At 38.5% G+C, this 72,089-nt stretch overlaps 3 protein-coding genes across 3 annotated transcripts; all 3 read left to right on the top strand.

Annotated features, from left to right (window-relative positions):
* Nucleotides 1-22,026: 22,026 nt before the first annotated feature.
* Nucleotides 22,027-24,224, top strand: LOC110930759 (senescence-associated carboxylesterase 101). Its single transcript, XM_022174130.2, has 3 exons — nt 22,027-22,283; nt 22,378-22,696; nt 22,781-24,224. The coding sequence occupies exons 1-3, from the start codon at nt 22,270-22,272 to the stop codon at nt 24,059-24,061; spliced, it is 1,614 nt and encodes a 537-aa protein (XP_022029822.1). The 5' UTR covers nt 22,027-22,269; the 3' UTR covers nt 24,062-24,224.
* A 14,990-nt stretch (nt 24,225-39,214) lies between these two features.
* LOC110930760 (senescence-associated carboxylesterase 101) lies at nt 39,215-41,418 on the top strand. The gene is made up of 3 exons (XM_022174131.2): nt 39,215-39,355; nt 39,448-39,766; nt 39,856-41,418. The coding sequence occupies exons 1-3, from the start codon at nt 39,342-39,344 to the stop codon at nt 41,164-41,166; spliced, it is 1,644 nt and encodes a 547-aa protein (XP_022029823.1). The 5' UTR covers nt 39,215-39,341; the 3' UTR covers nt 41,167-41,418.
* Nucleotides 41,419-43,044: 1,626 nt separating this feature from the next.
* LOC110930761 (zinc finger AN1 domain-containing stress-associated protein 12) lies at nt 43,045-43,968 on the top strand. The gene is made up of 2 exons (XM_022174132.2): nt 43,045-43,263; nt 43,368-43,968. The coding sequence occupies exons 1-2, from the start codon at nt 43,078-43,080 to the stop codon at nt 43,845-43,847; spliced, it is 666 nt and encodes a 221-aa protein (XP_022029824.1). The 5' UTR covers nt 43,045-43,077; the 3' UTR covers nt 43,848-43,968.
* The last annotated feature ends 28,121 nt before the right edge of the window (nt 43,969-72,089 follow it).

Here is a 72,089-nt window from a genome sequence, read left to right as displayed (position 1 = left end):
TTGGGATAAGAACTTACCCCTAATCGAATTCTCCTACAACAATAGCTACCATACCAGCATAAAAGCTGCGCCTTTCGAGGCGTTATACGGTAGGAAGTGTAGATCGCCTGTTTGTTGGGCGGAAGTGGGAGAGGTCCAATTATCAGGACCGGAGATAGTTTTTGAGACAACGGACAAGATTGTCCAGATTCGGGAACGTCTCAAGGCTGCCCGTGATAGGCAGAAAAGTTACGCTGATCCGAAGCGTAAAGATTTTCACTTCGAAGTAGGTGAAAAAGTGTTACTAAAAGTATCGCCCTGGAAGGGGGTGATGCGTTTTGGTAAGAAGGGTAAACTGAGCCCGCGATACATAGGACCTTTTGAGGTTATCGAACGGGTCGGGTCAGTTGCCTATAAATTAAACTTACCGGAAGAGCTCAATGGAATTCATAATGTGTTCCACATCTGCAATCTAAAGAAGTGCTTCGCCGATAAATCATTGGTGATCCCACACACGGATGTGCATATAGATGAGAGCTTGAAGTTTGTGGAGAAGCCTTTGTCAATTGAGGACCGACAGGTGAAAAAGCTCCGAAGAAAACATGTGCCGATAGTTAAAGTTAAATGGGATGCCCGTAGAGGTCCCGAATTCACGTGGGAAGTTGAATCCACGATGAAAGAGAAATATCCCTATTTGTTTGAGTAAATCTCGGGTCGAGATTTATTTTAAGGGGGTGAGGATGTAACACCTCGAAATTTTGTGTCCAATAATGTATTGACACGTGTCTTAAGTTTACACGTGGCATTTCATATTAAATAAAGGACTAATGTTGACAAATCTTGAAAGTATGTAAATTCGAGGGTTATAAATGTCAAACAAGGGTAAGTATACTGTATAGTAACCCTAAATGGTGCTCGTACCTTCAAACGAATAAATCATGGATCGTACGGAAGCGAAACGCGGAAGAAAGTGAGAGATTACAAGCTACAGGGGTTAACTGTGTCAACATGTTTAATTATACCTCTAAGTGACCCTTTGACGTACCCGAGGCTTTGTAACAGTAAAATGCGCTCACTAGAATATAATATATAAATTCCGCGAAGTTCCGTTTTAAAACGAGAAAGTTATGATCAAATTCGTACGAGAAGGGTTAAAAGCGTCAACAATGAAAGTTAAGACTTTCCGAATAATTAACAAACATAACCAGGGACTTAACAATGCGGGTAAATAACACGAGGCCCTTAGTTGTAAATAATCAAGGGCCAAACCGCAAAGTTACCCCTTCAAACCAGAAAGGTCAGGTTAATAAATACCAAAGATTTCATTATTAATTACCAGGATTCCGTCATGATTACAAAAGATTTAAAAAAACTTGAAAATCAACCCTCTCGCGGGCCGCGTTATGTTTTTGGTTAAGTTGAGGCGGGCCGCGAGCCTCCTAAATTGTACGCGTCTGATATTGAACTCAGGCGGCCCGCGTACAAAGTGCATGATTCCTTCATGCGGGCCGCGTGGGACGCCCAGATGCAGAAAGTTTGAACTTGCATGCCTTTTGAGCTTGTGAACGATCATTTAGCCAATAAGTGAGGCATGGGCGCCCCCTACTCGACCTATACCACCTTGGGACACCTGCCCATCATCCATACTCAGTTGTAGGGTGTGTTGTGATGATCTAAGAGCATTTCTTGCACTATAAATAGACCTTCAATGTTCACAACTTAAACACACCTCAAACACACTCTTCTGATCATACTTGGAGCTCTCAAAGCTTTCTCTTATCATTCTAAGTTGTGCACAAGTCTCTGTAAGTATGCCAAACCTTCTATGGTTTTGTTTTTCTTAGATTAGCCTAAAAGTCAATCCGTCGTAACTAACGATTGACTTTGCGATAACTCACGAATGGTTCAGTGAATTGTCAAATCAAAAGTGGTTATGTGTTGGTATTTATGTGGGTAATAAACCTCTAAAAGGGTTCCCACTGATCACCACTCTAACTAGTTCAAATGTCGAGTCAAACGCATGCTTAAAAAAGTCAACAGAAAGCCGTTTTTGCGAATCTTGCATAATCTGTAATGTATATGCTATGAAACCGATTTTGTTGATCATAAAACATGATATTAAGTATATAAACTTGTCTAAACTCGTTTGATTCGGCCGTTTGATACATTGACCCGGTTCGGACCCGAATGTCGCAAAAGTTTGACTTTTGCTTTGACTTCAGTTCTGACCCGTTTTAGTACAATGTAAATATACTTTAGGGCTCCCTTAGGACCAGGTCACATGAGGGTATCACCCTCTGTGACCGGTCCGTCGTTTGTCCGAGTCTTTTATGCATTTCCGTTAATTACTTAAAAGTTGACCGTAACGCCCTTTTAAAAAATAAAACGAGTATTTCGGACACGTGAAGGGACCATAACCTTGCTTACTAAATTCTAAGCATGTCCCGAAAGTTTCACGCCAATCCGAGGTCTAGAATGGGAGTTATGCTAAATAGCGCATTTATAAGAAACTTTTGTAATAAACGGCGCAATTAGCATAACGCCTACCTAAACGAAGATTCCGTCACCAAAACTTTTACTCACTGTATTAAAATAATATTTTGGAATTTTTAAAGATTTTTGATTAATTTTAACCTGCTCATAATCTGCGGTTATGGCTACGGTTCGGTAAATACCGAATATGCCCTTTTCGGCCAAAACTTGAGTTCTACAAGGCCTTTTGACCCGATTCCAGTTGCTACTGATTTTAAATAATAAATAAGATATTTTGGACTTATCAAACTGATCGGGAAACTCAGGTTTCCTGTAGAACTCAGAAATCCCTTTAAAGTCTTTAAAATGACCGGAAAACCCCTACGGGGCGTATAATGAACTAAAACTCGTTACGGGCATTATGGAAGGTATCCTACTGATACCACAACCTCTTTAAAGTATATTGACTTAGGAAAACAGTGAAGGACTCCTACGGTTACCCGTTGCGCCTATCGCGCGCACGGTTCGGCTTATGTAACTAGTTTACATAAATTAGCCGATACGGGTCAAACCATATCGTTTCGACCCCAAAATCCAGAGTGTGAATATTAAACCCATATAAAACAAGTCTCCGAACTTGTTGGGTCAGAATCACATTCCATTCTCGGTTTTCGCCTTTCACGCGATTAAACCATATCTATCCCTCGAAACTAACCGGTCTAGGCTACGGCTAATATAAAGACCCGTTAGGATTCTAATATGTAATTTTAAAACCTTCGTTCCAGAATAAGGAGCCCCAGTAAAAGGATATCAGTGACTTAATTGATTAAGGAATATACATTGCAAAGGTAAATACTTTTAACTTATTTTCCCTTATACGGGCTTGGGTTACGGTATATAAAATACCGCTTGATTGAGCATCAAATAATTCCATCGTTTAGGTGGTTAATTGAATAGTTTGATCGGCTCATTTAAACAGTCTTGTTACTTAAAAGCCTTTGGGGGGTTAATGAGCATGTCCCGGATATCCTTGGCATCATTCGAAGAAATGGCCACGACCTTGACAGTCGGGTGTAGGCGTACACCCGGTATTATGTCTATATTATTAAAAGACGTAGCCGATGGTTTACCCACCTCGGTTTTACGCAAATGTGGTGTGTCTATTGATCTTTAACCCGGACAGGATCCGGGCTACTGAACGCATAGAAGGAACATGTAATTCGTTCACAAGATTATAATATTAAATAATTTTCCCAAGTTAAATAAACATGTTTATGCCATGTGCATCCAAACCAATTTTTAATCATTTTACAAAATGAGTCAGTTGATCGTATTTACCAGTGTAAACTGACGTATTTTCCCAAAAAGATTAAGTGCAGGTACTACACGTAATTGGCTGGCATTAGCTCCATAGCATCATTAAGAAGCCTCGCAAGCTTGATGTCTTATCTGTTGAACAATATTTTTATTTATTTTGATCCATCCTGTGGATACTATTCAACTACTTGTGATACATTTGGATATTACAGTAAATGGTTGAATTATATTTATCTTTATGCTTCCGCTGTGCATTTATATATTGTGGTTTGACTATATTGTTGCCAACTACGTCACGGTAATCCCCCACCAGGCCCACCGGTGATACACGTGGAAATCGGGGTGTGACAATATATTACCCTGAAGTGTAACACATGTTACAACATATAAGACAAAGTAGATCATGCCCTACATTCAACAATGTAACACTTCTTACCCCGAAGTGTAACACATGTTACAACAGTATATACACATCATAGTGTTAGGATCAGTATATGCACATCATAGTGTTTTGCAAACCACTTTCATATACCTTAATACAAGTCGGGTTACAACAAAGATTACGATGGATGCTTAACACATGTTATCATATGTATACAAGTCGGGTTACAACAAGATTACGATATTAACTAAGCTCACCATTAAACCCATCGCCTCCGTCGACTGTTTTCACCCTTATCACATGTTAAGCAACTACATGTTCCAAACAGACAAATTGTAACACATGTTTGATCAGTATATACACATCATGGTGTTTTGTAAGTGAGCTTATACAAGAATACATGTCAGGTTAAAAAAAGATTATAACAGAGGCTTAACACATGTTATATATTCCAAAATGTGCACAACAAATGACCCGTTTCATATTATATATTCCAAAATTACCAGTACATGTGTTACCATGAATGGCTCGTTTAATATTACACGTTACATACTAACTTGTACAAGTGTTATGCTCGGTTTCCACATTATCAGATATTTTAAACATCAACAAAAATAAAATAGATATTACTTGTTTTTTCTTTTTTTTTTAAAATAACAAAGGTTAACACATGTTATATATCATTCTAATAGGGTCTTAACACATGTTATACATGAACACATGTCAGGTTACATCATGGTGTTCTGTTACAGCATTACCACTAACACATGTTATAAATGAACGAAGAGTTCCTTCCCAAAAAATGTGACTTATTGAATATCTTTTTTTTTAACACATGTCCCCGCATTAACGTCGCCTACATCCATCCAGCTTGTCAATTGAATATCTTTATGGGTCTGTTTCTGTAAATCAACACACGTTATATATCATTCTAACAGGGGCTTAACACATGTTATGGGTCTGTTGCTGTAAATCAAGCAAACCAACAAAAAACAATTACTGTTCAGAGATCAAAAGCCCTAAACAAGCAACCAAACCAAACACAAACTTTTTAACACAAAAATAAAAACCTACAAATTACATAAACATTTACCACTTTTTAGAACCATTTTAACAAAAAATCATGTTCCTCTCTAAAACAGCCATTACACAAAAAACTATTAACAACTATTTTAACAAAAACATCAAGTGTGAAAATGATTTTTCAAAATAAAATACTCAAGAGATTGTTGTTTCTCTCTCTAAAGCAACAAATTTCTCTCTCTAAAACACTTACCTGATCTAGAACCGTGCGATGAACACGATGAAGACCTTCAAACTTGCTTCTATATGTGTATTCTTGGTGTTCTTGATGAACATGATGAAGATTGTTGTTTCTCACTCTAGAAATCAGCTTTCAACAAGCATGAGCACACCCGAGATGAAGATGACGACGTGAGATGGAGATGAACACACCCGGAATCAGCTTTCAACAAACAGAGATGAAGTTCATGGAGTTTTGAAAATGGAGGAAGCTAAAAGGTAAAGAAATGGAGTTTTGAAAGTACATCTAGATGTGAGGTGGGTAAAGATCGAAGTAAAGACCTTGTTTAGAAAGTTGAATGCTCCATAGTACATTAATGGTGGATCTAGTATTAAAGGACTTGTTTAGGAAGATGAAGATATTTTGAAAAAAAAAACTTTTTAATTTGAAATACACTAAACGAAACGGAGGATGAAGGATGAGAATGATGTGATGAGTACATTAATGATGGTGTCAAATCATGTTGGTCAATAGATCTTTGGGGTGGGGTAGGCATATGTAAATTTACCATAGTGCCCTGAAAAGCAAAAAAGGAGATGAAGTTGGGTGGGACATGTAGCCAAATGTAGGCCATGTGATTGGTTTCCAAGGTTTTCTCAAAATAAAGGGTTTTCTATGTAGCATTATCCTAATGTCATCAAAATATATATTTAAAATAAAAAGTTTATTTTTCAAATAATAAAGCTACAATAATGAAACATTACTAAACTATAGTTAAAGAAAAATAAATATAAAGCTTAAAAGTTTTTGGGTTAACGGGTATATAGTTTTGGGTAATCAGGTCGGGTATCATCTAATCTCATACCTGCGGAGTTTTGGGTAATCAGATCGGGTATTATCTAATCCCATACCCGCAAAAGATTTTTTCCATACCTATACCCGGCCAAATACCTGTCGGGTATCGGGTATACTTGTCCCAAATGCTTCGGGTTTCGGGTATACCTGTTGGACTCGGGTATTTTTACCATCACTAGGTGGATACAAGATAAAAATGATGATTTGGAAAATTACAAAGATCAACATATGAAAACTGACATCACCAAGTGAAATCAAAATCAAACCGAAAATTGAATCACTTAGAAATCAAGAAAGATATAACAAACTGGTTTACAAAGTCTTGATGTTTGCCTAAAGTATTTTATAAAACAACCAAATAATTTTTATAACACAAATAATTTCTTTAGGTTTGTAAAACTTGTTTTAATTTGAAATATGGAATTAAGTAGGTCGGTAAAACTTACAAACTGAGGTAAGAATTCAAATTACATCTTTCAAGACAAGGAAAAAAATCTAAAACCCTTTACAGAATCTTAAATGTAAACTTACAATTTTCATGTTAAACACAAATCTTAAGGTCAAATAGTATCTTTTTTAAACTCAAATCTCAGATGAAAATGTGTTAAAATAAGTTTGGTAAAGTGGATCAGAATTTCAAACGTTCACAATACAAAACAACAAACAAACAAGAACTAGCTATCTGGCGGTCGATGGCAACAACTGCCAAATGGATCGCTAGAAGGGCAGTTCTAGCTTGACTAGTTTTTTTTGTGTTGTGACAATAGATCCATCATCTTTCATTCTAAACTACCCCTTTTGTTCTAAACTCTTTCTAGTATCATTCTAAATCATATCTCTCTAATTCCTTTGTGATTTAAACTTTAAATCAAAGAGACAATCATGATCAATAGCAAAATAGAAGAGTTGTACTGCAACTAAGTTATTAAAAAATCTTGTGTTGAGAATTGTATTGAGCTCATTATTTCTTGTTGTTGTGAGAGATTTGTAAGGGCATCACTAAGTTTTTTTGTTGCTTAGAGATAGTGTTATCAGTATCACTTGAAATTAATGAGATAAAGAATGTGATCACTTACTTTTAAAGAGTAAGACATTTGTAAGGGCTGTGTACATTGTGTCACACCCCGATTTCCACGTGTCTCACCGGTGGGCCCAGTGGGGGATTATCGTGACGTAGTTGGCAACATTATAGTCAAACCACACAATATATGAATGCACAGCGGAAGCATAGAGATAATTATAATTCAACCATTGATTGTAATATCGAATGTATCACAAATAGTCGAATGGTATCCATAGGGGGATCAAAATAATAAAAAGTATTATTCAATAGACAAGGCATCAAAAGCTTGCGAGACTCTTTAAGATGCTAAGGAGCTATAGCCAGCCGATTACGTTTAGTACCTGCATTTAATCTTTTTGGGAAAATACGTTAGTTTACACTGGTAAATACATTCAACCGACACTTTTTGTAAAATGTTTATTAAAATTGATTTGAATGCACAAGGCACAAACTCTTTTATAACTTGGGAGAATTATTTAAATATATAATCTTGTAAAGAATTACATGTTCACTATGCGTTCGGTCGCCCGAGTCGTATCGGGTTAAAGTTTAATAGACACACCACATAGTATAAAACCGTGGCAGGTAACCAACGGCTACACTTTTATAATTATAGACATAATGCCGGGTGTACGCCTACACCGGGATGTCAAGGTCGTGGCCATTCATAAATGCTGCCAAGGATATCCGGGACATGGTCATTAAGCACCCAAAGGCGTTCAGTCAACAAAACAAGTTTTAAACGGGTCACATTGATAATACCCAACTACTAATGAGTTGGGGTCAATTGCCCGACCAAGCGGTATTTTAGATACCGTAACCCAAGCCCGTATAACGGAAAATAAGTTAAAAGTATTTACCTTTGCAAGTATAATCCTTAATTGAGTAAATCACAGATAGCTTTTACTGGTCTCCTATTCTGGAACGAAGGTTTTAAAATAACCTAATAGAATCCTAACGGGTCTTTATATTGGCCGTAGCCTAGACCGGTTAGTTTCGAAGTATAGTTACGGTTTAATCGCGTGAAAGGCGAAAACCGTGAGTGGAGTGTGATTTTGACCCAACAAGTTTGCATACTTGTTTTATATGGGTATAATAATCATACTCTGGATTTTGGGGTCAAAACAATATGGTTTGACCCGTATCGGCTAATTTATGTAAACTTGTTACATAAGCCGAACCGTGCGCGCAAAAGGCGCAACGGGTAACCGTAAAGGTCCTACACTGTTTTCCTAAGTCAACATGCTTTAAAGAGGTTGTGGTATCAGTAGGATACCTTCCGTAATGCCCGTAACGAGTTTAAGTTGTTATTATGCCCCGTAGGGGTATTTCGGTCTTTTTAAAGATTATAAAAGAGGTTTTAGAGTTCTACAGGAAATCTGAGTTTCCCGAACAGTTTATAAAGTCTAAAATACTTTATTTATTATTTAAAATCAGTAGCAACTGGAATCGGGTCAAAAGACCTTGTAGAACTCAAGTTATGGCCGAAAAGGGTGTATTCGGTATTTACCGAACCGTTGCCATAACCGCAGGTTATGAGCAGGTTAAAAATAATTAAAAATCTTTAAAAATCCCAAAATATTATTTTACAACAGTGAGTAAAAGGTTTGGTGTCGAAATCCGGGTTTAGATAGGCGTTATGCTAATTGCGCTATTTAATTACTAAAGTTTCGCAATTTGCGCTATTTAGCATAACTCCTATTCTGGACCTCGGATTGACATGAAATGGTTATGATCCTTTCACATGTCCGAAATTCTCGTTTTGTTTTAAAAAGGGCGTTACGGTCAACTTTTAAGCATTTAACGGAATTGTGTAAAAGACTTGGACAAACGACGAACCGGTCACGGAGGGTGATACCATCATGTGACCTGGTCCTAAGAGAGTCCTAAGGCATATCTACATTGCACTAAAACGGGTCAGAACTGAAGTCAAAGCAAAAGTCAAAGTTTTGCGACTTTCGGCTCCGAACCGGGTCAATATAGCAAATGGCCGAATCAAACAAGCTTAGACTTGTTAATACACTTATTATCATATTTTATGAGTGTTTAAACAGGTTGCATATCATCTACATTACAGATTATGCGTAAAATCGCAAAATGGCTTTCTGTTGACTTTTTAAGTACACGTTTGACTCGACATTTGACCTAGTTAGAGTGGTGATCAGGGGGAACCCTTTTAAGGGTTTATTACCCACATAAATACCAACACATAACTATCTTTGATTCGACAAATCACTAGACCATTCGTGATTTATCACAAAGTCAATCGTTAACTACGACGGATTGACTTTTAAGCTAAACTAAGCAAGAACTAAACCACAAAAGGGTTAGACAACTTACAGAAGCTTGTGCACGACTTAGGATGATAGAAGAACACTTGAGAGCTCCAGGAATGATCGTGAGAGCAGTGTTTGAGGTGTGGTGAACTTATGCACAATGTAGGCCTTTTTATAGTAAAGTTTGGTGCACAAGATCATTACAACACATCCTACATTGCTCATGGATGATCAGCAGGTGTCCTAAGGTGCTAGGGGTCAAGTAGAGGGTGCCCATGCTTCATTGATTGCTCACAAGATCGTTTACAAGCCAAATAATTGAATCTGCCCATGTTTTCTGTTACTGGGCGTCCCACGCGGCCCGCATGAAGAATCATGCAACTTGTTCGCGGGCCGCCTGAATCCTTAAGTCAGAAACCGGATTAACACGTGGCTCGCGGCCCGCGAACAAGTTGCATGCTTCCTTCGAAGCTTCTTTACCTGTCGATCTTCAATCGACAAAGGCTTCTCCACAAATTTCAAGCTCTCATCTATATGCACATCTGTGTGTGGGATCACTAATGATTCATCAACGAAGCACTTCTTTAGATTGTAGATGTGAAACACATTGTGAATTCCATTGAGCTCCTCCGGTAAGTTTAGCTTATAGGCAACGGACCCGACCCGTTCGATAACCTCGAAAGGTCCTATATATCTCGGGCTTAGTTTGCCTTTCTTACCGAAACGCATCACCCCCTTCCAGGGTGATACTTTAAGTAACACTTTTTCACCTACTTCGAAGTGAAAATCTTTACACTTTGGATCCGCGTAACTCTTCTGCCTATCTCTGGCAGCCTTGAGACGGTCTCGAATCTGGACAATCTTGTCCGTCGTCTCGAAAACTATCTCTGGTCCAGATAATTGGACATCTCCAACTTCCGCCCAACAAACAGGCGATCTACACTTTCTACCGTATAATGCCTCGAAAGGCGCAACCTTTATGCTGGTATGGTAGCTATTGTTGTAGGAGAATTCGATTAATGGTAGGTTCTTATCCCAACTACCTCCCAAATCGATAGCACATGCACGCAGCATGTCCTCTAACGTTTGAATAGTACGCTCACTCTGACCGTCTGTCTGAGGATGGTAAGCCGTACTAAAATTCAGACGTGTGCCCAAAGATTGCTGGAAACTCTTCCAGAAATGCGACGTGTATCTAGTATCCCGGTCAGAGATAATAGACACAGGTATGCCATGCAAGGCTACAATCTTATCAACGTATAACTGGGCTAACATGTCGGAGCTATAAGTCTCCTTAATGGGTAAGAAATGCGTTGATTTAGTCAGCCTATCAACGATAACCCATATTGTGTCATTTCCTTTCCTTGTCTTGGGTAACATGGTAATAAAATCCATAGTTACACATTCCCACTTCCATTCAGGAAGTTCAGGCTGTTGTAGCAAGCCAGATGGCTTTTGATGCTCAGCCTTGACTTGCGCACAGGTTAAGCATTTTGCTACATAAGCGGCTACAGACTTTTTCAAGCCTATCCACCAATAATTTGCCTTTAGATCCTGATACATCTTATCAGCTCCAGGATGGACAGAATATTTGGAACTATGGGCTTCCTGGAGGATAACATCCCTTAGTCCTCCATAGACAGGAACCCATATTCGCCCATTCAATCGTAAAATTCCGTCTTTGCTAAGAGTTAACTGCTCCTCAGTTACTCCTAACTTTTCTTTAGGATAGTTAGCTTTCAGCACAGCTTCTCTTTGTGCAGCTTACACCCTTTCAATCAAATTATTTCTTACTTCAATGCTCTTGGCATTGATTCGAATGGGTTTCACCCTTTCCTTCCTACTTAAGGCATCAGCGACTACATTCGCCTTGCCGGGATGATATCTGATTTCACAATCATAATCATTTAATGTTTCCATCCAACGGCATTGCCTCATGTTTAGCTCCTTCTGATTAAACAGATGTTGAAGGCTCTTGTGATCAGAATAGATCACAAACTTAATACCATACAGGTAATGCCTCCACAGTTTTAGTGCGAACACAACGGCACCCAGCTCCAAGTCATGAGTGGTGTAATTCTTTTCGTGCACCTTTAACTGTCTCGAAGCGTAGGCAATAACCTTGCCTTTCTGCATGAGCACACATCCCATGCCGGTGTGTGATGCGTCGCAGTAAACTACGAACTCCTCGGTACCTTCCGGTAGTGTCAGCACAGGAGCGTTGCTCAGCTTTTGCTTTAGTATATCAAAGGACTCTTGCTGCTTAGGGCCCCAAACAAATTTTATCTTCTTCTTGGTCAGGGAAGTTAAGGGCGCAGCAATCCTTGAAAAATTTTCAATGAATCGCCTGTAGTATCCTGCTAATCCCAGGAAACTACGAATCTCAGTAGGCGTCTTTGGCTCTTGCCAATTCATGACAGCCTCTACTTTAGCGGGATCCACCTGGATACCACGCTCACTGACAACGTGTCCTAGAAATTGGACTGCTCGTAGCCAGAATTCGCACTTGGAGAATTTGGCATAGAGTTTCTCATGATGTAGCAGTTTGAGAATACAGCGAAGGTGTTTCTCATGGTCAGCTCGGTTCTTCGAGTATATAAGAATGTCGTCGATGAAAACGATGACGAATTTGTCCAAGTACGGCTTGCAAACGCGATTCATGAGATCCATGAACGCAGCCGGTGCATTTGTGAGCCCAAAAGGCATCACTAGGAACTCGTAGTGACCGTAGCGAGTCCTAAATGCTGTTTTATGCACGTCTTCATCTCTGACCTTCAGCTGATGGTAGCCTGACCTCAAATCGATCTTCGAAAAATAACTTGCCCCTTGTAACTGATCGAACAAATCGTCGATCCTCGGCAAGGGATATCTATTCTTTATCGTGACCTTATTAAGCTCGCGATAGTCGATGCACAGACGCATCGATCCGTCCTTCTTCTTCACAAACAGGAGGTTTGATGAAACCTTTAGCTAGTAGTTCATCCAGCTGGGTCCTTAGCTCCTTCATTTTGGTTGGCGCTAGCCTGTAAGGTGCTCTAGCAATAGGTGCTGCTCCAGGGATGATATCAATCCTGAATTCCACTTGTCTATCTGGTGGCAAGCCAGGTAGATCTTCAGGGAAAACTTCTGGATACTCTGAAATGACGGGGATGTCTTCTATCTTCGGTTTAGGCTCTTCAATAATCACATGTGCCATGTAAATGACACAACCCTTCTTTAGACATTTTGAGGCCTTGAGCATAGTTACTTGCTCAGGCAATCCGTACTGGGTATCTCCCCGAATGGTAAGCGATTCACCAGCCGGAGTCTTTATCACAATCTGCTTCCTGTTGCAGACGATTTGGGCCTAGTTGTGAGATAACCAGTCCATACCCAGAACTATGTCAAAACCAGCCAAATTAAAGGGAAGTAGAGATAGAGGAAAAGAGTGGTTCCTAATGGATATCACACATCCATCTAACACAGTGGAGACGGTTTCTATGGTTCCATCTGCTAGCTCTACCTCATAGTTCACGTTTAAGGTTTTGACAGGCATATTCAGCAATTTACAAAATTTATGATCTACGAAAGACTTATCAGCGCCCGAATCAAAAAGTACTCTTGCAAAGATATCATTTACGAGGAAAGTACCTGTGATTACGTTGTCATCCAGCACTGCTTCTTTCGCCTCCATCCGGAAGACTCTAGCATTGTTCTTCTTGGCCTCTTCAGGCTTCTTGGCATACTTAGGGCAGTTGCTTTTAATGTGCCCCTTCTCATTGCAGTTATAGCAAGTCGCATCTTTGATCTTCTTGCAGTCCACGGTCTTGTGGTCCTTGGACTTGCACAACCCGCAAGTATACGACCTCGACTGAGTCTGCGAGTTTGAATCGAGCCTACACTTTCCAAAGTGATGTCTCTTGCAGTTCTTGCACTTGCGCTTCTCACCAGACTGTTGCCCATCCTTCCTTGACCCCGACCCTCTCTTGTTATCACCGTTCCCACGGTGCTTCTTGCCCGACCTCCGTGAAGTATCATCTTCACGCTTTCTCTTTTCAGCCTCTTTATTCCTCAGCGATCTCAGTCGGACCGCGTCCATCGTGAGGGACAAAGAGAGGTCAGTTACAGACCTGAAGGTCGTTGGCCGAGAGGCCTTCACACTTGCCTTTATTTCGGGTTCTAACCCCCCGATAAAACGAGCGATTCTTTTCAGCTCCGGGGTTACTAGATATGGAACCAACCGGGACATTGTATTAAAGCTCGTTAGGTAAGCTTGGCAGTCAAGATTTGTCATCACCAGTGATATGAAGTCGGATTCAATCTTCTCAACCTCATGTTGAGGGCAGTAATTCTCCTTGATGAGAGAAATGAATTCCTCCCATGTCATGCTATATAGCACAGCCTTTCCCGAGGCCTGAACCAACGCCCTACACCAAGCCAGGGCCTCGCCCTTGAATGATTGTGACACATACTTTACCACATCCTTCTCTGCACAGCCGCTGATATCCACCACAGTGTCCATCTCGTCAAGCCACGTCATACAATCGACCGCTCCTTTCTCCCCAGTGAAGTCTCGGGGTTTGCAAGACACAAAGTACTTGTAGGTGCAGCCCCTGGCGCGAGACGCATCAGTATATACCCTTTCTTTACGGACACTGTTTTCATTGGACGAGTGGTTATCATCGTCCTTTTTAGGCTTGGACAACGGTTTGCTGTGGGATTTTGAGTGGGTTTTCGGCTTTGAGGGTGGTTTGGATATAGTTCGGCTCCGAGATTCAGTATATTCTTCATATTGTCGATCCGGAGCTGCCTTGACAGCGTTATCGACAAGAGCTTTTAATTGAGCGCCCGTCAAATTAACTTGTGCGTTATCGTATTCGTCTTCATTCGAGTGGCTATTTTCTCCAGTAGGGTCAGCCATGGTAACTTGAATCTGTTACAGAAGATAACGAAAATTTTATTTAGGAGTTTATTATGGAATTGTCTCTTATGGCAATTCATTAACCATGGTAACAGAGACCATATCTGGTTAATTTGTTACTCACTTTTATTTAGGATTTGAACATACTTATCCTAATTACAATTAATATTGCTAGTGGCATAAAAGCCTAGTCACGAGGACGTTATTATAATATTAGCCGAGATTACAGAGAATCAAGGTATAAAGGTTTGAACCATAGTCCTTTTACCCTTTCTGACAGGGAGTCATAAACCACCACTGTCGTTTGTCTTATATGACAATAGTTATGGCCCATAGGCACTACATCGCCAATGGATGTTTAACAAGTTTGACCGGTAGGCACTACACCTCTAATGGATGTTTAATAAGTGATCATCTTCATGGATGATTTAACCCATGATTTATTATATCATTAATTTGGGCTTTGGAATCCTTAGAAGGATTCTTATACAAGAATGACGCGTGCGATTTTAACGAATCACATCTGCCACGAACGTTAACATGATTACAGAGTTAACTGGAATACTGAATCTTTTAATCAGGTCTTACCATCTTGGCCGGGTCTAAAAAGACACCTGGCTAGGTTTCACTCTTAAGATTCTTTGTTTAGGCAGATTTAATTTAAAAGGAATGATTTTGATTTATTTCATATACAGTAATAACAAAAATGAAATTCATAACATAACATTCCATAAACTTTAAATACGATTACATGCTGCCCTAAACGGGACTTTATAATTTAAATAACTACCTACGCAGAGGTTTATAGAAAAACAAGTCCACGCAGGGACCAATACAAGATAGATGTCCGCGCAGGGACTAAAAGATAAGTCCACGTAGGGACTGAAATACGATAAATGTCCACGCAGGGACTAAATTGCAAATACAACAATACATAAGGAGACTAATGGTCTCGTTTCTTCTTCTTGCCTTTCAACAGGTTCGCTAGACCCTTAAGGAATCCCCTGTTGTTCTTTCGTTCTTCCTCGAAATGTTGTTCCACACGACTTAATCGGTGGAGGATCTCTTCTTGTTCAGGAGGAGAGAAACGTGGTTGTGATGCCGGTTGCGGAACTGGAGGTCTAGGAGGTGCTGGATACCCATGAGCTGAGTAGTACGGTATCCCCATGTTTCCAAAAGCTCCGTCGGGATAGCGGGCATTATACCTAGCCGCTATCACATATGGGTCGCGCTCATAGTTGTAATTGTAATGCGCGTGCGACGACGGTTCGAACGGGTTGTATGCCGTTAGACCCGTGTATGCAGGTATTGGGTGGTCATACCCAAATGGTGGCGAAGATGGTGCAACTGGTGCGGAGTTCGCCTCCTGTACTGGACTGGAAGGTCCTTCTTCAGGTACTGACGGAAAGTGACTAGCACTCGAGTGGCGAGGGGTGCTGAAATGGAATTCCCTTCCTCGGGTAGACATTCGTGCTCCTGATCTTCTACGCCTTGGCGGATCTGGAATTACTGGTTGAACCTGTGGCGGTGGTGGTGGCGTAACGGCCACAAACCGCGAATCCTCAGAAGGATCTTGTTGTTGCTGTTGTTCATGGGGCGAGTAATTATGTGAAGGTGTAAAGTACCAATTACATTGGTCAAACCTCGCCTGGTAGCTATCGGGACCTTGATAGGGCGTTCCATGGAAGGATGACCCGTCCGAGATCTCGATTGGATGTGTGGGAGTTCCCCTAGCAGGCTCGACGGGGTCTGTATCCTCGTCCATATCCACTACATTATCTTCAGAAAAGTGATCCTCTGGTCCTAGAGGGTTATACCCTATAGGCTCTTGGACATAATCCGCCGGGTTAAACTGTCCTACGAAGAAAGGTGATGGATCGCCGTAAGAATGGTGCGAAGCAGATTGCTGTAGAGGTAAAAAGGATGGTTGAGGGTTATTGGGATTATTTTCTGAATCTGGTCCAAATGAATGACGGTACGAGGGTGTTGAGCTATGCGAGGTAGAATGTCTCGCAGGTTCAAAAAGGTTTCTTCGTCTCTGTGGTTCTTCACTCCTTGTACTGGAAGGAGCTCGCGTGTTCAAAGATCCAGCTTCGTGATCATGGTGAGTAATGATCGTTCCTCTGCCTCTTCCTCCTATTCCTCGTCTGATTGCAGGCGGCATATTTCCTGCTTTCAAAACTTTAAATAACAATAACAATAAAAAGACAAACTGGGAATAGCAATTCGAATCTGTCCTATGTTCTCGTCTAAACTCAAGTATGTGCAATTGTGTAACTGAGATTAAACACAAAGGCTAGTGTTTAATTCACTCAGTGTTGGCTCTGATACCAACCTGTCACACCCCGATTTCCACGTGTCTCACTGGTGGGCCTGGTGGGGGAATATCGTGACGTAGTTGGCAACATTATAGTCAAACCACACAATATATGAATGCACAGCGGAACCATAGAGATAATTATAATTCAACCATTGATTGTAATATCGAATGTATCACAAATAGTCGAATGGTATCCACAGGGGGATCAAAATAATAAAAAGTATTGTTCAACAGACAAGGCATCAAAAGCTTGCGAGACTCTTTAAGATGCTAAGGAGCTATAGCCAGCCGATTACGTTTAGTACCTGCATTTAATCTTTTTGGGAAAATACGTCAGTTTACACTGGTAAATACATTCAACCGACACTTTTTTGTAAAATGTTTATTAAAATTGATTTGAATGCACAAGACACAAACTCTTTTATAACTTGGGAGAATTATTTAAATATATAATCTTGTAAAGAATTACATGTTCACTATGCGTTCGGTCGCCCGAGTCGTATCGGGTTAAAGTTTAATAGACACACCACATAGTATAAAACCGTGGCGGGTAACCAACGGCTACACTTTTATAATTATAGACATAATGCCAGGTGTACGCCTACACCGGGATGTCAAGGTCGTGGCCATTCATAAATGCTGCCAAGGATAACCGGGACATGGTCATTAAGCCCCCAAAGGCGTTCAGTCAAAAAAACAAGTTTTAAATGGGTCACATTGATAATACCCAACTACTAATGAGTTGGGGTCAATTTCCCGACCAAGCGGTATTTTAGATACCGTAACCCAAGCCCGTATAACGGAAAATAAGTTAAAAGTATTTACCTTTGCAAGTATAATCCTTAATTGAGTAAATCACAGATAGCTTTTACTGGTCTCCTATTCTGGAACGAAGGTTTTAAAATAACCTAATAGAATCCTAACGGGTCTTTATATTGGCCGTAGCCTAGACCGGTTAGTTTCGAAGTATAGTTACGGTTTAATCGCGTGAAAGGCGAAAACCGTGAGTGGAGTGTGATTTTGACCCAACAAGTTTGCATACTTGTTTTATATGGGTATAATAACCATACTCTGGATTTTGGGGTCAAAACAATATGGTTTGACCCGTATCGGCTAATTTATGTAAACTTGTTACATAAGCCGAACCGTGCGCGCAAAAGGCGCAACGGGTAACCGTAAAGGTCCTACACTGTTTTCCTAAGTCAACATGCTTTAAAGAGGTTGTGGTATCAGTAGGATACCTTCCGTAATGCCCGTAACGAGTTTAAGTTGTTATTATGCCCCGTAGGGGTATTTCGGTCTTTTTAAAGATTATAAAAGAGGTTTTAGAGTTCTACAGGAAATCTGAGTTTCCCGAACAGTTTATAAAGTCTAAAATACTTTATTTATTATTTAAAATCAGTAGCAACTGGAATCGGGTCAAAAGACCTTGTAGAACTCAAGTTATGGCCGAAAAGGGTGTATTCGGTATTTACCGAACCGTTGCCATAACCGCAGGTTATGAGCAGGTTAAAAATAATTAAAAATCTTTAAAAATCCCAAAATATTATTTTACAACAGTGAGTAAAAGGTTTGGTGTCGAAATCCGGGTTTAGATAGGCGTTATGCTAATTGCGCTATTTAATTACTAAAGTTTCGCAATTTGCGCTATTTAGCATAACTCCTATTCTGGACCTCGGATTGACATGAAATTTTAGGGATATGCTTAGAAATCAGTAATCAAGGTTATGATCCTTTCACATGTCCGAAATTCTCGTTTTGTTTTAAAAAGGGCGTTACGGTCAACTTTTAAGCATTTAACGGAATTGTGTAAAAGACTTGGACAAACGACGAACCGGTCACAGAGGGTGATACCATCATGTGACCTGGTCCTAAGAGAGTCCTAAGGCATATCTACATTGCACTAAAACGGGTCAGAACTGAAGTCAAAGCAAAAGTCAAAGTTTTGCGACTTTCGGCTCCGAACCGGGTCAATATAGCAAATGGCCGAATCAAACAAGCTTAGACTTGTTAATACACTTATTATCATATTTTATGAGTGTTTAAACAGGTTGCATATCATCTACATTACAGATTATGCGTAAAATCGCAAAATGGCTTTCTGTTGACTTTTTAAGTACACGTTTGACTCGACATTTGACCTAGTTAGAGTGGTGATCAGGGGGAACCCTTTTAAGGGTTTATTACCCACATAAATACCAACACATAACTATCTTTGATTCGACAAATCACTAGACCATTCGTGATTTATCACAAAGTCAATCGTTAACTACGACGGATTGACTTTTAAGCTAAACTAAGCAAGAACTAAACCACAAAAGGGTTAGACAACTTACAGAAGCTTGTGCACGACTTAGGATGATAGAAGAACACTTGAGAGCTCCAGGAATGATCTTGAGAGCAGTGTTTGAGGTGTGGTGAACTTATGCACAATGTAGGCCTTTTTATAGTAAAGTTTGGTGCACAAGATCATTACAACACATCCTACATTGCTCATGGATGATCAGCAGGTGTCCTAAGGTGCTAGGAGTCAAGTAGAGGGCGCCCATGCTTCATTGATTGCTCACAAGATCGTTTACAAGCCAAATCATTGAATCTGCCCATGTTTTCTGTTACTGGGCGTCCCACGCGGCCCGCATGAAGAATCATGCAACTTGTTCGCGGGCCACCTGAATCCTTAAGTCAGAAACCGGATTAACAGGTGGCTCGCGGCCCGCATCAACTAACCCCTAACCTTTACGCGGCCCGCGTCAGGTCTAATTTTCAGGATTTTTGAATCTTTTGTAATGATTAACAAAATCTTTGGTAATTAATACCCTGACCTTTCGGGTTCGAAGGGGTAACTTTGCGATTTGGCCCTTGGTTAATTACAATTAAGGGCCTCATGCCATTTACCCGCACTGTTAAGTCCCCGGTTAGTTTAATTACTATCCGAAAAGCCTTAACTTTTATTGTTGACGCGTTTAACCCCTCTCATACGAATTTGATCATAACTTTCTCGTTTTAAAACGGAACTTCGCGAAATTTATATAGTACATTCTAGTGAGCGTATTTTACTGTTACAAGGCCTCGGGTTTGTCAAAGGGTCACTCAGAGGTATAATTAAACATGTTGACACAGTTAACCCCTGCAGCTTGTAATCTCTCACTTTCTTCCGCGTTTCGCTTCCGTACGATCCATGATTTATTGGTTTGAAGGTACTAGCATCGTTTAGGGTTACTATACAGTATATTTACCCTTTGTTGACATTTATAGCCCTCGAATTTACATACTTTCAAGGTTTGTCAACTTTAGTCCTTTATTTAATATCTAATGCCACGTGTAAACTCATGACACGTGTTAACATATTATTGAACACAAAATTTCGAGGTGTTACACTTTGTCTCTTATGTGACTGGCTTAATAAACTTAAATTGTTAAGATAATTAATGAGTTTGTTTCAATAGTAAGACCATATGTAATGGGGCTTTATAAGGGCATGAAAGATTTTGATAATGCTCTTACACCATTACTCATGGGCATTATAGGGGCATGAAGAGTGAGGGACATTTCTATAATAATGCCCAAAGAGAAGAAAAATAATGGAAAGTAATAAATGAAATGAGCATTAACCATTACACCTTTTTTAAAAGGGCATTATGATGATGATGTGGTGAAAAATGCCCTTTAGTGGGCATTAACCATTACCTATGGTCTAACATCCATAATACGATTCTAACATGTTACCATTTTTTAATAATACTTCATTTATCATTTAATTTGATTTTCTTTAATAACCTGTGTTCATTAACTTTTTTAAATAATCTATATATACAAGTATGTTTTTTTTGTCAAACATTTTGATATAAATTTTATCCAAAATAAAGAATACAATAATACAATATTTTTTTACTGTCATGTCGAACCGTAGCAATATCGACCGAATTTCGATACCAGTATTCCTTTTTATAATTCGATTTCGATAACCGAAAGAAAACCGACGTAACAACATCGGTCCTGGTACTAATATTCTCTATTATAATTGTTGGTTTCAATACAAGTTCATTTCTGTTTTTTTGTAACTTTTCACAACCATTATAAATAAAGTCTTTTATTTGTAACATGTTTCCATGATAAATTCTAACTACTTTATACATTTTAATACTTAGAGTAAAGTTCTTTTTGAGTCCTTGTGGTTTGTGCATTTTAACCATTTGAATCTAAAAACCAAACTTGTTTTGATTTGAGTCTCTGTGGTTTCTAATTTTAACCATCTGAATCCAAAACGTAAACAAAATTCAATTAGAAACATTTGGTTTTTGGATTCAAATGGTTAAAATTAGAGACCACAGGGACTCAAATGGTTAAAATTAAAGAGCACAGGGACTCAAATCAAGACAAGTTTAGTTTTTGGATTCAAATGGTTAAAATGCACAAACCATAAGGACTCAAAAATGACTTTTACTCTAATACTTATGACTTTACTCTAATACTTAAATTCTCTCAATCTCAAATTCGTAGTTTAATGTTATTAACATGTGTTTTTAGACAACACAATTTAGAATAATTCGTTTGCTTGATTTAAAAAGTAAATCTTAGACTATGGGGAGTGGGGCGTCCACTCCTATCCAAGAAGCCCCTCACACCGCCCCCCATAGGCGTTCCAAGAGGCAACCACCTCCAAGGCGTCTCCCACAAGCCGCCCAAACCTTTTCTTTTCCTTTCTCATCCACCAATCAAAAAACCTCACTTTAATAACAACCAATCATAACTCTTTCTTGGGCATCTTGAGCTGCCATGAACACCACCACCATTTTTTTACCCAACTACCTCTATGATGACGTGGCGACACATGGCGCAAGTCGCCTCATCAAAAGATGCCTCACTCCCTTCAGTCTTAACCAATTCAAATTTTCATTTTTGCATAATGACTAAATATTATTAAAGTATTAAACCCTGCATAATGAGTAGAATATTATTAAAGTATTAAACCCACCACACCGAGTCTCGCCGACACACGCTCCCTACCCTACGGCCCCACTCACACAACTTGCCGGAAGTCGTCGCTACCATCCCTTGATCGTCGACTAAGTCGCTCAGTAACTTTAAGGTCGTCGCACATTAAAGCACAATAATTTTCACGACCAAAACATATAACTAAAACACATCCCTTTCATTAATCATGTGAGACAACAATCATGTTCTTTATATTACCTGCTGATAACACTCATTTTTTATATCATCAATATCAATCAAAATATTTAATTGTTGGTATTGAATAAGACAGGTTCGAGGACTCTATAGTGGATGAAGACTTCGTCTTCACAAAACTTTAATAATTTGAAGGACATCTACTAGTCAACGCCAAAACACAGGAAACTGCCATGCCATTGCCAACACACTAGACCTTTTAAATACTTCTTCTGCAATCTTCAATTCAACATCGAGAAAAACATCCAAAAGTAGACAGATTGAGAAAGACTATGAGCGAAAACATGTATGCTTCATTTTGAATATTCGTTTCAAGGTTCTTTAGTTTTCTTATATTGTAACAATGATGTAGTTTTTCTTTTGATCCAATAAATTTGTAGGTTTGGCTGTGAAGTAGAGCTCGGCAAGTTCCTGGGCAGCATAGATATCATTCCATACGCATTTTGCGCGATTTTAGAAACTTGTTCTACTTATGAACTTCGCAAGAGTCCTTCTGGGATCCAAGTTTTGGCCTTCAATTGTTCGTCTGATTATACAACTCGATTTCTCGATAATGAATTTGGTTTGGTTTCATCAGAAGAACACAAAGCCCTTGACTTTATTTCCGCGGGTGAAGTCAATCCTTCATTCTCCATTAACAAAGCTGCTGTAGAGTTGTTCGAAAATCTCACTAATGACCTCGGACATCTTAAATATAAGGTATATTTTCTTTGATAACCGATCTGGAAATTAAAATAAAGTATAGTGTATATATGTTCTTGGTGGTTTGATATTTGTTTTCAGCTTGAAGCAGAACGCCCATTAGTTGTCACAGGGCGGGGCTTGGGGGGATACGTTGCCATTCTTTTCGCACTATGGTTGCATCAGGCCGTAGATGTGAAAGAGTCGGATGATGATTGGAGTTCCAAAAGGCCGGTTTGCATAACTTTTGGTTGCCCCCTTGTGGGTGATGAGAATCTTGGACGCATCATCTCCAAGTACCCGCAATGGGAATCCAGGTTCCTGAATGTGGTCGCGAAAGATGATCGTGTCGCTAGTGTTTTCTCATCAAATAGTAGGTACAGGCCTTTTGGTACCTTCTTGTTTTGCACAGAATCAGGGGCGCGCACCGCGTTCCAAGATCAAGACTTAATCCTAGCTGTTCTAGACAAGATGGGGTTACCTAGAACAGAAAACACGGAAACACCTGATTATGTGAAACTATTTGGTGCAATCAGAAGGAAGACACTGCATCGTGGGGTTTCTGAATCAGGCGAATTCAACAAACCAGAATATTTTAGAGATCTGATTGATATTGGGGGAGTGGAGGAGAAACGAAAAATGATGAGAAAGGGAAACAGGAAAATATACGATCAAACAAAAAAGGTAAATGACATGAAGATAAAAATGGTGAACATTGAAATGTACATGAATATGACAAGATCCAATGGGGGCATCTATGATTTCTACAAGAAGCCAAACAAAAGTAAAGAAGAAATCCATATCGAAAACAAAATAACTAGCCACCAACGTGCGCTCACCAAGCATTGGCAAGATTTTGTTGAAGAAACCAAGCAAAGGCCACAAAGGGAAGATGCTAAGATGCGCAAGCGTTGGCTGTATAATGGTCACAACTATAGAAGGATGATTGAGCCGCTAAGCATAGCCGAATACTACAAGACAGTGGGCAACCGAGATTACATAGGACAAAGACCCCCCCATTATTTGGAGTTAGAAAAGTTACTAAAACCGTATATCGATCCAAGTAATGGCAACAAGAAGGCTGCTAGTCTTACCCAGGATTCTTGCTTCTGGGCATATGTGGAGGAGTCAATTATTTTATTAACATACTTGAAGAAAGAAGACTTGAGCCACAATCTAATGAACAACATCAAGGGTAAACTGGACTTGTTTGAGGAGTATGTGATGCGTTCAATCAACGATTACTCAGTGTCACCAGATATTTTCTTAACAGGCAGCAGTTTTATGAAGTGGTGGCATGAGTATAAGGCATGTAAAGGAAGTTCATATGTGTCGGAGTTGGCACGATACATGAACAACGGGAGCTACAGTTTGTATAAGTGAGCATGGTTGAGCTATGTCACCATGATCTTCATTTTAAATAAGGCATGGGTGTATTGATGGTTGAGTTATCGGAATAAAGTGAAGAAAGTATGTTTTGCATGAATTATAATTTATACATTTTTTTGCTGTAAGTTAGAGTGAAATACAAAGTTCTTGATGTCGATATTGATTGATCGTATTTTAATGTTAAATACAAGGGTGGAGATACAATAGGAAGTTTATTTGGCTAGAGAGGATAGGAAGTGATCTTAACCATCCATTTAGTTAATCAAGGGCTAAGATTAAATCAGGGAAATTGAAAGAAAGAAAATAGGCGCGTGAGTTTGTTCAAGGGCATTCTAGTCAATCCAAGCCAATAGTTTCTCTCTCCTCCAATTCCCCCCCATTTTTTAAACGTTAATAACTCTTTCATACGACATTATTTTTTTATAAAAATTGCACCAAAAAAACGAGCGTTTTTTTATCTTTAAAACGAGTATACTATTGCTATATTTAAAAAACAAATTTAACCCAGTTGCGTAAAACGCAATAGAAAAACCACGTAAAACGCAATGAAAAAAAAAAACCTAAAAAATGACATTTTTCTAAAACGCAATGCACCAAAAACACAAAGAAATGACTTATTTGTAAAACGCAATGGCAGAAAACACATAGAAATGTCTTATTTGTAAAACGCAATGGCCAGAAAACACATAAAAAAGTGTTTTACCTAAAACGCAATGCACCAAAAACACAAAGAAATGACTTATTTGTAAAACGCAATGGCTAGAATACACTTAAAATGTCTGTTTTCTAAAACGCAATGGACTGAAAATACATAAAAAAGTGTTTTACCTAAAACGCAATGCACCAAAAACACAAAGAAATGTCTTATATGTAAAACGCAATGGCCAGAAAACACTTAAAAATGACTCATTCTAAAACGCAATGGACTGAAAGCACCTAAAAATGTGTTTTACCTAAAACGCAATGACTAAAAACACTTAAAAATGTGTTTTTTTTCTAAAACGCAATAGCCAGAAACCACATAAAACTCTCTTATTTCTAAAACGCAATGGACACATAAAACTGTCTGTCACTGTGAACTGTCTGAATTGTTTACGAATTACTGTCTTCGAAATGAGCCAATTTCTGGAAAATTAATTTTTCTAATGCGTTTTTAGTACAGCAATTTCCGCCAGGGGCTGCCGCATGTCATAATCCTATGGCTTCCTATCCTTCCTAGCGAAAATTAACTTCCTATTTGATCTTTTCCCTAAATACAAAGGTATTATATGCATGCGAATGACGGTACTTTGTTAGCCTAATTCATGATTTAAGTATAAGTTAGATTAATATTATGTAAAGTTAATTAGGTTTTTCATTACTGTGGTTTGTCAAAAATCAATATTTTAGTCCATTACTTTAAAAACTGTTATTTCAGTCCTTGTGGTTTCACTTTCGTAACTATTTCGGTCCACACACTTAACACCGTCCATTTTACCGTTAAGTTTTTTGTGAAATGCCGAAAATACCCTTATGTTAAAAAACTAAAAAACAAACAAGTTTGTTACAATCATGTTTCCCAATCTATCTCTAATCTATTACAAAGTTATAATTAACCCCCTGTCTACAATTCTACTAAAAGTTAAGTTCTTGTTTACTTTCCATTGTAACAATTAACGACTAAAGTTATATTTTTAACGACCAAAATATAATTAAAAAAACACATCCCGATTCACTTTCAACTTTTTCGTAAAGCTAGCTTCAAAATCCATCATGTGAAACAAGAATTCATGTCCTTTAGATTTCCATCAATTTCGACTACGTACACTCATTATTGAAATCCCCACTTTATTGTCTCAATGAATAAAGACGACGACGAAGACTTTACAATGGACCAAGACTTTTTGAAAAAGAAAAAAAAAAAAACTATTAAAATGCATCAACCAATCACCACGAATATTAAATGTAAACTAGGTTTAATACCCGCACGCGTTGCGGCGCGCTAAACCGAATCATTCTCGGTTTGATAACATAACATAATCTAGGGAACAAACGGGTCACGATCATAGTGTATATCGCAACACAAAGTAATAAGTTTTTTTTTGAATTAGGTCTAGCATAGTGATTATGTTCTCCAAGACAAAAAAAAATTATCAAAAAATAAATAATGAGCCTTTGTTCCGGTGGTCAAGGGGGAGGTGGGATGGTTTACTCTTCGGAGGTTCCTGCCCGGGCATGAGTTCAATTCCCGGCACATGTGCGTGCTCTAAAAATGGGGCATCACCACTGTAACTTTGTAAGGGGGTTTCGAACCTGGGAGTTGTGCCAGGTCGTCGAGCAAGGGGAGTGCCTACTTTGCGGAGCCCTTGCCGGTTGATCTGCGTCGTTAAAAAAAAAAGAAAAGAAATTCAAACCTTTATGAAATTAACCCAAGATACTACATAAGTGCAATAATTCCAATTACTAATATTCTAAATCAATTGTTTGGTTGATGCTATTCACACTGTAACAATTTTCCACTCCTTTTTGTCTTTCATTCTCCACAATATAATCAGTGTAGAACAACATAGATCCGGATTAAAGAACAATAATTTCGAACGGAGATTTTGGAAAGTAATGGATAAAAAAAAGACCTAATGTTTTTGCCATAGGAATTAGTGTGGGAATTGCAAAGTCCACCATCCAATACCAGCTTTGTTGCTGCTCTCAAATCCATTAATTTCGCAACAACTCCAGCCCTGATAAGATCATGATACACATATGATAATGTCATGATACACACATCTATTTATCTGAAAATGGAATCTAGATTGGATTAAAGTTACTTTACGTATCTTTCTATTGTACTCAAATTCAACTCATATATTAGGTGTTCACTAACTACCAAGAAAACTTTGAAAACTTGTGGCGTAAAAAGAAAATGTGACCAAGTCAATTATATGGTGAATGGATAATAATGATAACTTTAAGTCAACAACAGATGAAAAGCCAATATAATAAAGTAGCATTGCAAATTTAACTTCATAGGAAAAGTGTTTTGAGTTTGATCTTAAAAAAATATATGCAGATGTGAATTAAAAAAAAAACACTTCACATCCATTAGTTGAAAAAAACTACTCCCATAGTTTACATTCGGTCAGGCGTGCTTCACCATTCCACCATTTTCATGTTTACATAATATATCCTGTTCGACCTGTTTAGTAAAACAATCATATTTAAAATGTTTAGAAGAAAACGATCATGCTACCTGTTTGATAGAATTAAGCTTTCACTAATTATACAAGTCGACCCGTCCGACACATTTAGTAAAATTTTAGAATAAGTAGTTTCTATAAAATAAGTAATTTAAATATCACACATTTAGAATTAAATCAACAGTTGGGAAAACTGAGTGAGCCCAAACAGACATCACTGATGACCCGACCTAAAGCTGACCTGTTTAACCAACCTGGTAGTGTTTTGTGATACAGTGGTTGATGTGTTGTGTAACTTTTGTATACAATGTATAATGTCTTGATTGTAGGGGTACCTGGAATTTATCAAGGTAAGGTTGACGAAAAGGACCTCTGTCACCTGTGACTTGGTCTTCTACTGATTGTAGTAGGCCGATACTCCAATAAAATCTGAATATGGTGCAAACATATTAAACAGGATTGTTTGAAATTTTTGATTGGCAAGATAAGGTTGTTGACTACCTACTACTTGTTAATCACTTCCGTTAAGTGGTCCGAGTCTTTCGTAGCCATATAGATTGAAATATAATTTTGGTAAATCATTGTTGTCAGGTATTGGGATAATGGATGCAAGGGGTCCAATTCGAAGGTTAACCTCGTGTGACAGTATGTTAACATAGCGCTTAACTGGACCGCAAACGTAGTCTTCGATGCGATAACACATCAGCATATTGAGCTTTGATTCAACATACTTTCTGTCAGTTATTTGCATTATTGCCTGAATGGCATCACCCTGAATGAAAGATCAAAAAAATGATTATAGTTATTTGTTGCATCAGAAACAGATGTAGCATGAACATAGATTAATTGTATTGTTACAAACAGGTCCAAAAATACGTAGCAAGTGTATGGTGGCTCTAAATGGGGAATCCATTTCCTTAAGATGCGGACCCGTATAGTTGTACCGGGAGTTCCTAGTTTGAGAGCGGCTTTCGGTATCCATCATTTTCTACAGAGTGATTAACTGTGGTAGTAGTTTACAACGAACACTCACCCCACCAAATTGGTATCTTCAATGGGGTTTACTAATTGATAGAAGTACTTCAATCACGTAAAAATGTCAAATTGCCTTAAACCTATGGCAGAAAAAACGTAACAAAATTTAGTAGGAAACCTGCATACAACAGGGATGCGTACCTGAAACCACTTCCTTGTTCCTCTCCTGCCTAAAATTACAACCCTAGGTTGATCATATTCATTGGAAAACCCTAATTTCAACAGAATCTATCTGGGAGAATAAGTATACCTGGGGATGGATTGAGAAATCCGGGAAGGCGGTGACGAGCTGTTGCTATTGAGCACGGATCTCAAATGGTGAATCCATGATGAAGGACATAGGCCGTAGGATCTCTGACGACGCTGCCTTGTGTAGCACACGAAGTTGCCGGAACCCTAACCGGACAACCCTTCCCAAAACCCTGCAGTCCCTCTCTTCTCTTTCCCTCTCTAACGTCTCTGTGTAGCCGACTTCGATTGACGCCGGTGGGAGCCAAACCGGTGGTAGTAAGGGGAGGCGCGGTGTCGATGTCGGTAGAGGCACGGTGGATGACGTGTGTTATGGGGGGAAAGGAGTGTGGAGTAGTGTCCGGCGGCCGGATTTGGTTGTGCCTGAGATGGATGGTGGAAGAGTGATGGTGGGTTGATGTAAGGGTTTTGAGTTGAGAAAGTGATGGTGTATGGCTGTATTAATGTTATATTATTATAACAATAAATTTACTATTCATTGGCTTCGTTTATTAATATTTGTATAATGTTTACAAATTTCTAGGTACTTTCCAAAACAAATCTATTGATGTTACCACTCCATTACCTTCAACATCAACAACAAAAACTCCCAAATTCCTTGGAAAGAAATCAAGCGGACGTTTGGTTCGCAGGAATACAATGGAATTTAAGATAACTGGAATTTGAATTTCATCTCTTAAGATATTTGGTTCAAAGAATTTGATGGAATTGGAATCCCAATTCCAATCTTCATGTGTTTGGTTGACGTTTGGTTGACAATGGAATTGGAATTGGAATTAGGCATGAATTCCTTCAAATTCCTATAACAAAAGGAATTCAAAATCCTTCCTATATGTAAAGGAATTAAAGTAAATTCATTGGAATCTTCGAACGTTTCGACCTGCACTGTTTCAACCCGTACCGTTTCGATCCGAACCGTTTCGACCCGTACAGCTTCGACCCGTACCGTTTTTCGACCCGTACCGTTATGACCCGATCGGTTTCGACGGGAGTCGTTTCGACCAGTATCGTTTCGACCCGAACCGTTTCGACCCAAAACAAACACAACAAATATGGAATTGAGATTCCAATTCCAACAATTTCCAATTCCAATTGGAATGTTTAAATTCCAAATCCAATTCCTTCAAATTCTAATTCCTGTACAAATTCCAATTACAATTCCAAATCATTCCGTGAACCAAACACCCCCCAAGAAGAATAATGAGCAAAATCATGTACGTTTTAGTTTCATTTAGTCTATAAAATTAAAAATGGGTTCCTAGTTTGTTAATTTTCTTTTGATCAACACCAAACTTGCAGGTTTAACAGTGAAGTGGAGCTAGGCAAGTGTCTTGGCAGCATTGATGTCATTCCAGATGCTCATCGAGCTATTTCAGAGACAAATTTGACTTTTGAGCTCGAGAATAAGTTATATATGTGTGTGTTTATTTATAGCAGTTCTGGAGATCAAGATCGAGTTAAAAACTAGTTCTTAATTATTGGTTTAAATTTTTCGTTTTTAGCAGATAAATACATCGTTGATCATTACTGGATCGGGTCTTGGGCGATACCTAGCCGTTCTTTCTAATTTGCTCCTGCATCATGCCATATATGTGGAAGAATTAAATGGTTTTAAGGAAACCAAAAGGCCAATTTGCATAACTTTCGGTTGCCCCCTTGTTGGCGATGTAGCTATCCAACGTGCCATCGCTGATACGGGCGTTCAAAACTATTAGTATCCGAAAATCCGATCTGAATTATCCGATATCCGAATATCCGAAAAATATCTGAAAACTTATATTCGGATATCCGCAACTATTCGAAATATCAGGTTCCGAATATCAAAAAATAATTAAAAATTAAAAATTAAATAAAAAGCTGGATATTCGGATATCCGAAATTTCAGATACGGATTCGGATAGTGAAATCTGGTATCCGAAAATTTCGGATCTCCGAAATTCGGATATCCGAACCGGTTTTGAACACCCGTAATTGCTGAACGTCCACGATGGAAATCTAGTCTTCGGAATGTGGTCGCAAAGAATGACCATGTTGCTAGTTTTCTATCATCAAATACTCAATACAAACCCCTTGGTACCTTCTTGTTTTGTGCAGAATCAGGTGGTCACACGACTTTTGAAGATCAAGACTCAATTATGCCAATTCTAGATTTAATGAGGTCATCAAATACATGTAACTTGGAAATTTATGATTATACGAACATTTTGAGTTCGATCAGAAGAAAGGTATTGTATCGTGTTTTTGAATTAGGCGAATCCAACTTGAATTCGTTGAGAGCGAGAATTACATTGCAATTGAGGGAAGTTTGTGTTTTGAATGATATTTCTAATGATCAAATTGGGCAAATGGAAAAGAAGAAAATAGAGATGATTAAAAAGAAGAATTTAGTGAGTGCTTATGAGCCTACCAAGAAGCTAAACGAAATGAAGAAAAGTTTGACGTATATGGAATGGTACATGAAGACAAGGAAACAGAAACATGGTTACTTTGATAGAGCCGCAGTAGAATACACCACGAATATTCATTGTAAATGTTTACAAATTTCTAGGCACTTTCCAAAACAAATCCATTGATGTTACCACTCCATTACCTTCAACATCAACAACAAAAACACCCAAATTCCTTGGAAAGAAATCAAGCGAACGTTTGGTTCGCAGGAATAAAATGGAATTTAAGATAATTGGAATTTGAATTTCATTTCTTAAGATATTTGGTTCAAAGAATTTGATGGAATTGGAATCCCAATTCCAATCTTCATGTGTTTGGTTGACGTTTGGTTGACAATGGAATTGGAAGTGGAATTAGGCATGAATTCCTTCAAATTCCTATAACAAAAGGAATTCAAAATCCTTCCTATATGTAAAGGAATTAAAGTAAATTTATTGGAATCTTCAAACGTTTTGGACCTGCACTGTTTCAACCCGTACCGTTTCGATCCGAACCGTTTTGACCCGTACAGCTTCGACCCGTACCATTTTTCGACCCTAGTGGTTATGACCCGATCGGTTTCGACGCCAGCCGATTCGACCAGTATCGTTTCGACCCGAACCGTTTCGACGTGAACCGTTTCGACCCGAAACAAACACAACAAATATGGAATTGAGATTCCAATTCCAACAATTTCCAATTCCAATTGGAATGTTTAAATTCCAAATCCAATTCCTTCAAATTTTAATTCACGTACAAATTCCAATTACAATTCCAAATCATTCCGCGAACCAAACACCCCCCAAGAAGAATGATGAGCAAAATCATGTACATTTTAGTTTCCTTTAGTCTATAAAATCTAAAAAATGGGTTCCTAGTTTGTTAATTTTCTTTTGATCAACACCAAACTTGCATGTTTAACAGTGAAGTGGAGCTAGGCAAGTGTCTTGGCAGCATTGATGTCATTCCAGATGCTCATCGAGCTATTTCAGAGACAAATTTGACTTTTTAACTTCTCACCACCCCTTCGGGAAACAAAATTTTGGCTTTCAACTGTTCTCCTGATTACACAACTCGATTTTTTGACACAGAGTTTGATCTAGTTCCATATGAGAAACTCCAAGGCCTTGACTTCATTCTCACAAAAGTCAAATCTTCATTCTCTATTAACAAAGCTGCTATTGAGCTGTTTCAACAGCTTGGTGACGATCTCAAAGAGCTCGAGAATAAGTTATATATGTGTGTGTTTATTTATAGCAGTTCTGGAGATCAAGATCGAGTTAAAAACTAGTTCTTAATTATTGGTTTAAATTTTTCGTTTTTAGCAGATAAATACATCGTTGATCATTACTGGATCGGGTCTTGGGCGATACCTAGCCGTTCTTTCCAATTTGCTCCTGCATCATGCCATATATGTGGAAGAATTAAATGGTTTTAAGGAAACCAAAAGGCCAATTTGCATAACTTTCGGTTGCCCCCTTGTTGGCGATGTAGCTATCCAACGTGCCATCGCTGATACGGGCGTTCAAAACTATTAGTATCCGAAAATCCGATCTGAATTATCCGATATCCGAAATATCCGAATATCCGAAAAATATCTGAAAACTTATATTCGGATATCCGCAACTATTCGAAATATCAGGTTCCGAATATCAAAAAATAATTAAAAATTAAAAATTAAATAAAAAGCTGGATATTCGGATATCCGAAATTTAAGATATCCGAAATTTCAGATACGGATTCGGATAGTGAAATCTGGTATCCGAAAATTTTGGATCTCCGAAATTCGGATATCCGAACCGGTTTTGAACACCCCTAATTGCTGAACGTCCACGATGGAAATCTAGTCTTCGGAATGTGGTCGCAAAGAATGACCATGTTGCTAGTTTTCTATCATCAAATACTCAATACAAACCCCTTGGTACCTTCTTGTTTTGTGCAGAATCAGGTGGTCACACGGCTTTTGAAGATTAAGACTCAATTATGCCAATTCTAGATTTAATGAGGTCATCAAATACATGTAACTTGGAAATTTATGATTATACGAACATTTTGAGTTCGATCAGAAGAAAGGTATTGTATCGTGTTTTTGAATTAGGCAAATCCAACTTGAATTCGTTGAGAGCGGGAATTACATTGCAATTGAGGGAAGTTTGTGTTTTGAATGATATTTCGAATGATCAAATTGGGCAAATGGAAAAGAAGAAAACATAGATGATTAAAAAGAAGAATTTAGTGAGTGCTTATGAGCCTACCAAGAAGCTAAACGAAATGAAGAAAAATTTGACGTATATGGAATGGTACATGAAGACAAGGAAACAGAAACATGGTTACTATGATAGCTATAGGTATGCAAAAACCAAAGATGAAATCAAGGGCATACAAAAATTTATAATTCATAAAACTGATTAAACAGGTCAAGCAACAAACAGGTTTAGACTAAACTCTAAACCACAAATCTTATGTTAATTTTATTTCTTTTTGGCTTGTGTTAAAAATATACACCTTTGTGTTTTATATGCTATGAAAGCCATTAATACTTGTCATATTTTCTCAAACTTAGATATACGGAGTATGTGGGGTAAAAGAGTGGCGTTATTTGACATGTGGTTCTCACCAGTGGCGCAGCTTTCAAGGGGCCGGGAGGGGCGCCCGACCCCCCGAACTATACGCTCAGTAGTATTATGTATGTACGTTTAGTATAGAATTTTTTAGGTATATACGTTTTCGCCCCCCCCCCCAGTTTTATAAAAAAAAATACTTAAATAGTAGGTTCGGTGACTTCCGACCCCCCCCCCCCCCGGTGGAAATTTTCAAGCTTCGCCACTGGTTCTCACGTCAGAAAAGTGGTATGGTGCAAAAAAGAGAGGAGTGAGAGGTCATGGTTAGTAGCGTTTTTATAAAAAAAATAATAAAAAAATAAATATCAACCAATTAAATCACACCCAAAATCCACCTACCAATCAGCACCACATAATCCAAATGCTCCCCACGCCGGTGGATAACTCCCCGCCCTCATCACCACGCCATATTCACGCCACCACAAGGGGTGGTGTTTCCGACGTGGAAGGACCACCATGACACTTTTTCACTCCCACACGATGTGGTTAGTAGCGTTATGCTATGAAAGCCATTAATACTTGTTAGATTCGCTCAATCTTAGAATATTTAAGGACACTACCCAAATCCCGGATGACGTTAGATGGATCTTCGCTGACGTCGAGAGCCTTTATCTCCGTTACTACAAAAGAACAAACCGTTAGCCTCGCCACGGAGGACCCCGGAGGGGGGATCCGTGATCAAGCTCCGGCGTGAGAGTAAGTAAACTTGCCGGAAAGGTGGAGGAGCTTATTCCGATGAGTGTGTCACCGGAATATTTCCTCGTAGGTGTGAATCAAACGAATGGAATGTATGTGTGTAATAAATAAGAATATTGGTCGGAAATAAATATAGGAGTAGTAAATGAGGATGAAGTAAATGAGATAGTCTCCTGCCCATACCTTATGTCCTTCCTCGTTCTTCTTATATAATACCCAGCCCTTATCTAGCATGTGAGATATTTTACTTAGATGATCCAACGAATCCGGCGAGTCCTCGAGGGGTGCAGACACGTGTCTGACCCCTAACGGTAAGATGATCTTCTCATTTAATGCCCTAGCCGGAAAGTACATATGCCAGCCGAGATCCACTTCTTATCAATATTAAATGAAGCCTGCATTCTCTGCTTGTGGTTTTCCCGCCTTTGACAAAGGGAGAGAAACCTTAATGGCAAGATAACTCTATTACGTGGGCTTTCGTATAATTGGGTCTTCGTGAGGATAGTCCAGAGCGGGTAAAGTGGGCCTTCCCACTAGCCCGTCGTCAGACAGTAACATATGTTTCAAAGGTTTCGTTTGCTTAACTTAGAAAGTAAATTAAAATTAATTCAAAATTTTCAAATAATGACTTGGATACTAAACACTATCCCACCTCACGCGTCTAGCCGACACATTGTTCCCCACACTTTGCTGAAGTTGCCCTTAAGTCGTCGCTATCCCCTGGTCGTCGTATAGCTGATTTTCCTTGCAATAATGACTACAATAATATTAGCTCCAAAACCAATCATGTGAAACAAGTATCATGTCCGTAGATTACCATAATTTCGACGACGTACACTCATTATCGTCTGAAATGAATGAATAAATACAACGACGACTCGACGAGACATTACAGTGGACCAAGACTTTTCAATAAAAAATAATATAAAAAAATAACCTATTGAAATGCATCGCCCAATCACCACGAATATTCACAACAAATGTTTACAAATAGCTGAAACTATTCACATAGTAAGGCTGCCTATTGCACACTTAGGATTTATATACGCTGCGTATAGAGCTTATACGCAGCGTCAGGGGCGATGCTTTGAAAGAGCCGGGAGGGGCGCCCGACCGCCTGAACTTTTCGGCCAATAGTGTTATATATTTAGTTTTCGTATAGAAATTTTTGGGTATATATGTTTTCGACCCCCCGGTTCTATAGGAATTTTTGGGTATATACGTTTTCGACACCCCCGTAAAAAATTTCAAGCTTCGCCACTGCGCAGCGTATAAGTTGCATGGAATTCAGAGCTTGCTCAGCAATCATTGGCACAGAAAACCAGGGTTTATATATGCTGCGTATAGAGTTATACGCATCGTATATAACCCATTAGAATTTTGTTTGGTTATTTTGATGTATTTGTGGTATAAATTCTCACCCGGTTCCAACGTTAAATTGCTTAAAATATATAACCGTTAATGTCATACCATTAATATTATATTCCGTTAATTTTTTTTTAAAATATATATACGGTTCGAATATATTATATTGTTATCGTTTAAACTAAATTATTATACCACGTCTAGTGCGGTTCGAATGCTATAAACGTTTAAATATCATTCCGTTAATTATTTTTAAATACTTGTGTACGGTTCGAATATATTATACCGTTTTCATACTATACTGTTAAATTAAAACCGTGAAATATTTTGAAATATTCGGGTACGGTTAGAATATATTATACTGTTTCAATATTATTCCATTTAAATTAAATTATTATACCAAGTCTCGGTGCGGTTCGAATATTATACCGTTTAAGATTTTTATACCGTTAATTTTATTAACCACACCTATAGGCCTATAAGGGACCTATACTAAACCTATAAGTTGATACGGGTGTTTTATGGTATCGTATAGTATCGTATCGTATCATATTGCATTGTATAGTAAAAAAGACCATTTTACCCCTGGATTAGGGGCTATACGTAGCCCAAAACAGAGGTAACATTGTCTTTTTGACCCTTTATATACGTTGCGTATAGGTCTATACACACCGTATATAAAGGGTAGTTTTTTTTAACCCCAAACCTGTGGTAAAATTATCTTTTTGACCCTTTATATATGCCGCGTATAGGCCTATACGCATCATATATAAAGGATGTATTTTTTTAGAAAACAATTTTATTCATTATTTATCGTTTTAGCAAAGTTCTATAATAAGTACTTTAAAAAAACATTTTTAAGTATCGTCGTATACTATAAGTCTCGTATATACCTCGTATAAATCTCATATAGGTCTTGTATATGCCTATAGGCCTATACGGGTGTTCTATGGTATCCTAAAGTATTGTATCGTATTGCAACGTATCGTATAGTGTATAGTATAAGTTTCGTATAGGTTCCCTATAGGTCTTGTATATGCCTATAGGACTATACGGGACCTATACTACACCTATAGGCCTATACGGGTGGCCGATGGTATCCTATAGTATAGTATCGTATCGTATCGTATCGCATCGTATCGTATCATATAATGTATACTATAAGTCCCGTATAGGTTCCCTATAGGTCTTGTATATGCCTATAGGCCTATATGGGATCTAAACCACACCTATAGGCCTATACGGGACCTAAACCACACCTATAGGCCTATAAGGGACCTATACTACACTTATAGGCGTATATGGTATCCTATAGTATCGTATCATATTGCATCGTATCGTATCGTATTGCATCGTATCGTATCTATAATGTATAGTATAAGTCTCGTATAGGTTCCTTATAGGTCTTGTATATGCCTATAGGCCTATACGGGATCTAAACCACACCTATAGTACTATACGAGACCTATACTACACCTATAGGCCTATACGGGTGTTATATCGTATCGTATAGTGTACTATAAGTCTCGTATAGGTCCCTTATAGGTCTTGTATATGCCTATGATACTACATCTATAGTTCTATACGAGGCTTATACGAGACTTATTATACTATACGATACTACACCTATACGGGACATATACTACGCTATACGATACGATATCACACTTATAGGCTTATACGAAGTCAATATGTGACATATACTACACCTATACGATACGATACGATATTTATCGTATAAAAATGATTAATGTTGTATAAAAAAGCTTGTAAGAAATACTTACTTTTTTATTTATTTAAAATAGAAAACTTTTTTTTATAAAACTTTACTAAAACCATCAATATCGTATAAATGTTTCTAAAAAACATTTATATACGTTGCGTTTTAATGAAGTTTACTTAAAAAAAAATATCCATCAAATATCTATATCTATACTATATAATAAAAGAAACCATGTTTGGAACACTTGTTATCATATTAGGCCATGTCTTATGGATAATTATTATTTTAATTTAATTTCTTCTAATTAATTATAGATAACCCTCCTACTAAATATTATTTAGTTTAATATCTTATGGATAATTATTATTTAGTTTAATCTCTTCTAATTGATTATAGATAACTCTTCTACTAAATATTATTTTGTTTAATCTTTTCTACTTAACTATAGATAATTATTATTTATTTTAAATTTAAGAGTTAATTACATAGTTAGTCCCTGTGGTTTGCATAAAGTAACATACTTAGGTACTAATAGTTTAAAATCACATTCTAGGGTATTAACTTTTCATTTTGTAACGTTTGGAGGTATTAACGTTATTTGTAGGTTTATAATCACATTCTATTAATACCTAACTATGTTATTTTGTGCAAACCATAGGGACTAACTATGTTAATACCTTAGAAGTTAATACCTCCAAACGTTACAAAATGAAAAGTTAATACCCTAAACTATTAGTACCTAAGTATGTTATTTTGTGCAAACCACATGGACTAACTATGTAATTAACTCTAAATTTAATGTATACTTCCCATTTATAATATTAAAAGTTAATTACATAGTTAGTCCCTGTGGTTTGCACAAAGTAACATACTTAGGTACTAATAGTTTAAAATCACATTCTAGGGTATTAACTTTTCATTTTGTAACGTTTGGAGGTATTAACGTTAATTGTTTGTTAAACTATTAGTACCTAAGTATGTTATTTTGTGCAAACTACATGGATTAACTATGTTAATACCCTAGAAGTTAATACCTCAAAACGTTACAAAATGAAAAGTTAATACCCTGGAATGTAATTTTAAACTATTAGTACCTAAGTATGTTATTTTGTGCAAACCACATGGACTAACTATGTAATTAACTCTAATATTAATATTACTTTATGTATAAAATTAGATTTATTACGGATTTTTTTAAATATAATTATATTTTATCACTCAAATGGCTGTTTATTTACTTATTGAATAACATGTTTGACCACTATATCTTCTTTTCAATAATCATCTCCGCAATCACCATATGTATCGCGTACCGAGTATATCCATTAGTTTTTTTAAATATAATTTTCTTATTATTTGGTATATAAATTCATATTTATTCAAGACGTGTAATACATGAGGGTTTTTAAAGGTATAACTTTTTTATTATTTGGTAAACAATATTACATTTATTCAACCTGTGTACTACACGTGGTTTGAAAGATATAACTTTTTTATTATTTGGTATATATAAAATTACATTTATTCAACCCGTATAATATGATTCTTATAGATATATTTTTTTATTATTTAATATATAAAATTATATTTATTTAACCCGTGCAATAAAGGAGGCTTTTAAAGATATATTGTTTTATTATGTAGTATATAAAATTCATTTATTAAACTCGTGTAATACACGGGGTTATATTCTAGTTTAATTAATAGTCTAAATCGAATAAAACGTTAGAAAACCAATATCCATCAATATATTTAATTAATAGTCTAAATCGAATAAAAAGTTAAAAACACGACTTTACAGTGGACAAAGACTTTTATAAAAAAAAAAAAAAAGAAAAATAGAAATGCATCACCAATCACCACGAAAATTAGATGCAAATGTTAACAAATTTCTACGCACTTTCCAAAACGAATCTATAAAAGTTCCCTCCCATTCCATCATCTCCAACATCAACATCAAAACACCCAACAAATCAACAACAAAGATGAGCAAAATCATGTACGTTTTAATTTCAGTAACATTCTAGAGTCATAAAAATGGGTTTCAAGTTTGTTAATTTTGTTTTTTGATCCACACAAAACTACTTGCAGGTTTAACAATGAAATCGAGCTAGGCAAGTTTCTTGGCAGCATTGATGTCATTCCAGATGCCTATCAAGCAATTTCAGAGACTACTTTGGCTTATGAACTTCACACCACTCGTTCTGGAAACACTGTTTTGGCTTTCAGCTCATGCCCCCCAGATTACACAACTCGTTTTCTTACAGGAGAGTTTGATTTAGTTTCATCTGAAAACCTCCAAGTCGTTGACTTCATTCCCACTAAAGTCAACTCTTCGTTCTCCATTAACAAAGCCGCTGTTGAGCTGTTTCAGCAGCTCGGTGACGACCTCAAAGAGCTCGAACATAAGGTATATTTTGTTATAGCAGATCTGGATTAATTCAAGATCAAGTGATCAAACACAAGTCCTTAACTATTGGTGTATATTTTTTATTTCAGTATATAAATAGCTCGTTGATCATCACTGGATCGGGTCTTGGGGGATACCTTGCGATTCTTTCCGCTCTGCGGCTGCACCATGCCATAGATGTGGAAGAATCAAATGGTTCCAAGAAAACCAAAAGGCCGATTTGCATAACTTTCGGTTCCCCTCTTATTGGTGATAAAGCTTTCAAAAGTGCCATCGATGAACGCCCACAATGGAAATTCAGTTTTCTAAATGTGGTCGCAAGGAAGGATCCTGTTGCTACTTTTTTCTCATCAAATACTCTATACAAGCCCTTTGGAACTTTCCTGTTTTGCACAGAATCAGGTGGTCACACGGCTTTTGAAGATCAACATTCCATTCTGCCGGTTCTAGATGCCATGAAGTTTTCGAATGAAGATAGCTCACAAGTTTATGATTACACGAACGTTTTGAGTTCGATCAGAAGGAAGGTGTTGTACCGTGGGAGTTCTGAATTGGATGAATTCAACTTGAATTCGTTGAGGGCGGAAATCAAATTGCAATTGAAGGAAGTCGATGTGTTGAGCGATATAACGAATGATGATATTGGGAAAATGGAGAATCAAGCAAAGTTGAATAAAAGAAAGAAGAATCCTTATGAACCTACTAAAAAGCTAAACGAAATGAAGATAAGTCTCACATATATGGAATGGTATATGACGGGACAGAAACGAAAAGGCTGTGGTTACTATGATGGTTACAAGAATCCGAAAACCAGAGAGGAAATTGTGGGCCAACAAGAAATTTTGAAGCATCAAGGCCGTCTTAACCAGTATTGGAAGGATATAGTTGTGGAAAAGGATCGGATGCCACAAAAAGAAGGCGCCAAGTTGCGTAAGCGTTGGCTATTGGGTGGGAACAACTACAGAAAGATCGTCGAGCCGCTAGACATAGCTGAATACTACAAAAAGGGCAACATAAAGTACATAGAGAATAGATCAAACCACTATAAGTTGTTAGAGAAGTGGTTAGATGAAGACAAGGACTCAAATTCAAGTGAAGTGACAAGGAACAAGGCTGCTAGTCTTACCGAGGATTCTTGTTTCTGGGCACATGTTGAGGAGGCATTGATTTTGTTAAGAAACATGGTGAATGGAGGGTCGATCAACGCTGATAAGGAATTGGAGGAATTTGAGGTCTATGTGATGCATGAGATCGAAAACTACACAGTGTCACCAGATATTTTCTTGAAGGGGAGTAGTTTAATGACGTGGTGGAACGAGTACAAGGCATACAAAGGAACTGCGTATGCTTCTGAGTTTGCTCGATACATGAACAACGCAAGCTACGATTCATATAAGTAATGCCCAATTGTTCATCATGACGATGCCTGGCCTGAAGCTTAATTATTATTCTGGGGTTAATGTTTTAGTACTACTAGGTTGTATGTTTGTATGTAAATGTGTATTTTTCTTGTTTGGTTTTATTGCATAATCTGTAATGTTGTTGGGTTGGATATGTGGAAGAATGTGTTTCTTTCCTCATATTACAATCCTTATTTTCCTCGAACTTTGCTTCTTTATGTTCACAAATTCCAGTCACCCAATCTGAAAACATGATCTCATCTTAAAAGGTATTGTTAATAGTATAAGATTATTCTTATCATATGAATATGATTAATTTTAATTATTTACTTATAAATAAAAAAAATAATATCGATTGGTCTCATATTATGTGAAAACTGAAAATGCACATACAGTTGGCCATGATAAATAAATACTTAACGGAAAATGAAATAATAATAAAAAGAAAAAGAAAAGAAAACGGGGAGGATTATGCTTTTAACACGTCACAGAAATGAAACTATGAAAGTTCAGGGGCGGATCTAGGGGTGTTTTGAGGTTCCTGGGAATCCCCTCGGTTTAGAGAAAATATAAAAAATTACTAAGAATTAGTAATAAAAAATTAGTGGAAGCTTTGTATGATTTGGAAAAATTTACTAAGAATTAGTAAAAATTTATTAAAAAGAACTTGTGCAAAATTTGTATGATTTGGAAAAATTTACTAAGAATTAGTGAAAATTTATTAAAAAGAACCTGTGCAAAAAGTTCCTGAATCCGCCACTGTGAAAGTGTACTATTTTGAATTCCTTGCCTTTACAATTGGGCAAAGTTTTCTTGTTGTTCATTACAAAAAAGTAGATGTGCACAAGAAACACGGTTCTAGATCCGACCTGGATACGGTTCCTACCCCACCCGTCCCATGGGTACAAACTAGTTCCAGACCCGGGTTTGGAAAAAGGAACCGAACCGAAACTAGCCTGGATCCAAACTAGCCAAAACCCGGTCAAAAACCCGAATGCAGCCGGAACCAGTTGTTGACCAAACCTGGACCCAGATCCTACCTTGTTCCAATTCTAAAAAAAAAACCTGTTTTGTGCACCTCTGTATAAAAGGAGATATTGGTACTTCATGACAATTCATGTATAAAAAAATAAATCCCACAAATACTCGACTTTGGCCCAAAAGTTGTTCACTTTTTTATTTTTATTTTTTTTTTATTTTTTTAGGGGTAAACATAGCCAATATCATACCACACGAGAAAGGGCAATTACACTCTTGCCCGGCCCAAGTCCGGAATCCTTCCTCTAAGGTCTCAGTAAGTTTTAATTTTGGTTCCAACTTAAACTCAGAATTGTAATGACTTTGCACTTGACCTGAATAAGATTTAGAATGAACACGGTCAAGTAGAGTATAAACACAGAAATAATTCCAAATCTTTGATTCATCTTCCATCGACTATAAAAGGTAACATGTTTTTTTTTAAATTCATAAAACAATTGTTTGAATTTACAAAAAACAAAACTTACAATACAGTTTGGTAACACACGTCTATCACAAAATTTGGTATTTCATGTCTTAGTTATTTTGTTGTCTAAATGTCTACAAAAAATTGTTGTTTGTTTTATTTACGGCTCATAAACATCAAAACGAAAAAAGAAAAAACAAAATTATGAATTACGGCCCAAGTGATGAAATTAGTAGAATGTGGGACAAAAACTGTTTGGGCTATTGGCATCCAACCCAAGTACGAAAACGACTAGTAAAGCCCATCCCAGCCCAATTTAAAGGTCCAAGACTCGAGTCAACCGCGTGTTAGCGTGTGGGACCGGACTCTTCATCCAGCCTACACAAAAAGAAGAAACTAGAAGCCGACGTACTGGCTTACGCCCCAAGACAAACCAAAGCTATATAATCCCCAATTCATCATCATCTATGAATACTCAAAATAATAATCAATTTCACTTTCTTCAAATCTTAACTTGTTCCCCAATTCATCTTAATCAATCAATCACCATGGGAGGAGGAACAGAGGCTTTTCCAGATTTAGGCAAACACTGCCAGCTTTCCGATTGTAAACAACTCGATTTCCTCCCTTTCAAATGCGACGGTTGTCACAAGGTAAATTCATAAATCCACAGTTTATTTATTTTATTTGTCTGTTTTTGCAACCCGATCCTAACATTATGTTCACCGGTTTGTCAAATCTCTATTACAATTTACAGGTTTTCTGCGTAGAACACCGATCGTACAAATCTCACGACTGTACAAACTCAGATCACAACAGCAGAAAAGTTTTAGTATGCGAGACATGCTCCATGTCAATAGAGATTCCACGTAACAGCAAAGGAGGAGAAGCTGAGATGAATTTGCTTCTCAAACAGCATCAGAAATCTAACGATTGTGATCCGAAGAAGAAGAAGAAACCTACGTGTGGTGCTAGGCGGTGTAAGGAGATTCTTACGTTTTCGAATACGAGTTCCTGCAAGTCTTGCCATATTAAGTTCTGTTTGAAGCACCGGTTTCAGTCGGATCATGCCTGTAATGGTAACCGTATGCCGGCTATGGCTGCGGTTGCCCGAGCCGGTGGTGGTGTGAGGCCTTTTTTGGTTGCTTTGGCCTCAAGAAACGGTCAGGATTGTACAAAAAAGAATAATGGTTCTGTGTTGGCTTCTAAGGCTTCTACGTCTGTTAAAGCTTATTGAGATTGTTTTGATTGTTATATCACGCTTGCTTTCTCAACATTGTTGTCATTCTTTTCTAATTTATTTGAATGAATGAATAATGATTGATATATGATTATATTATAATATAATTATTTTAACATATAACGTACAAAATGCTTGTGGAAGAGAATTATGTAACAAGTTAAATGGGTTAGGTTTCGATTGGGTTGTGTACGCCCGGTCAAGTTATACGGATCCTTGCGAGTTGTAAACATGTTTTTGTGTTTACGGCAATGAAAAGAGTTCCTTCATTCTCCGTTCTCTTCTATATATCTAGATGTCGTGTGCGTGTGTGTGCGTGCATGAGTGTGTTTGATTCCTGTGATAACAGGCAAATATTCACCTATTAGTGAGTGAAAAAGTTGTTCCCTGTTAGAGCCGATTTTTCCACCTCCCACTTTGTCCCCTCGTATACGTTGTTTGGAAATTCATCAGGCAGCCATCTTGGACAATCGAGTTTCCAATGAGAGTGTCTTTCCGATTCCAACTTGAACAACTATGTTCAGACAATTACACTTTTAATTAGAGATGTTCATCGAACCAGGTTATTCAGAGTGGCAATTTTTTTTAACTGAATTTGAATTTGACCCTATTCTTGTTAGAGTATCATTTTGGTCTCTATGGTTTGGTCAATTTACCACTGTAGTCCAAAACTCAAACTTTTTGCATCTGGGTCCATGTGGTTTCAGTTTTATTGCCATTTTGGTCCAAAAATAAATCAGGTCATATTTGTCTTATAAAATCATGTTATTTTGTTATTTTCCGCAGGGGCAAAATGATCATTTTTTTTTTATAAATAAATACCATATTTTATAAGACAAATATGACCTGATTTGCCCCTGAGGAAAATGACAAAATTACAGGATTTTATAAGACAAGTATGACTTGATTTCATTTTTGGACCAAAATGGCAATAAAACTGAAACCACAGGGACCCAGATGCAAAAGGTTTGAGTTTTAGACTAAAGTGGCAAAAGTAACCAAACCTCAGGGACCAAAATGACAGTTTACTCTTCTTGTTATTATATATAGATTGATAGGCATTGTAATACTCTTGAGAAATTTGCCATGATATTCGCTAAGTGATAAAATTAAGAGGTATATAGGTATAAGAATGGTGGAAATTTTGATTGATCAATGATTATGGTGGAATGGTATGTATTTATATAGCTTTGAATAGTTTCTATTTTTTTTTTTTATGTTTTTAAGGCCCCCAAATATTGAAAAAAAAAAAAAAAAAAAAACCAGTCACATTGACCTTAAACAAGCAGCTTCCACTACCCTTGCAACCTACCCGGCCAGCCAACTAGAAGGGATGGCGGCAATATAGTCGTTGCGGGTATCTACCCTCGACGTCTTACCCATTGACGTCCCTTCCACCATAAAGTCAGCTACGTACAGTGAGTTCTCGTTTGTACAGACGTTGTAAAACATCAGCAATACATTTCAATACATCAACACACACGTGTCATACGTACTTTAAAACTTTAACCTTTATCTTTATCTTTAGTATTTACCTGACATTCACCATGAACGATCTTCATCACTCCTTTCATAGTTTGTACAACTATTGGTTGCCCTGTGGGTCCGTTTATAGTTTCTATTTATATTTCAAACTACAAAAACGTATTTGCTTCGTTTACTTATCTTTTCGTTTAATTTATATATATAGTTAGTTGGTTCGTTGTATTTACTTTATGAACTTCAGATTTCCATAACAATTTAATTCGTGGAATTTCTTTATGATTATCATAAACGTAAATTTTTTATTGTCAAACCCTAAAAAACGTATCATTTTGACAAAACCTCAATGTTCGCGGGTATTAGCACTAGTTGTATAGTTGAATATATAGGTAATTAATGTGTACCCTAATTTGGCTCCGCACAATAACATTGTGACAACCCGTGTTTCCGAGGTAATCATCGTTATCCAGCGCTATTATTTTGCTCGTGTTTAAATCGTATTCCTCAAACGCGTTATAACGCTTCGCACATTTGTACTTTCCCTATTTAGCAAGTATTGTTGTACATTCTATTTTTAGACACTTGTACTCAGGTCGCATTCTATCTCGTTTCATTTTGTAATCGGAGACAATTGATCATAATGAAATGCAAGAATTTTATTCATATTCATGATTATTTATGATAGACTTGTTTGCATATTGATACTCACAATCGACATTTTAAATCACTATTATACATGCACAGCACCCATTTATGTTCGGTACACGAAAAACCGGTTAAAAGACATAACATAATCGGACTTGAGCCTCGAGGGGAAGGGGAAAGACCCCTCTAGCGCGAATGCCCCTCTCGCGTGAATGGGCTTGTCGCCCATACTCTCCTCTCGTCTCAACTCGCCCTAAAGCCTATATATAGGCACACTACCCCACTCATTTCTCATGCTCAGTTTCACAAACACTCTTAAACGCTCTAAACTCTCTCTCTACGATCAGAAGCATTTTTGTATGTTTTTCCTTCATCTCTTTCATTTCTTTAACATATTTCTTGCATTCTAATCTTATTTCTTAAACGTTTCGTGTATTTGAATCTTAATTCTTCAATTCTCTTACAAACCCTCTTGATTAAACACATCTCAAAGATGGTTTCAGCATCACCATATGAGATTCAAATCAAGATTTACAAACTTTAACAATTTTACAATTTGTTCATACTTTTCGTTCTAATTCTCTGTACGATCTTGATGGAATCTGAAACCCACCAGGCCCTCAACTTATTTGATAGTTAAGGGTTTGCATTAGGGGTAATTTCCACCAAGAGATGATCTATTTTGGATGGATCTAACACACATTTTTCGTCGTAACAGTCACCAGTCGCCCGAAAGGGGATCCTTTTCGTGCGACAGGGTGTACCCTTTCGCACAAAAGGGATTATTTTCATAAGTTTTGTTTCGATTTCGTTTTTGTTTTACATCAGTTCATCAGTGGTGAACCCCAAACAGTTTGCTAGTCACAAAGTGAGTTAACCCCTTCCAGCCTCCGACACTTAGTTTACTCTTCCATGTCGTGTTGGCACACCTGGGTTGTCCTCACTTGGTTGTTTGACCATTTTACTTTCTGCTTTCAATTGGTTTAACAACTACTCAACTTTTTATGTTTAAATTAGTGTACTGCATGTTAAAACTCTTTTAATTGCAATTAAAAACAACTATATTAGGGATCTTTGATGAGTGGTACCTGCTTTACCCATATAAAAGGGAAAACTTCACATAATAATAACCAAGTTTTTCCTACGTACCAACAAAATCACTCAATCTTTTTTTAATCTAAACTTACTCAAGTTTGATTTATTGTTCCAATATTGTATAACTATTAGGTTTTCAGGTTAATCTAAAGATGTTGCATGTTATAATTTTTTATTTATTTCTGAATGCTTACAAATCAAATTTACATCGATTCTCACCCTCTATCAACATCACTTTCACCAAAACCCTTTATCAATGATCAAAACCTTCAACATAAGATTTTCGCAGTTTAGATATTTTATGGCTGGAAACCTTGATTTCACTTAGAACAACTGAGAAGATTTTAACAATTTAGATCTTAACGGCTGGAAACCTTGATTTCACTTAGAACAACGGAAAATAAAGCTTCACATTTGTTTGTTTTTATCTTTTAGAGCTTGAATCTTGACTTGTATTTCCTATGGATTTTGTTTTTGTGTTCTTGTTTATGTTATTCTTGTTGCTTTAATGTCAATAAACTCAATTTATGTAAACTTCACATTCACACACTCTTGTTCTTGTAGAAACAAAAACAAGAACATTTGAATGATTTGTCATTTCATTATACCATTATGGTAACCTGATAATTGTATAAGATTGGAACCGCACATCAAACTTAAATGACTTTAGAAAGACAAAATAAAATTCACTTGGCATTTTGATAGAGAGAAAATTCGCTCATTCTCTATTCCTTTTTCACAAAATACAAGATTGGCATCACGAGGCCGTCAATTAAGGGTCAGACATACATTCCTTCCTTCACCCATTGATATGGGACACTACTTTCTTCTTCAAGAGAGTGCCCTCAACTCCTAACCTCGGAATACACCCTTGGTTGTTCAAACACTCCGCCATGAAATGCAAGAGTAGCCAAGAACACGTTTATGCACATATCAGTATATGTGATCTTCAAAACATTTGGAAATTCAAACTAGGTTCTATTATTCAGTTATCAAATATCTATCACAATAGAACCTAGTGTGAATTTCCAAATGTTTTGAAGATCCACTCTTTTAGGGTTTTGGCAGGTGGTTGCGAGGGCAGGTACTTGGGAGCACGACAAGGCGAAGGGGAGGATTTCACATGTTGATAACCCATTGTACAGGTACGTACGCTTATTACAGTAATTATTGTGATCATTATTATTATTTATTAATTTCCGTATTTCGCTAACACTATCTGCAGGTATCTACATAGGATGCTCTCTACTTCTATTACAGCTCGCGACCACAACCGTGAGTGGTGTACGAGCACCGACGTCTTTTTCTTTTATTGTTTGTTGTACAGGAGGCCGTGCGCACTTGCACACGGTCAAGCCTAGTACTTCGCCTCCGCCCATCACCGACAAGAGCGCGGATTTTGGTATGCCGGCGTGTACATGGCCGTCATTGCCCGTTCATTGGGCCATTTACCAGAGGCGGGCCCACAGTTACTGCCGCCCATAGCGCCGACGCGGATGGGTTTTCAGACGTTGTGGGGGATGAAGCTGATTAAGAGGTTCGACGTCCTCGGCGAGCGGTTTAAAACCCTTGGAGGTCTTATATGGGTTCCGCAGGACCTACCGAAGCAGTTCGATCTAGTCTATCCTCCGCTAGATGCTGAAGCGGTCGTGCAGGACCCTCCGGTGGATTTAGACGGACCAGCGATGCCACAACCACCACCACCTCCCGAGGCGCCCCAGTTTCCACGGCACGTTATTCCAGGTCATGCCCCGGGAGCTGCAGCAGATCCGCATTTATGAGCCGACGTTGACAGGCTTATGGATTTGGTGGGTTGGTTGATTCGGGAGACGCAGGATAGACGAGAGAGAGGGGTTACCTACCATACCGCTCCCACCACCTCGAGCACCACATCATCAGCAGCAGCAGCCGCAGCAGCCAGATCCAGATTCGGACTCAGACCCGGAGGCATAGACCAACTGCATGTACATATTTTGGTATTTAGTATTCAGTTGTAGTTTATATTTTTGTTATGGATGTACAAAATTATCTTATATATGTCATATTTAAGTTTGTTTTCAGTTATTCGGTTGGTTACTTAATGATTGTTTGTCTTAAATTGATATTTCGTAATAAATGTTGAGAATATAATACGGAAACAATAGAATTTTCAAAATGTTAAATAATATTTAAACGATATAATATTTGAATTCGGTTATTAAAATGTTGAAAATCAATATAACATTTAAACAATATAATATTTTAATGGTAGGGTAATGTTTAAACGATTGAATATATTTAAAGGGCCGATCTTAAAAACGGTAAAATATTTTTATACAAAAAATAAAACTTTTCATACAAAACACACATTTTTCACTCAAAAAAACATCATCTTCCAAAAACCATCAAATTACCCCACCAAAACACCTATTTTTTCAACTAAAAAAACACCCAACTTCTAGACGTCTTGTCTAGGCCTAGAAGGGGCGTCTAGACCCCTCAAACTTTGTGCCTGACATTCCACTTAAAGCCTCTTGAATTCAGTGTCTAGACGCCTTGTATAGCCTTAAACACGTCTAGGATACCAAAGGTGTCCAAAAGAGCCTAAAGAGTGTCCAATTATATTGAGCCTTAAACATTAGAAAACCTGTTATTGTTTTGAGATTACCGAGTTCATTTAAGTCTTACAATTGCTATATTGTTTGTTGTATCTTGAAAGTGAAATGCAAAAGTGTTTGGAAATTTGTTTTAAGAAAGGTGTGTTGTTCACGTGGCCTTAACCTCAAGTTATCTATTCTCTTGCGCTTTAGTCCAAATCAATATTAACCTTTTCCTTTTAAACCCATGTAATAGCATCTTTTACCCATGGTCTTAAAAAGAACAAACACAAGACTATCCGAGTAATTTATTATTATTATTATTATTATTATTATTATTATTATTATTATTATTATTATTATTATTATTATTATTATTATTATTATTATGGGTTAACTTTTGCTGTTAAACCTATGTAATATTACCCGTTCACCTGAAATTATTCGATTGAATATTCATGATAATCCGCTAAATAATTCAACCTAAAAGTATATACACCATTAAAAAAAGATATCCATTAGGTTTCAACAGTCTAGTGGTCAAAAACTGAAACTAAACCGTTATTAATATGATTATTAAGAAACAAACAGCAAACAAATAAATTAAATGTGCAACAAATTGATTCATGTTCTGTATGATCTAGGTGATTAGCTTGACAATAACATGCAACTTCCAAATCAGAAACTTGGGGATATAAGCAGTTGATGTTTTTCGATTAGGAAACCTTTCCATTAGATAACAAAATTCAAGCAATTACGGTTTGATTGGAACTCGTACATTTTTTACCTAGTGGGCATGCAGATCATTGTCAATATATATGGAGTAGGCCTGTCATTGGGTGAAATCTGGAACATGGGCCTATTTTTTTAAATCAAACTTTATATTATAGTTATACAGGCCCATGACTTCGATGTTCATGCAGCCCACGTTTCTCTCTTTCCATCAATTCTATAATGGGTTTGTCAGTTTCTAGTCATTATCATCCATGTTCTTCATTTAGTAGAAAGTTTGCATCTGCACGTTCAATATTAGAGGTGCACATAATAACCGGTTTAATAACCATGACCGGTTATTAACTGAAACCGTAACATGTTAATACTTGTTTTGTGTATTGGTTTAGTCCCACAACATTCCAAACTAAAATACCACGTAGAAATCAAAAAACGTAAAAATTGTATATGTTTTAAATTGCTCACACGAGTGCTCAAGATTCGGTTGGTGTTGGTTCTTCCTCGAGTGAAACAACTGTGAAGAGGATCTTACAAACGACAAAGGATCCAAAACTATTTGCACCTTTCAACTTATAGGAAATGTCAAATGATAAAGAAAAGGTGCAGCGCAAAAATTGTGGTACGTGTGGTTGGCTCCATTTGGTTTACCAGATTCTTATATTTGTGTCATCGCACATTGGGTCGATCCCAATTTGTGGAGAATGATGAAACGTACAATCACGTTCAATTTATTTGATTATCCACGTCCACGGGAAAATATATTCTGTATTTTAGACAAAGTTATCAAAAGTTATACATTACAAAATAAAATATTTTCTATTTCTTTTTTGAGAATGCATCAAATAATTCAACCTCGATTCAAATGTTAAAAATTAAATTTAATCTGGTTTGTAACAGGGCATTTTATCATAGTCGATGTGCTGCACACATCGTTAACGTGATTATGCAAAACGGACTAAATATTGAAGAAATTAAAGAAATGAAAAAAAAATTAAAATATGTTGCATGATGTTTTATGATTAGTAAAACAAGACATCTAGATTATAAAAGATGGTGTAGAAATTAAAAAAAAAAACATGTTTTAACCCGAATTTTAACATGTTGACACAATGGAGTTTGAAAATACTTGATAGCGCGATTCAACAAAAAGAAGCTTTACAACTATTTGAAAACCTTGGTTGGAATTGTATTGTAATGTTAACACAATTGCTTGAAGTTTTAAAAACTTCACAACATGTTTCGGGAGTTTATTAACACACGACTTGTTTAGTACTTAAACACTCATACTTGATGTGTCAAAAAGAAAATGATTTTGTAAAGAACTATGGTATGAACCGAAACAAGAACGAAAATAGAACAATCAACACAGCCGTAGCGACAAAACAGTGACAGAAAATTTTATTGTTTAACCCAAACCGAAAAACGCCCCCCAAACCCTAGATCTTACTTATGTAAGATCTAAAAAACAACATATACAAAATACAGGATCAACAGATAAAATATCTGTTGATCATAGAAAGAAACGTCAAATAACAAGATCCAACACAGGATCAACAATAACCAGATCATACTAGACTGGTTAACAAAAGGATACAAAAAGACCAAACTATGAAGATCCACAAGATCTTCAACAATACAAAAGAGAATAAATCAATCAAAACCTTCAACCCTTCTACGGTGTCGAAGCCACACTCGGATCATCAGCTGAACAAGATCCATAACTGATCTTCAACAGATCAGAACTTAAATGGAATTGAAATGAAGCCCTCTCTTAAAGGAAGAAGAGTCTCGAAACCCTTATGGAGTCTTTAATACTCAATTATTTTGAAATTACATCCAGCACCCTGATGATATCAACAATTGCACCGCCTTAACAAAAGTTGCACTTTAAACCCTCAAAAGTTTCATCCAAGCCCTCAGACTTACAGCTGTATACAACAACATTAGATTGATATAACTTATAACAAACAACCAGTATGAACTGATTATAACAATCAGCCCAGACAACATAAGCCCAGAAACGCAATAGGCCCAAAGACAAACAGAATAGGTCAGCTATGAAATCAACCCAATAACAACTACATAGTATATGAATTAAACTATTATTCTCAACATTCCCCCATCATTCATATACTGTATATGTTAACCATAACCATACCCATTTACATCCAGATAGTTTTTACTCTAGCCCCTCAAATGTTAACAGCTTATAACAGTTTTGTCAACCCAAGATTGATATAATGATATAGTCTAGCATTCTCAACATCCCCCCTCAATCTTGGGGCTGAACAAATGAAAAACAACATTTCCTCAAAAATTGATGTACCTTTTTTTTTTTTTTAACACAACTCGAAGTAGCATGTTTATCTCCTAGATTGAAGAGAACAAAGATATATAGTAATTTCCATGAGAAACACTAGGTGACTGATACCAGCCAACAAGATTTATGTTCCTCTAGGAAACCAACTATCAATTTTATTTGCCTTTATTACAAACCTGAGAGCAAGTAGATAACAAGATTGAAATCTCAAGAAACACAGACATGGACAAAAGAGAATGGAATTACAATTCCCTACTATAATCAAGCTAGAAAAAGCACGCAGAATTACACACAAGTCACCATGGTTTAAGCAATATTTCACCCTATATCAATTAGACAAAAAAATTACAACTCTTTGACAACAATACAAAGTTATGTTGAACCAACACAACCGTTTAAGACTTTGTTTAAAGACACTACAATCACAGTCCTAAACATGAACATATGAATACAACTCTCTATTAACACATAAAAAACCACACCGGAGAGCACTCATATTTTGATCAAAATAAAAAGACAAAATTAATCAGAATGAGCAGAAATACGAGAACTAACAAAACAACAAGAACCACATGATTCTTAGATAATATCACAACCACATATGCCCAAAAAAGCAACTCAAGTAAACAAAACCAGAAACTATTTTATAAACCAACAAAGAATCACCTAATTCCAGAACCAAACCAAACAAACCTTTCATGATAAAAAAAACACAAAGCACAAAGCACATCATGCCTTTGATATCTGTAACACACAATGAACAGATTCAACTGATCGATACAACTTGTTGAATGATCAACAACACGATACAATAATACCAGCATCGAGATCACAAGACCTCTGAAACAACAAGATCTCAACACTGAGATCAACAAGATAAACATATAGAGAGAATGACAATGAGACTCTAAGAAAAAACTAGAGCTTTACAGGTCTAACAACATCGAATCACATGATTGCAAAAATCAGACACACATCTGATAACATATTAGGTCACACGACTTTAAGAATTCAGAACCAAGTCTGAAAGACAATACATGTGAAGAACTTGAATAAAGACTTATATGACATGATCAAAAACTTTTACAACTTTACAAGAACATATCAGACAACAATTTGAAAGTTTGTAAAGAACATAAAGACTCATTTGAACCAAGCAAAAAACTTTAAACCTCCACAACAAACAACGAATCACAAGATTCATACAACACTGATATATGAGAAGTATACACTTCTATACTTCTATATCAGACAACAATTCCAGCCTAAACAAAAAACACAAAATCACATGATTTAATGTCCACACACAAGGCTAAGAATAAAGAGACATACGCAAGACAATAAGATGCAACCACACAAATTCTGATTAAACACAAAATACACAATTTGCAATCAGAAACAACACATCTCACACGAGATAACATACAAGACAGTCAAGTATACAAATAAAATTGACAATACTATTGGTTAAACACGAACCATACATCTCATCTAACCATACAAACAAGATGAAAGACAGGCAGACATAAAGACTGCAAACAAACAGCAACTTAGCAGTATTTGAGACAAACAACAACATAAACAGCAACAAGGCTGAACAACATATCCAAGAACACTCTTGACAACACAGATGGTTAGAAACACTCAAACCACACAATAAGAGGCAACAAGACATACAGTCAAGACAAAATCACATGATCCATGATTCTAAGCCAAGGAAAACTATCTCTTACACAAGAGAAAACACATTAGTCAGAAACAAACGTCCAATAAAAAACAATTTTGACTAAAAACAACGCATGGTAAAACGATCAAACACAATAGTAGACAAAACAAACATCGACTAACCAAACAACAAAAAAGTCCTCCAACTACTCACACGAGTATCAAGAACAATATTAGAACATAGTGTGTCGGATCTCATAAACTCAAAGAATGTTTTCCGGTTTAACCAAATTTGGAGATTTTTAAAAACACACCGAACAATACAAATCCAAGTTATTGTTACCACAAAAAACAGAATACAAAACAACAAGAGAAACTTATATTTTTCAATCAACTTGTCTCTTTGAACAAAAAAATCTCGATCAAACATACCAAAACATCAACACTTTTAGAGCCATATAGTCAATTAGTACATATATCATCTTTCAAACGAGTGAAAAAATGACCAAATAAACAAAAACATTTTTAAGGAACTCTACTCAAAATATAACCTAGCAAAGGACTCGAGACTCAAGAACATGCATGTAGTGAATCACTAAGTCGATCAACTTTCAAACACTATTGCAACTAGCAACAACAGACTAACATACATCACCAACAGAATAACATGATCAGTATAAAGAACAAAACTAACCCCTTTACCATAAACCACAAAACATTTGAAAAACTACCACAACTCATATGACAGATAGACATTACAACTGTTCTCAACAAGAGACATTGAGCAGACAAACCATAAGAATTTTCTCATAACAAATAACAATCGCACAAACACCAATAAAAAAAATCTTAACATAGAGTTTAGAAACCTAAGATCTCTACTAATGCTTTTATGGACCATCTTAAAATTTTTTTTTTTAGCATTTTAAAAACAAGACAATAAAAAATCAGACAAACAAACACAATATAATCAGGAGACCACAAGTTATCAGACAAATAACTAATTACCGAAGCAACAGACAAAAAAAGAATAAACAGCTCTAAGGCGAAGCTGAGTCAGGGACAAGATTCCAGGTTCATCACTCTATGGTGCCTGGACATGCCTTTACTCAGGAGCCACAATCTAACAAATGACAACAACAGCAGCAAACACTAGAAGCAACAAGAGCACAAATAAACAACACACAAGTAACCACAGAATAGACAAGAATTAACTATAACAAACAATCATAGGTGCCGGTCCTCACTACCCCGACTTCAACTAACCAACAACAAAGTAATAAAAAATAAGAGCAGACTGGAAAGATCTTACAGAGGGTGCAATATGCTTCAAAAAAAACCAGAACTGTAGTTTTCAAGAACTACAGGAACTGATTAAGCCACAACCAAACAACACCTGATTTTCAGAATCAGCAGATAACAGACCTTCTTCTTGATCTCCAAGATACCCTAATTAGGATTTATGTAACACCAGAATGAACAACAGACAATAGATCCACCAACTTGTTCCTGCACACACTCCAAGAAACAACAAAAAAAAACGAAAACATACAAAAAAAATCAAAGAAACAGATCTAAAAAAAACTTATTTCACAGCGGAAACTCCCAAAGAACAAACTCAAGGGCTATTACAAAGAACAACACAAAACACTTCCAGACCATCAATACAAAGATATGTAACACCACACTAACCAAATATATATGACAAAGGGTTCTTCAACACATAGAAATCACGATTAAAAACAAATTTAGTAAACAAAAGAATTAGAAAAAAACTATCAAACAAAAAATGTTTAGAAACCCTAATGAAAGAAACTGTGGAATCAGAACTAACAGGTCTGAACAGGACACCACCAGATTTTAACAAATACACACACAATCTCGATTTAATCACCAAGAACATTTATTAATACCAGAATCAGTTAGAGATGAAACCTCTAACCCTAAATCCGAATCTACTAAAAATACAGTGAAAAAACCATGAATCGGAGCATTATAGCTCTGATACCATGTAAAGAACTATGGTATGAACCGAAACAAGAACGAAAATAGAACAATCAACACAGCCGTAGCGACAAAACAGTGACAGAAAATTTTATTGTTTAACCCAAACCGAAAAACGCCCCCCAAACCCTAGATCTTACTTATGTAAGATCTAAAAAACAACATATACAAAATACAGGATCAACAGATAAAATATCTGTTGATCATAGAAAGAAACGTCAAATAACAAGATCCAACACAGGATCAACAATAACCAGATCATACTAGACTGGTTAACAAAAGGATACAAAAAGACCAAACTATGAAGATCCACAAGATCTTCAACAATACAAAAGAGAATAAATCAATCAAAACCTTCAACCCTTCTACGGTGTCGAAGCCACACTCGGATCATCAGCTGAACAAGATCCATAACTGATCTTCAACAGATCAGAACTTAAATGGAATTGAAATGAAGCCCTCTCTTAAAGGAAGAAGAGTCTCGAAACCCTTATGGAGTCTTTAATACTCAATTATTTTGAAATTACATCCAGCACCCTGATGATATCAACAATTGCACCGCCTTAACAAAAGTTGCACTTTAAACCCTCAAAAGTTTCATCCAAGCCCTCAGACTTACAGCTGTATACAACAACATTAGATTGATATAACTTATAACAAACAACCAGTATGAACTGATTATAACAATCAGCCCAGACAACATAAGCCCAGAAACGCAATAGGCCCAAAGACAAACAGAATAGGTCAGCTATGAAATCAACCCAATAACAACTACATAGTATATGAATTAAACTATTATTCTCAACAGATTTTAAATTCGAAGGTGATGTTTATGATAAAATGATACTTCAAATGAAAGAAAAGTTTAGAAAATATTTTCAAGATTTGCCTCCAATTTTTATGTGTGTTGCCTCTTTGAACCCGTGTTTAAATGTTTTGGGTGTAGAGTTGTTAATTAGAAATATTTGTGCACATTTGGATTTGAACGATGAAAGCCCAAATTTTACTAGAAATATAATTAACAATCTTTTTTTATCATTATTTACAAAAATATGGCAACGTGTCAATCATACATGAAACAATGGCGGCAAGTGCATTAAGCTCGACAATAGATGCGGAGTTAAACTTATATAATTCGTTAAGAAACGGAAATAGTAAATGTTCTCGGGGTGATACCTCAAATAGTGAACTCGGGAGGTATAAATTAATTAACTTTTTATCCACCATGTTACCTCTTGAGTTCCATAACTTTGATATTATGGCTTGGTGGAAAGAACCGGAATCACATTTTCCTGTTTTAGCCACCATAGTCCATGATCTACTAAGAATCCAAGCTTCTACGGTAGTTTCGGGATCCGTTTTTTCTCTTAGTGGTAGATTATTATCTACCCGAAGAACGCGACTCGCACCGGAGGAAATGGAAATATGCATTTTCTTGAAGTACTTCTTGTATGGGGTGGAACATATATAACATATTTCAAATCTTGAAGGCAAGATTGGGGTGGAAGAACAAATACACAAATCTGAAGTATTTAAAGGATGGGCGTTATCACTATCCGATGATGAAATCGCGTACGATGAATCAATATGCTCGACTGGCCCCCAAGCGACTAAGCGAGTAGTGGATGATGAAATATTAAAGAAGACTCAATGACGACGGCAAGTAAAGATTATATCATCAACTGTATTCGTTATTTTTATCTTTTGTTTTTGAATTTAGGTAATATTAGTTATAAAAAAACAAAAATAAATAAAAACGGATGTTTATTTAGTTAATTTATATGTGTTATATCTTTTTACATTTTTTCTGAATTTTTTTTATACATTTAAAAAAATTATCAGAAAAAACGGTTTTTTTCAAATGCTCACCAGTTAACAGATTTTCTTTTTTCTAGCTATAGGTTAATATCGATTATGTAAGGTCGTCTTCCTTCAACAACCCTACACTACAAATTCTTATAAGTTCTTACAACCCTAAGCTCCAAATTCGGACAAGCATCAAAGAACTACAAGTTCTTACACAGCCAGAATAACAAATTCGGACAATAATACCTATACTTGTCCGACTTTGTGCTCTAACTTTCAACAAATTCCATATAAGGTCCCTGAAGATTCATTCTTTTGCAGTATCCCGCATTTATCAAACTTCGATGCACTTACAGATTAGAGTTTTTAAACATCAAAAACCGATTATTACCTGAACCGATTAATACATTAACTAGGTTTTTTTAAAGAACCGCCAGTTCGGTTAACCGAACAGGTTCCTGAAATTAACTGACAATTTATGCACCTCTAAGTTTTAGTATCCAATTGTATTTAAAGTTTGATTTAGAGTTATAATGAAGGGTGGCAGATTATTGATCAAATGGTATTGTCTTCTCTCTAGTTCTTTCATTAAAATCTAACACGCTCAAAGGGTCTATCACCTATCGCTTATCCCACTGGGCTGTGCATAAATACGCCCCTAGGACTTTACATACTCTCATTTAAAAAGTCACCCTAGGACATTAACGTTTACTCTCATTTAAAAAGTCACCTTAGGACATTAACATTTCCTATATTTAAACCTACGGGTTTTCGCAGTGATGAAACATAGATAAAAATAAGCACGTTGAAACGATGAATTTAAAATTTGACTAAAACTTACATTGAAATGTTTAAAAATAAGCATGTCGCACGATTTTGGATAAAATTTACATTGGGAAGAAAAGTGTAAAAAAATAAAGCTTTAGCCAGTTTTGATTGTGCGTTTGTGCTTTGATAACTTTACATTATTACACACAACTACGTTTTGAACAAAAAAACAGAAAAATGAATACTGGTATCGACACCAATATTGTCCGGGCAAATATCAATTTGATTAAAAATAATGTGCATTACAAAATAATGAAAAACTATTCACAATAGTTTTGTTACAGGTACAAGTACTTAATATAATTTATGAAACCAAATAAATACTTTATTTTGAATTAAACTCTGTTTAATTTTTGCCAAATGTTGTGAAAAAAATTTGAACACAACTAGTGTTCAGGTTTTTTTGGAATAAGTTAATCATCATCATACTCAGAAAATTCCATTAATAACAAAACTAAGGTAGAGTCTGAGGAATGTAAGATGTAGACAACCTTACCTCTACTCGTAAGAATAGAGAGGCGGCTTCGTGTGAGACCCCGACTCGATTTTAGAATAAGTTAAACAATTCACAATCAGAAAAAAAAATCAAATTGAAAAGGTTGATATTATATATTATATACATTATATATAGTATAAGAAATGAAATGGGTGAAATTAAAACTTAAAAAAAATCTGATTGGCCCACCAACTTTGCCTTTCGTATATTATATAGTTATATAAATTATAAACCAGTAAAATAATTAATTAAATAAATTTGGGTCTAGTATGATGAAAATGCAAAACAAATTAAAAATTACAGGATTTCCTATAGTAGAAGTAGTTAGCTACGCCATTGGTGAAATGCTAGTTGTTTCTACGAATACTTGTTAAGATAGCTAAAAAAAATTGATTTCAACTTAAATGATATGTAATTGCCGTAATTGCCCTAGTACTTGGTTTGACATATCATCGTGCTTAAAATTCAAATATTAACGTTTGACAAACTCCCAAATGAAATTCATGGAACTTATGTGAACTCATGATATGTACAATAATCATAACATCCCATTTGTTTTTTTTTTTAAATTAGTATTTACACAATCTAATCGGTCGCAAAACACTAGTCGACAGAGAGTTGCAAACCAAGCAAGTCACAACTCATTTGCAACTAGGGTCGTTGCAACACCGTGGCAAAATTCCACAACCGTATATATTGTTGCAAAATCCGGTCACAACATAATAGCATTTGCAAATGCAATCCAAAAGAGGAGATTACTCAAAGGTAGTGTTCGTTTCATGGATTGTAATTGAATTGGAATGAGAATTCGTGCAGAAATTGAATTTTGAATTGTAATTTAGGTGCGTTTGTTTTGCAAAATGGAATGAAATTTGGATTGAAATGAATGTAGATTCCTTTCCTTTTGTTTTTGTTCAATGTCAATTCATTTTCTTGTTGAAACCAACAAAATAAGGAGTGAAATGAACATTCCAATTCTTTCAAGATTCCATTCTATTCTGTAAAACGAACACTACAAGGTTTTTTGGTATGGCATTTTCCGTTGCAAAATTGGCAGTGAAAGGTAATTGCGACTGAATTTGCGACATAAAAAATATGTTGCAAATGCTCGGTTTTCTAGTATTGGTTTTTTAAACTAAAGTAGATAAAAATCTTCATTATTTTTAATATAGGCTTAAATTTCAATCCAAATTTTTTATGTCATTTATGTTTTATTTGAATATTTAGTTTGGACAACTTATTTTGATGGACCGTGTATTTTCAACATATATAAAAACAACTTGCATACGTCATCGGGTAATAGTACTCTTAAGTGGTTGGCCATATTTGGGCGGCCACTTTGATTTTTGTTTTTTTTTTTTCTTTTTTTCATATAATAGTTACTTATAGGTGATGTCAAATTACAATTTTATCCCAGGTGTAAAATTACGATTTCGCTCTCGATTCAAAATAAAATTTTGCTTTTGCCCCTTGCTTAAATTTACGATTTAGCCCTCAGTTAAAAAATAAAATTTTGCCCCCAGTTCAAAATAAAAATATGGTTTTGCCCTCAGCTAGAGTCCTGCCAAATTACGATTTGGTTCCCACCCGGCTAAAAATTACGATTTTGCCCGCAGCTAAAATATTACGATTTTGCCCCCATTTCAAAATAAAAAAAATGGCTTTGCCCTCAGTTAAAAATAATATTTTACCTCCATTTTAAAATTACGATTTTATCTCCACTAAAAATTGCAATCATGCCATCGTTTTTTTTCCTTTTGGCAAAACCATGGTAGTGTTTTATTTTTCTTTGTTGACTTAATTTTGTTTTTATTCATGCCAAACAGCTGCCTAGCACTCGCTAATTGGTCCTCACAAATTATTGTTTTGCCCCCAACTCTAAGTTACACGCTTGTCATCGTTTTAGTTAATTTTTTTATCATAACTATGGTACTGTTTTTCTTTAATTGGTTAATTTGATGTGTCTTTTTTGATATCGTGTTATAAGTAGCATGTACAACTAACCGACATAAAGGCGTACATGTTGTTAATCTAAGAAATACTCGGTTGAGCGCCCCCCAACACGGCCGGTGCATAACTCTAGCTGCCTAACACTGGCTCATTAGTCCTGAAAAAATACAGTTTTGCCCTGAGCCAAAAACTACGGTTTTATCATCGTTTTTTTTTTCATAGCAAAATTATAATAGTCTTTTTTTAATTGATTGAGAATTATTCGGCGATTGCTCCGCAACGCGAGCGGGGCATCTACTAGTTTCTTAACAAATTCAATACGCTTGGAATAAAAAAACCGGAAAAAAGTGTACGGTGGGTAGAACCCAACAATCTTTTGCTTGTAGGTAGGTACACGTGCCATACTAGTTTAGCTTGCTGGAGGGTCAAACCCGAGATGGGCAATGACTTTTACGCACGATGCAGCAATGATTCGATCAGTATCATTTAGATTTGTTATGTGTAAAAAATTCAGTTTTGATGAAACAATGGTTAACCGGGCAGGGTTAACACACTGGTCTCGTCAAGAAGGGTTAATCCCTTCCTCTCGAGGATCGCTGGCTGGATCACCGGTGGTTGATCTCCTGCACAAGGAAACAAGCCGTGACTCGTAACAAGGAGGATGGGGTGGGGGGTGCTCCTTGTTACCACTCTCCGGCATGAGAATCAGTAGTTTGCTTGGGAAGCAAAGTAAGATAGTAGTAGTAGTGAGGGAGTTGTGAGAAGATACCTCAAACCTGGTTTGGGGTTGGTATTTATAGCCGAGGAGTGAAGGAGGATGATGATGGATGGACTGACGACGTGCTGCACCCTTTCAGGTGTGTCAGGCTCGTCGGTTATGGAGGTTACGCCACGTCAGTCCATTGCTTACGTAGCTCTGACAGGTAACTGCCATTGGTGCCACTTGCACTGTGGTGTCAGTACCACTTGCTTGAGTACATAGGATGCGGTGCAAGCCGCATCGCTACGTGCGGTAACATCTGAAGTTACCGCGTCTCCTACTTGTGATCAAGGAATACGCGAGATGCGGTGCTAGCCGCATCGTCGTCTTGCCTGCATCCCTTGTCGTGACGAAAATGTCCATATGGTGCGGTGTCAGCCGTACCGTTACGTTCATCTTCTTCTATGCCTAAGGTAAGGCTTTCCTGTATTGATAGAAGTGTTCACTGGATGCGGTGCGATGCCGCATCGCTGTGAACACTTCCGTTTTCATACACCAGATGTGATGCTATGTCGCATCACTCTACCGTTCTCATGTTCCATGTAAGTCCTTCTTTGTTACTAGATAGATTGGATTCAACCCTTGTGTCGACGCGTTCCCGCATGGGCACAAGTAGGTTGTTAGTTAGTGGGGGTTTTGATAAGGGTAATGGTCACTCGCGGTCCATGCTGACGCGAGATCTGGGACCATACCCCTTCAAGTCCCCCCAGTCTAGTGTTGCTGCCACATACAAGGTGTATGTGGGAGGAGTACTGGACTATGGTGTTTGGAAGGTAGTTTGGAGTCTGGAGAAGATCCTAGACCATGTGTGGTCTTTTCTGTATGTAAATGAAGCTGGAGGTCCGGAAGGGTCATCTGACGCCTCTTCCGTATCGGTGAAGGAATCTCGTCTGATGCGAGATTCTCAGCCGATTTATGTCACCAGGTGGCCTGCCACCTGTTGTTGTGCCGAAGGTCTCTTGGAGACCTTGTTAGTAATGCTGCACAAACTTCGAACCAACCTCTGAGGTGGTGGTTCGAAGGTATGTGGAGGTTTCCCATCCTTTAAAGGTGGTCTTTTCTTCATACCAATTGTTGAATTGGTGCATGAAGAAGAAAAGAAACTTTTGGACCAATCTTTGAGACTGGGATCAAAAGTTGTTGATGCTTGCAAGTGCTTTGCTCAAGCTCTATGTTCAGCATCGAGTTATGAGACGACGATCCCTTTTTTGTTGGGTTTTCGTGTTTATCGTCATAGCTCTCTAGTAACCGCACGTTCTTTGCGGTTACCTCGTTGCGTCATTGTTGGCCATGTTTAGTCGAACAATGTGTATTCGTACTATGGGTAAATAAACATGGTCATAGGCAAGGGTATGCCCACCATTGTTTATTCTATGCGGCCCATAGTCGGGCTAACAAAGTCATAAGCAGACTTGTTACCGCTGTTCGGACGCTTGTTGTTCGACGAGGGTTTATTTAGAGCGCTGTTCTGCGTTCGTTTTGGAGCCACTTACCTTCCCGCTCCAATACCGAGTTTGCCTTGCAGTAGCATTGTTCGGTGATGTGGAGTGAGCTTGGCTCTTCCGTAACAACCACTCTGCGGAAGCTATGGTTATGTCCGTAGCTCCTCGTGAGTGTCTGTGGTTTTGCATTACCACATTTGCTCAAAGCGGGTGTGGCTCGGACGTAGCTCTTGAAGGTTCAGGAGACAGGGTTGCTGATGTGCGTTTGCGTGCATTCCCTTCCTTCCTTTTTTTAAAGAAGGTGTTCATGTACCCTCTGCGGTTGTGAACTGGACAGGAGGGATTTGAAGCTTGAAGAGAATGAAGGCAATGCGGTTCCCCTGTGTCTGAGATGCGGTTCAGTCCAACGGCCAGCGCTGGTTCTGAGCATCTGACACACCTGAACGGGCTCGTGTGTGGCATGTCCGCATATTCCACGTGTGCTCGTGGGTAGTGCGGATAGGTATTATACCCCCTTATAGTGTAGAGATATATATTTTTACCTATTTTTAGGGGTATGTTAAAAAACGACATGCGGTATGGGTTATGGTGCGGTATACCAGAGAAACCGCATGCCGCTTATAATTGGATAATGTAGTCGCTTTTTGTTACATACGTGGCTGGACGCACGTGTGAGTTGGTGGAAGTTGGTGAGATCTTCCTGGCATGTGCTGAAATGAAAGGACGTTTGCACTGCCCGAGGCATTAAATGCACTGTAGCGAAGAGTGTAAACGTCTCTTGTGTCAGGCGCGTGGGTGGCCACGCGCGCGTGATAACCGTCAGCGGAAACGGCGCTCGACACGTGGTGTCATGCGATTCGCCCTTTTTGAATGTGATCATTTGTTTTCTCCCTCCGCATTAATTGCGATGGGTATATAAGGGGAAACCGTTCGTGGTTTCCCCTCACTCGTTTGAAATTTTCAAAAATTTGCCGGTGAGAGAAACTTGTTCTTTGTCTTCTCCGACGAAATTCCTTGAAGTTCCAGTGAGGGTTTTGGTTTTTCTGTTCACCATCTTCTGTTTCTTTGATATTCTTGATGGCTGAACCATCTAATCCACACAATGTGGAGGGTGAAAACCCTGAACAACCGGTAGTGGTTGAAGAAGAAGAGGAGGGGGCTGCCGGTGGTGGATTACCGGCGTTAAAGTGGACCAGAAAAACCTTTGATCGTCTTATGCTTGACGTCCAAATGCCCCCTGAATATGGGGCTCAGTATCCATCGGAGGGTGATACTGGTGCTGACGCTCCGGCTGGTTATGTGACCATGTGGGCCGACTTTTTTGGTGACTGTAATCTCCGGTTACCGTTGACGGTGTTCGTTGTAGATGTCTTGGAGTGGTACAAGGTCCACATTTCTCAAATGAGTCCGTTTGGTATGATTCGGATTCGTAATTTTGAGTTCACCTTCCGTGCCCTTGGTATAGAGCCTACCGTCGGAGATTTCCGACGGTTTTATTAGATGACTGTGTCATTGGGTTTCTTTTCTTTCCGTCAACGAGACGGTAGCCCCAAGCTGATGACTCCTCCCAAGGGGATGACGATGTGGAAAAAGAAATTCTTCTATGTCAAGGCTGCTGCCATTGTTGCAGACATGACGTTTCGGAATGTGACCGAGACGATCATAGGGGAGACCATTGCGATGCCCAGTTTGAAATCAGTGCAGTGGTTTCCGCAGCTTCAGACTATTGAGTCTGTGAAGCTGACCAACACGCAACTGTGGTTGTTGCGTATGATGTTGACGAGGAGGAACAAAAACTCGAGGCCCGTGGTGCGGGAGAAAAGCGGTGGTACGTACTTTTCATGTGTTTGAGTTCCCTATTCTTTTTTGCGGTACTGACTTTATGTTTGTTATCAGAGGATGCTCCCGCATGGAGGATGTTTGCCCCGGATTTTCTTGGTACGGTTGAGACCGTAGTTTGTGCGGATGGTGAGGAGGATCATAATGCTATCATCCGTAGTAACTTCCGGGTGCCTACTGAGGCCGCACTGGCAGTTGAGTTGCCGCCAGGCAAAGGTACAATTTGGAAGGTTTTTCACTTGTGATGATAATGTTGGTTTATTGATTCACCCTTTGGATTGGTTTTATGCAGGTGATCTTGGGGCCTTAGGGGACCCCGATGCGAAAGGTGTGCCAAAGAGGCAAACTGTGAAGGGCGTGCGCTTTCGCCAAAAGAAGATAAAGGAGGTCACAACTGTGCCTCATCTGGTGCCGCAGGTGGCAGGTATCTCTCACTCCTCTTTTCGTCGACACAAGGATTATGTGATAGTATCTGATACCCTTGAGGGTTTGGGTACAGCCGCGGGGTCGCGTTCTGGTGCTGCGAAGAAGCAGGCAGAGGAGACGGCCGCGGGAGGGACAGCTGCGGGTCCCCCTGTGATTGGTGAGAAGAGAAAGCCAGAGCCGAAAGCTGCTGGTGGTGTTGAAACCAAACGTCGGAGACTGGTAACCAAAAGGTCTGCTCCGACGCAGAAAAAACCTGCGGTTGTTATTGGTAAGTGTATGCTAGCTTGTCTTAACTGTTATGTGTAACTTGTTTTGATAGCTATTTGACGTTGTTTTTTGCAGAGCCTCAAGATGAAGATTTTTCTATCTTTGATGCTCCGGAGTCGCCCCTGCGTGCCACGGATGCGGGTGCAACTGAAGTGCCATCGACACCCCCTGCCAAGGTGGTGTCGGAGTCGACGGTGCGGACAGAGGGTACCGCAGAGAATGCTGCGACCCAGATTTTTGACACTGTTGACTCGTCCAACAATCTGATTTCTCCCAATGAGGGAGACAATGTGAGTGTGCGGTTTGCTGATACCGGGAAGCAACGGTCTGATGCCGAACCGGAAAAAACTGGCGCTGAAACGCGGCAGCATGATGCTGAGCCGCAGAAGTCTCCTGTTGATAAGGGTACCAGCTCGTCTGCCGGTGGTGCGGGGTACGATGGGCCTCCAATTCAGCCTGGGGAGTCTGAGTTGGAGTACTACTACCGCACCTATACCCAGGGTCGTAGTACTGTGTATCACCGACCCCCCTGGACTGTTATGCAGGGGGATGATATTTCCAATGACCCGTCGGCATGCAAGGAGATTCTGGGTGGTCTAGGCACCCCTTTTGAGGTTGAGCGAGCCCGCGCTGCGCCCCGTGAGCTGCGCATAAACCAGCTCTCAACAATGTTAGTAGGGTCTTCTATTGTGGCGAATGCCATCTTGGAAGACTACAAGGTGTTGGGTCGCCGCGAGGAGGAAGCAGCTCGCATGCGGGCTGAGGCGGAGAAGTTGGTCGAGGCAGCTCGTGTGGGTGCGGAGCAGCTCGAGAAGGACAAGGCTGCTTTTGAGAAGCAGAAGCAGACTTCTGAATGGGCTGCCGCTGCCCAGCTGAAACAGGTGCGTACCCTTGCTAAACTTCTTGCTGATGAGCGCAAGAGTTGGAATGAAAAAATGTCCAATGAGCGCAAGAAGTGGAATGCATCGTGGGCTAAGCAGAATGACATTCTGTTTCATGCTCGGCAGGAGCTGACAAATGCCAAGGCAGCGAACGCTACCTTGAGCCAGGATAAGGCTGCGGCTGAGGCCATTTCTGTTAAAGCGCTGCAGGCGAAGGCCGACGCCCTGAAGGCGCTTGGAGAGGCCAAAGAAGCCGGGGCTCGCGCCTCAAAGGCCCTTGAAGAGGCCGCAGAGAAGGAGAGCCGTTCTTCCAAGGTTCTTGACGAGGCGAATGCGGAGCGCATTCGTTTAGGCAAAGTTGTTGACAGTCTGCAGGTATGTTTCTTTAACTTTGTTGCTTTCGTCCTTTATTGTTTTGAAAATATTTATCGAGTGAACTGTTTGCTGTTTTTGTAACAGGCTGAGGTTCAGGCCCGGGAGGTCGCGGTTGCAGACCTTACTGCCCGCGTGTCTGTTGCGGAGAAACGGGCTGACGCTGCTGCTGAGGCCAAGGATGCCTTGGTGTCCTCTTTTAACCAGCTGGAAGCTGACCGTGAGTGGTTGCGGACTCACGGCATCGCGCGTGTAAGTATCTGTTGTCTTTGCATTTGCTTGGGTTAGTATCCAAGACTTATGATCCCTTTATTGCAGATTGTTGAGGCTATAATGAATGCCCCTGAGACCGCATCTGGTTTGGACCTGGTTAAGGAACGTGCGCGCGATGCTGGCTTCAAGGCTGGTTACAACCGCTGCATTGGGCATATCAATGTATTATCCGCAGGCGGTTATACTGATCAGGCATCCGGGTTCCGTGATGTGGATACCGAAGGTCGTCTGAAAGCGGCCGTAGCCTCCTTTTATGACACGCCCCTTGCCTGTGTAGGGGAGCTGGACGATTGTTTGGAGGTTGCGGACTATGTTGACCGCTTGCGGATGCTTTATCCGGATGTGGAAGAGGAAGAACCCGCTGGTGGTGCCGGAGGAGATGCGGGGACCAGTGGTACAAAATAGGGTTTAGGTTGGCGAGTGTGCCTCCTTTTTGTATTCCTCTTGTATAGAATAGGAACTTTATGTAAATTCACTAAGCATCATGTGGATACTTGAATTTTTTGAATATAAAGTTTCTTTGTTCAGTTTCTACAAGTGTTTTTAATTCTTGCATGTCTGAACGTATGTATGCGTAACTTTACCCATTTATGAACGGGGTCAAGTATACTCCATACTTTTGTTGTATGGGTATGCATCAATTCTGTTATTTACCGTGTAAGGGTTTTAGAACTGCTTAAGCTTTGTAAAAGCTTATATTACCGGAACTCTACCCATTTGTGAATGGGGTCAAGTGTACTCCATACCTTTGTCGTATGAGTCCGCGTCAATTCCATTGTTTGCCTTTTTGGGCTCAGGAATTGTGTCAAGTGTGTGACAAAACTTGTTTATCCGGCCGGATGAACATGCAAGTCTTTTTGCCTTTTGCTGGCCTATTACAATATTTGTGTGTGGTTACCACTTTGTATGGGTATCTCGAATGAAGATTTTGCCAATCTGTTTTTTGGGATACCGCAAAGTGGAACACGCATTTGTAATAGTAATAACAAACAATAATGTATAAAATTGCGTATTTATTTATTTGCAAATGGCCTGCGGCCCGATAGGTTACATAGAGAAATGTAAGAACATGGCTTACATATAACAGCGTCGAAGCTGTTGTGCATTCCATGTGCGTGCGATAGGTTCGCCTTCTAGTGTTTGCAATCTGTACGCGCCTTTCCCTAAGACCTCTTTGATGAGGTAGGGTCCTTCCCACTTGGGGGCGAGTTTGCCTGGGCGCTCGGCATTAGATGCCTCATTGTCGCGTAGGACGTAGTCTCCTGGGTTGAAAGTACAAACGCGGACGCGCGCGTTGTAGTACTTTTCAAGTTTGGATTTATATTTGGCCTCATTGATGGCAGCGTTTTCGCGCCTTTCTTCCAAGAGGTCCAAATCGATCCTGCGTTCCATGTTGTTGTCTAGTTTTTCAATAGCCAACATTCTAGGAGAGGGGAGACCTACTTCTGCGGGGATCACCGCTTCTGAACCGTAGACTAGGCTGAAGGGTGTTTCCCCATTGCTTGTTTTTGGGCTTGTACGGTGAGCCCATAAGATACTTGGGAGTTCATCGACCCAGCCACGCCTGGCCGTTCCCAACCGTGCCTTGATCCCTTCGACTAGGCTTTTATTGATACTCTCGACTTGGCCGTTCCCTTGCGGGTGTGCGACTGATGAGAATATGTGCTCAATATGTAGTTCCTCTAGCCATTTTTGAAATTCGTCGGCAGCGAAGTTGGTGCCGTTATCGGTGACAATGCACATTGGTAATCCGAAACGGCAGATGATGTGTTCCCAAATGAACTTTCTTGTTATCATAGCAGTGGTTGAGGCGAGTGGTTTTGCTTCTACCCATTTGGTGAAGTAATCAACCGCCACTATGATAAATTTAACCGCACCTGGAGCGTCAGGGAAAGGTCCCACAACGTCAATTGCCCATTTCTGAAAGGGCCATGCGGTTGTGACGGGGACTAAGTTGTTTTTTGGCCGCAAGGTTTTTGGAGCATGACGTTGACAGTCGATGCACTTGCGCAACTCTTTGACGGCGTCCAGGTGCATGCCGGGCCAGTAATACCCGGCATTCATGATTTTGGCCACTACCATGCGTGGTCCAGCGTGTATGCCACATATGCCCTCGTGTATCTCTCGAATGAGGTATGTGGCATCCTGGGGGTTGACGCATCGTAGTAGTGGCCCGAGGTATGATTTGCGGTATAAGATACCGTCTCCCATTTGATAATGGCACGCTTTGTATTGTAGTTTGCGTGCTTCTGATTTGCTTTCGGGAGTCACACCTGATTGTAGATATGCGATAATAGGTGTCATCCATGATGTTGAACCGTATTGAAAGACGTTGACTTGGCGCAGGGGTACCGAAGGATTTTGCAGGATTTCGATGCGTATCTCCTTTGCCAAGTGTTGGAAGCTGGTAGATGCAAGTTTTGATAGTGCATCTGTGGACTTGTTTTCGCTTCGATTAATATGGCGAATATTGAACGAAGCGAATTTGGATTTTAGTTGCAGGACTTGCTCGAGGTAGAGGATCATGATATCCCCCTTTGCGGCATAGTCGCCGCGTACTTGGCCTGCAACTAACAAAGAGTCGACGTGGGCTTCCAGATGTTGCACGCCGATTTTGACTGCTAAACGTAGCCCCGCTAACAGAGCCTCATATTCTGCCTCGTTGTTTGTGCTTTTGAATTCGAGGCGGATTGCATATGTAAGTTCTTGGCCGTCAGGGCTGACGAGTCGCAGACCTGCACCCGCCCCTTCGTCGTTGGAGGCACCATCTGTGAAGAGTGCCCATGTCTCTGAGGAGGGTGGCGTTGGTGCAGGAGTTTGTGCTTCTTCGCATTCTTGGATGCGATTCACCGGTACTTCGGCGGCGAAATCAGCTAAGATCTGGCCTTTAATCGCGGGGCGCGGCTTATAATGTATCGTGTGCGCGCCCAGCTCGATTGCCCATTTCGCTAATCTCCCAGAGATGTCGGGTTTGGAGAGGATCGGGCCGATCCTGTAATTGGTTAGCACTGTGATGACGTGGTTTACGAAGTAGTGTCGCAACCGTCTTGAAGCGTGCACTAATGCTAGCACCAATTTCTCCATTATTGAGTACCTCGTTTCTGGGTCGTTGAGCATCTTGCTGATGTAGTAGATGGGTGTTTGAACCCCCTTTCGCTCCACAATTAGTACCGCACCCACCGCGTTGTCCGCGGCGGATAGGTATAGTATGAGTGGCTCATCCTTGCGTGGTGCGGTTAAAGTTGGGAGTTGTATCAAACACTCCTTCATTTCCCGGAAGGCCTGTTCAGCCTCTGCGGTCCACTGGAATTGTTCTTTCTTTGAACAGCTCCGCAGGGTCTTGATGAACGGATAAGACTTAGCTGCGTGGTTGGCTAAGAATCTGTTGAGTGCCGCTAGCCTGCCGGCTAGCCGTTGCATATCCTTCATCGATGAAGGCGATGGCATGCGCTCGATCGCCTGGACTTTCTCCGGGTTTACCTTGAATCCATCTTTAGTCACAATGAACCCAAGGAATTTGCCTTCTTCCATTCCAAACGAGCATTTCCCTGGATTGAGCTTTATGTTAACGCTTCGCAGAGTTTGGAATGTTCTTTCAATATCTGTGAGCATGGTATCTTCTGCCATGCTCATGACGACCAGGTCGTCCATGTAGATTTCGACACTTTTGCTTATTTGGCCGCGGAAAGTGTCGTTCATCAACTTTTGGTAGGTTGAGCCCGCGTTGCGCAACCCAAACGGCATTTTTGTATAGCAGTAATTTCCGGTGGGAGTCCGGAATGCCGTTTTGTCTTCATCCTCGATTGCCATTTGTACTTGATGGTACCCTTTGTAGCAATCGAGGAAACACTTCCACCTGAATGGTGCTAGATTATCGACCTTTTCGTCGATTTCTGGAAGCGCGTAACAATCCTTGGGGCAGGCTTTGTTAAGGTCTTTGTAATCGACGCACATGCGCCAGCCCCCGGACGGTTTTTCTACCATGACTGGTATTTAACTTCCCGCAGGATGCCTGCGGAGAGCAGTTCTTCGATCTGCTCTTGCATCGCCTGATTTTTAGCTGACCCAAGGTGGCGTTGGCCTTGGATCACTGGCTTGATACCTGGCAATGGTATTCAAGTGATGTTGCGCAATATCACGTGGGACCCCGGTCATGTCTGCGGGTGTCCACGCGAAGATGTCTTGGTTCCTGAAGAGGAGCTGCTTCAGTTGCGCTTTGGTGGTCGGGGACAAGGCGTGACCCAATGTGACCTTTTGTTCTGGGTATCTCGCGTTGAGAACCCATTTTTCTGGCTGGTCGTTGGGGGTGGGCCTTGCGATCTTGGTCGGACGTACTTCGTCCGACATCATGACGTCCCTGCGGGCATAGATTATCGCGAC

Source organism: Helianthus annuus, chromosome 9 (assembly GCF_002127325.2).
Source record: "Helianthus annuus cultivar XRQ/B chromosome 9, HanXRQr2.0-SUNRISE, whole genome shotgun sequence".
Lineage (NCBI taxonomy): Eukaryota > Viridiplantae > Streptophyta > Magnoliopsida > Asterales > Asteraceae > Helianthus > Helianthus annuus.
Note: the sequence above shows the minus strand (reverse complement) of the source record. Positions and strands in the feature narration are given on the sequence as shown.

What these genes read in the sequence shown, in the direction of transcription:
- LOC110930760 (XM_022174131.2), top strand. An exon ending in TCAAAGAGCTCGAACATAAG is followed by an intron (nt 39,767 to 39,855) that starts GTATATTTTGTT and finishes TTTTTATTTCAG; the next exon opens with TATATAAATAGCTCGTTGAT.
- LOC110930759 (XM_022174130.2), top strand. An exon ending in TCGGACATCTTAAATATAAG is followed by an intron (nt 22,697 to 22,780) that starts GTATATTTTCTT and finishes ATTTGTTTTCAG; the next exon opens with CTTGAAGCAGAACGCCCATT.
- LOC110930761 (XM_022174132.2), top strand. Translation starts at nt 43,078, where the DNA reads ATGAATACTCAAAATAATAATCAATTTCACTTTCTTCAAATCTTAACT. An exon ending in AATGCGACGGTTGTCACAAG is followed by an intron (nt 43,264 to 43,367) that starts GTAAATTCATAA and finishes TACAATTTACAG; the next exon opens with GTTTTCTGCGTAGAACACCG.